General features: G+C 47.6%; 1 long non-coding RNA gene across 1 annotated transcript; it reads right to left on the bottom strand.

Moving 5' to 3' along the window:
* Positions 1-37,915: 37,915 nt before the first annotated feature.
* Positions 37,916-59,139, bottom strand: LOC144826923 (uncharacterized). The gene is made up of 4 exons (XR_013609971.1): positions 59,036-59,139; positions 52,509-52,625; positions 48,862-49,068; positions 37,916-38,123 (listed from the first exon to the last, which is right to left on the bottom strand). It is a non-coding gene; the product is annotated as an uncharacterized LOC144826923 (long non-coding RNA).
* Positions 59,140-72,089: the final 12,950 nt, after the last annotated feature.

The raw sequence follows: 72,089 nt of genomic DNA, 5'->3' as shown, positions 1-72,089 counted from the left end.
GCACTCTGTAAACTTGAGGGTCATTCAGCATGGTGGATGGCAGAAGTTTGTCATTCCAAAAAGTGTAATTTTGAAAAAGTGTTCTGTGACGGCAATAGGGTGGTGTGGCTCACTGGTTAGTGTGGTGTGGTGTGGCTCACTGGTTAGTGGTGTGGTGTGGCTCACTGGATAGAGGCGGCAGACCCGGGAGCAGAGGACGGCCTGGGACCAGGGTTCGATTCCCGACGCGGCAGGGTCTTGGACCAGGGTCAACGGACTCGATAATTCTCGCCTCGGTGCCTACTCTAAATAGGGATCACACTCGGCAACTCTGGGCATTAGCTTGCCTTATCTCCACAATGGCCCCCCACATACACCGGGGATGCCTGGCTTCACCTTGGAGATGCCCAGTAGGGACCATCTCACAGGGAAAGCCAGGACGGGTTCCCCAGCGGTCTACAGCGCAGAGATACTCCTTCGGGAATCGATTCTAGCGCTTTAGTAATCCGCAAATAAATTAAATTAAATTAAATAGGGTGGAGAAACAAGGGTTCAGATCACAAATGCAGACAAGTACCAGAACACATTTAGCATTTTGCATTAATATTTAAGAAGGTGCAGGTAAATCTGCTCACATTTTCACTCCATGTCTTCACAAATCCAAAAGTAGATAATCCCCACATAAATGGTAGCACCAATTAGGTTGGCCACGGTCCAGTTTGGGTCATCAGGGCAGCTTAAGTTAGTCATCATGGTGCTTTGAGGGTTTAAGCTTTTTAATGCCGGCTCGCTTTATCATTGTTCCTTCTTCTTCAGCTGGTTAAGGATTGACAACCTGTTGGAAATGGGATCCCCGGCTGGCCAGGGCTTTCGCCAAAGTCAGTCAGAGACCACCACTCCCAAGTCAGGGCAAGGGAGTTACACGCCAAGATAACCCCTGCTCACCCTCTAGGTAACGTGGCGCGAGCAGCAAGGCTAAACTTGGAGGCGATGTGAGTTTAGTATTTGCGCACGCACCCCAGCAACAACACCCAAGGCCCACCACAAAGGAAACTCCACACAAGGTTATATAAAAATAGCCTTTGTATTACACCAAAACACATTAGATAAAACACACACTTTACAATGTGCCAGAGGCACGGGCAGAATTTACAAGGGATATTGTACAGGACAGGGCCACCTGGACCACTGTCAGGGGTATGCACTTTTAGAAGTAACACTTTTTAGAAATAGCACTTAGAATGTAAAATTACTTTAGCACAAAATAGCACACAACCAGTAATCACTGGTAACCAGGATCTCACTAGCACCACCTGCACTCGGAGAAAAACAACCACCTAAGTATCACAATACCTGTAGGGGTGTTAGCACATAACACATGATGCAATGCATAACATTCATTCAGAGGTGTAAGGAAGGAAAACACATGATGCATCAACAATACATTTAGAGGTGTAAAAACAAGGCACATGACGCATAAAAACACATTCAGAGGTGCTGAACAATAACAATGGCGCCAAACTCACAAGTCACCACCTGTGATTGTCCCTAGGCCAACTGGCCTCTCTGGGGCTAGGACGCCCTGTGTCCAAAGTCAGGGGGCCTAAACGTGGCAGCTGCCCACGAAGTGCTGGGCAGCTAAAACAATGATGGGGCCAAAGGTGGGAGCCTCGCAGACTCTGAAGAAATAAATTGTCCCCCTGAGCCTCTCAGTCCATCATCCCCTTTTGTATTGCTTTGTTCGCCCTAAGTGTGGCAGGGTATGCTCAGACGTGAGTCCCTTGTTCACTTGGCCACTGGATTCAAGATAGCCTGGCTGATGAGGATTATGAATCCGAAACCGGTCCCAGGATGCTTGTTTCCGGTCCAGGGAAGACATGGCTTGGCAGTTCGGGCTGCACTGTTCCCACGAGGCACAGGGTCAGACTGATTTGCATATAGCCATGTCTGAACTGGGGTGGCTGAGTGAACTAAAGAATGGTGATGGATTAAACCCAGATCAGTTGACTGGGGGTGAGTGTTTGATTTGTTCAAACGCTCCGTCCATCATCCCCTTTTGTATCGCCCTCTCAGGGCTCTAGACACAACTGTGGCGCTTTTGAGCCTCTCTGGGCTCGTGAAATAAATAGCGCCTGGAGCCTTCTGTGGAGTCCCCCCCTCTGGGGACTCAAGAGACACAACTGCCCCCGGAGATGCTGGAGCGGCCCTCTGCCAACTGGGGCCGCTCAACAGGGAAAGGAAACTGCCCCCGGAGCCTCGTGGCTCCAACAAACAAATGCTGCCTTGGATCGGGAGCCTCGACAGGCTCTGGCAGCAACTGCGGCAGGGGTGGGGCCCCTCCCTCTGGGGGGGCTCAACTCGAAATTGCCCCACGAGCCACGGGGCTCGAAATCACAGCACTGCACCAAGGGGGGTGCGAGCACCGATAATGTGCCCCGACGCCTCCCCCTCTTCCCAGTGTAGCACGGGCCCTCCACTCACCGGGTCTGTGGCGGGGCTTCTCTCTTTCGTGCTCTGCCCGGGGCACACGTCCAGTCTCCTTGGTAGGCGCCTCGGCGGGACACACCGGGGCTCTCTCTCTTCCTCGGGAGCCCCGGAGGAGACGGTCGCTTCCTGCTTCTCGCTGCGGGGGCGGGACTTCCGCTCCTTCTTCCCGGGGCCGCGATACGATTGGCCGGCCAGACAGGTGCTTCCGGGTCGCCGTGGGCAGAGCGGCGGCCTGAGGGAAGCTCGTCTTCTATGGCAATCCGGGGGTAATCTTAATTATAAAGCGAGGTGGGCTCTCGCTATGGGCGGCAATGTCCCTGGCAGGGTGGGCACCTGCCAGAGGACTCGAAAATCGTCACGGAGCGGGGCAAAACGCCCGGTGGGCTCCTGCTTCCACAAGTAAAGCGCTCCTAGCGCTGAAAGGCAATTTAAAGCGCTCCCTGCGCTAAATGCAAAATAAAGCGCTCTGAAGCGCTAGAATGGGAAAGAAAAGCGCTCCCAGCGCTATCAATCAAATGCAGCGCCCCCAGGCGCTATAGGACAACAAAGTCCAGCAAAAGTCCTTGTAGGCAGGCAGGGGGGGGGGAAGGCTGGGCCCAGAGCCGGCTCACTGGGTCTCCAGGCAGGGAGACACTCCAAGTGGCGGTCCTCTGGACCAGCGACAGCAGCAGCAGCCCCCTCAGGATCCTGGAAGAGAACAACCTCTGTGGGGACACAGCCCCATTTTTATACATCATTTCCTTTGTCTGTAGGTGCAGGGTGGGGGCAGAACCAGTCGCAGCTGGTTTGTAAGCACCCTTGATGTGCTCATCAGCACACTCTATTCACTGGCAGGGCTAGGGTCATTAGACACACCACAGGGGGGCGGAGCCAGCATTGTCAGGGGAAAACCCAGCCTCATTCAGGACACAGGTACACTCCTCCCCAGCCATCAGCATGCTAATCTCCCACTCACCACCGGGCAGACCCATCCCGACTTCCTGGAGCCTGGCATGCCAGCCAGCTCCAGCCAATCACGCTCCAGCACCCTCACAGCACACGTACAGCCATGTCTAGGAATGGCACTTCCCCACTAGACACATACAAGCTGCACATACCGTTGCGCAGCATTCACTCCCACGAGTTCACACATACCAAACTCGAGCCTGCACTCCCCACACATCAGGAACTACCAGGGACACATACATTCCCCATACATTCCTATGGGAGGGCAGGCCTACCTGACTCCACGCACTCAGAGTGCGCACGCACTTTCCACTGGGACACAGTGAAAGTGCGCAGAACCCAAAAATCACCATCACCAATTCACCATTTAAAGCAAAAAGTCTAGGGGTGAACCTGCCCTAAGGGCCAAAGTCCAACACAACTCCCTTCCAGCCAAAACGCAGGGGAGACCAATCACCACCGTGATGGACTTCCCTGCTTGGGGCGATAGAACACGGACTCGGGCCCGCAACTGCAGGGACACCCTCCTGTTCTACGCCACGGTGAACCCATGGGATTCCTTCTAGAACCACTATCCGGACCAACTGGGCTACCCCACTGGTACTCCCGAGCTGTCCGCGGCCAGGACCAGGCCCTGGGCCAGCCAGGTGCCACTGGTCCTTGCCAATTCGCAGAGCGGGGGGTAGTAACCCCTGGCACATAGCGGCCATTTTCCACTCTTCCTGTCTGCAAGACAGGACTAGACTGCCACTGGTTCTCCAGCCTAGGGTCTACACCCTCAGGCGGACCAGGAGTCTCAGGGAAGGCTCTCCTCCCCCTACCTCTTCTTCTAGGGTTCCTCCTCCCTCTGCGAGGGGTACCCTTACAACGCCACTCCAACCCAGGGTTTAACCCCTCAGGTTGCACCGGGGTCTGAGGTGGGCTCTCCCACCCTCTGCACCCCCTTCCAGAGGTCTGCCCTCTCCCAACTGGAGAAGTTCCTCTGGAAGAAGAACCGGTCAGGACACTGGTTACAGTCATCCTACCCTTCAGGTCAGGCTGATCCTGAACCTGGCCTTCCAACCTCTGGTCTAAAACCTTCGGTGGAACAATTGCCTGGCACTCCAGGACTTCTGGGGATTCACACACCATCCCCCTGAGGCTAACAAATGACACATATGTTGTGTGACTGTCTGTCTGGCGCAGATCTCCCATCCCCTGTCCACCTGACAGTGCGTGACGATCCCCCAGACCAGAAGTGGCGCCACCCGGGTCCCCCCAAGAAGATCTAGCCCAACTGGCTAGTCCCTGGTCCACTGGTGCATCCACTGGGAAACTCATCCCCCAATCACTCCTCACGCTGGACTCCTGTACCCTCCCTACCGGAGCGGTACTGCCAGACTCTAGAACCACAGGAGCTCTGGTTACAGACACTCCAGGTCCTCTACTCACTGGGAGATCTTCCTCAAATGGACTAACAGGACAGCCTAGGTCCCCAACCTGGTGTTCCCTACAGAAACCATCCAAGTCCTGAGGCAGGGCTTTGGGCGTCTGGGGAACCTCGGTCTCCCCCTCACTCCTGCTCCACTGAGCCAGGCAGTGAGCCTCTACACCCTCCTCGCTATCCTGGGACCTAGCTGGGCTACACTGAGCCTCTTCCACCACGCTGGGCTGGAAGATACCTGAACCTACTTTTGGAGTCACTCACCAATGACTCTAGAGAACCTCTAGCACTTTCCCAGCGCTCTGATTCCTTAGCAAGCTCCCAAGGGCAAAAGTATCCAAACTTCGACAGGTGCTGGCGCAACTCTGGACAACAAACACTGAGCAACTGCTCTTTGAGAAACGTATTCACCACTCCGTCCCTCTCATCGTCCGGGTTAGCCGCCAGCCAATCCTCCATTGCATCAGAACAGTCATCCACAAAATACCCCCACTTCTGGTGAGGCGGTTTCCTATGGTTCCTGAACTTCAACCTGTTCTCCTCCTCTTGGGAAACAGGTACCAGACTGGGGGAACTGGGACTGGGATTGCTCGCACTGGGCTCTATATAGCTGCCACCACTGGACTCAACCCGCCTTGGGGAGTCCAGAAAATTAAAACTGCGCGCAGGGGATAGTCTACCCTCCAGAGCTACTTTGCCTCTGGTGGAGGCCTTCTCAGCCTCCTCTATCCTTTCCTGTGCTAAGACCCTCTCGGTCTCAAGCTGTTGCTTTCTAACGCCCAGCTGTGCCATAGCCTGGGCATGCTCTAGTCTGAGCTGTTCTAAAGCCAGCTGGTGCTCCCTTTCTCTCCTCCTATATTCCAGCTCCTTTGGGGACAGGGAAAGGGATGAGGCGCTGACTCCTACACTGGACCCAGCAAGGGACTCCCTATGTATGGGGTCCTCACTCTCTACTGGCATCCAGGTGCTGTCATCTTCTTCCTCCTCTTATGAATCTTCAGGGCTCCCCACAGACCCACCACCCTCCTGGTGTGAGGCCCGGGCCCTTTCCTCACTGCGCTCAAGATCCCTTTGTACCTTACACCATTGGACCAAGTAGTTCCTAAGTTCGTACTTAGTATCTGACCCATCCACCCCTATGTCTCTCTCTCTACAGAACCCTTCCAACTCCTGCGTATTGTACCAAACTAGATCACTGACATCAAAGACAAGCTCCATCTTGGCAGGACGTTCTAGAGAAAAGATCACACAGGGAACCTAGGGGTCTGAGCTAACACAGGAGTACACAATTCTCAAAGGTATCAGCAAGCTCTCTAACCCAGAGAACTCACCTTCACTTGCCTAGTGCCACACACCATTCATCCACACACAACCCTCCCCTCGGACTGGTAAGGCAGTTTCTACCACCCCTGATTTCTCAACCTGACCACACGTGACACAGGTACCGACTCTGGGCGCAGGGTGGGGGACAAATGTGCTTGACACAATTACACAATCATACCTTCAGGAGAAGAAAATAATGGAACTTCAAAAACAATCCCCTAAAATGTGGTCATCTAAAATGCAGAGTTTTGTGGTGCAGCCAGCTGCCACCGTGGTACAACGCAAACACAAATCCTCATCCTCACCGCTTGCCGCCAATGTTGGAAATGGGATCCCCGGCTGGCCAGGGCTTTCGCCAAAGTCAGTCAGAGACCACCACTCCCAAGTCAGGGCAAGGGAGTTACACGCCAAGATAACCCCTGCTCACCCTCTAGGTGACGTGGCGCGAGCGGCAAGGCTAAACTTGGAGGCGATGTGAGTTAGGTATTTGCACACGCACCCCAGCAACAACACCCAGGACCCACCACAAAGGAAACTCCACACAAGGTTATGTTAAGGAGGCCCGGCTGATTCCGCTGCTAAAGAAGCCAGGGGCGGATATAAAAATTCAAAAAAATTTCAGGCCTATCTCCCAATTACCTTTTTTAGCAAAGGTCTTGGAACAACACGTGCTGTTCCATCTTTCGAAGCACTTGGAGACCAATGATCTGCTAGAGCAAAATCAGGCTGGTTTCCGGCCATGTCACAGCACGGAGTTGGTTATGGCGTCTATTTTAGACGAACTGAGGTGCAGAGCTGACAAAAGGATCCCGGGGGCCCTGGTGCTACTCGATCTCTCCGCGGCTTTTGACACTGTTTGTCATAGTCAACTGTTGTCACGCGTGAGAGATCTGGGCATAGGGGGCCCCGCACTAGGCTGGCTCACCTCTTTCCTGCAAGATAGATCGCAGAAGGTGCAGCTGTCTGACCTAGTCTCAACATCATCAGCTATCACCTGTGGAGTGCCGCAAGGCTCTGCCCTCTCACCACTCCTTTTTAACATCTACCTGCGGCCACTAATTTCTGCTCTTAATCAGATGGAGTGTCAGATTTTTAACTATGCTGACGACACGCAGATCATCATCCAACTAGGGGACTCTCCAGGGGTACAAACCAGGTTGCATAACATCTTAAGGTACACAGTAAATTGGATGTCCGCCAACTCCTTGAAGATCAATCCGGACAAAACCGAGGTGCTGCCCATAGTCATCTCGGGCAGCCCTTGGAATGACGGTTTTGGCCCAAGGAGTTGGGCAGGTCGCCGGAACCAGCAACCGTGGTGAAAAGCCTGGGAATCCACATTGACAGTAATCTGTCCATGAACAAACAGGTGTCCGTAGTGGTTGGCACATGTGTTGGTCTTCTGAGACAGCTTCGTAAGATCTCTCAACTGCTGTCTTTTTCCACCTTAAGAAGCGCTGTGTCAGCTATGATTTTGGGACATCTTGAGGTACTGGGTTTTTCAGAACCGGTACTGATCCGGTAACCCAGCGGTGCCAGGGTTCACCCAAAGACCTCGAGTTCTCCTGATTCAGACCACAGAAACTCAGAGTCTTCTAGGTGAAGTCAAAGATCAGTTTATTGGCTGCAACCAAGGTAACAAGTGTCCTAGAAGTACAACACACGGAAGTATGTTCTCAGGAGACTGCTTCAAATCACGAAGTTAGGCTTCTCTTCTTATACAAAATAATAAGCTTCAGGCAAACATTCCTAGATTACTATTCACATATTTCGACCACAAATAAGTAACAGAGTTATGATGACAAGCTCACATTTCGTTTGTCTAACACATAATAAATTACTCGGCAAGGTCCGGTATTTCAATCAGATATCGGTGTTTCCCCAATAAAATGAGCACGTCCTCATCATAAAACAAGTAGGAAAAAAGGAGCGGGCCAGGTGTGGGAAAGATTCGGCAGGGTGTGTGTGTGTGATGAAAGTGTTTTATGGCCGGGTGCGCCTAGATGCTATCTTGACCGGCCACTGGGAGAGGAACTGACCAAACGGGTTGGCCTGGGGCGAGGGTTTCAACCTGCCCAGGTCACGAAAAAGTCAATCAAGGAGTGCTTGTCCTTATGATATTGGATTAAGCCTATGTGAAGGGCAACATACAAAATGGCTGCCGTATACAAAATCGAAGCCAAGGGTTCAGGGTACGAGTGACGATCTCGAGGTGAAAGCAACCTTCGAATGCGACGAAAATGCTTGTGCATAATGTACTCGCCATTCTCGGTCTTTTGATACTAAATTTGTCGTGATACGATGAAGTTTTATTCTCGTGTCTGAATGGTTACACGAGTTTGGATTTCCAGTACTACAAACCCTCCTTTTGCCCTTACATTGGCAACTTAACCTACTCTCATGCTAATCTGAGTCCAGGTCGATATTCCTAAAGTCATTGAGATGTTGCTGTAACATCATCCTAGTACTTAGCTCGTCTCTTGATACAGGTTTCCTTACACATGATGTGACACAAAGGCCACATATTGCAGGAGCACACTGCACACACAGACAGAACAGGAAAAGGATGGCTAAGACCATCCCAATGACCATCAGGATTTTCCATCCCCAGCTGGATATCAGTTCCCAGAACCACCCCATTAATGACCAATCTCCTTTATCCACATGAATAGATTCGGAAATCTTATGCAGTTTGGAGATGGCTTGGTACACTGTTGGAGCGTTATCTGGGATAAAAATGCAGCAGCTGGATTGGATCAATCTGCATACCCTACCTCGGTCTGCAAGTATGACATCTAAAGCAACCCTGTTCTGAAGGGTCATAAGACGATCCGACTGGAGCTCAGCAGTCAGGTTACTAAGGGCACCAGCAGTTTCAATCACGGTAGACTCAACTACCCTTGTCAGTTGCCTTATGTTCCTGCTATTTACCATGGGTCCCCAGAACGGCAGAAAACCTCTTGCAAAGTCCCCAAATTCTTGACCTGCAGTGTCTTCTTTACTCAAGACACCTCTAACTACCCTTGTCCTGTGGTAATCCGCCGCTGCTGTGTAGGTGGGAGGTAACAGGAACGAAACAAAACATGAGCCCGAGAAGTCAGGGGGCAACCATGTATAGGCTCTATCATGACAGATGAAATAAGTACCCTTAGCTGCTAAAAACACAGGGGAAGTCTGAGACCCAAAAACATATGTTTCTGTACAGACACTTTTCCCTAACTGAGCTCTGGGATTCCTGCCAATGCCTTGCAGACACAAGTTACCTTGATGGGGTACAATCCAGATCGGGGAAGATCTCTTCGCTTGCTGTTTCTCACTTAAAGTAGCTCCATATCCGGTCACGTTCCAACCTACATATGCAAGTATCTCGTCATTAGGGGTATTTTCATAAGAAGTTACTTCCTTAATCATGTCAACTATGCCTTTTACTAGGGCGCTAGTCTTGAGGTTGTCTTTTACAGAACGTAGGGGTTGGATTTCTCGTGCATATATGAACATCGTTCTGTATGCCCACACAGAGCCATTATGACTGAAAGGTAGAACTAGATAAGGGATACCTTTATCCGTAGTGTGAGGCATAAGTCCACATACCCAACAGTTAGTTGTGTTCATTACTAACTGGTGCTGGTGCAGGAGCTGAATGAAGGAGTTATTAATGAACTCTAATCTTCTATGGGATTCATGGCCAGGAAGGGAGTGGAAAGAATGAGGGGAAACAGTAGTAGGAGGAGGTGTAAGGGATGCAGGTGGTGCGAATGTTACATGAAAAGAGAATAAGACACACCCAACCAAAAATATCGTCACACTGAATATCATGAGAACGCACATGGTTAAAAAACTTTTCTTTGTCATCGCATTGCATAACATGTTTTTACAGTTCGCTCGTTTGGCTGGTTTCTCCACATCAGGAAACTCCATCCTCTCTAGAGTTCTGCCCGCTGTGGTAGGTTGATTCTGCTAAAGGATGCTTCTGTCAGTCCAGGGCAACTCCCTTAGACCAACCAGAACTACCGACCTAACCGTCGTTAGCTGCACCCAAAAGACTTTTTAGCCAACCGCGACCCTAGCAGCGGAACCCGGATGGCGGTTCGAAAAACAAAAATGAGCAAGTTTTCGTCTGATGGAAGAGCTGGCTTTTCAAAAATAGTACTTGGAGGAAAAATACTTTTTATTGGTCCATAGGTTTTTGCCTTAAAGTGGAAAAAAGAAATCATTTTATTAGTTCATATTTCTTGGTCTCAAATCGTATCTTTGTCTTCCCGGTACTGTGTTGTCCTGAAACAACAGTTCAGGCTCCGAAGTGTTCAATCGTTTTGACGGTGGCACACCTTCTTGAAGAATGTTCTCGTTTTCGCGCACAGAGTTAGTTCCTTTCACTTGTGCATCACTGAAAGGTATGAACCGAGGTACCGTGTCCGTTTCTGAGTCGCCGACACCTTCCTGGACCCACTGGTCATATGGCAGAGGCAAAGGGACTTTCTTACAATGGACCCCGTGGATCCAGGCCTTTTTCCCTTCCACTCGCACTGCCGATCTTGTAGAGAGAAGGACAAGGTGTGGCCCTGTCCACCTGGGCTGGTCGTTTTTGGTCCTCACCAGCACCCAGGATCCAGGGTCAATGCTGTGTCCCGGAGTCTCAGACACCGGAGGCAGGGTGTCGTTGACCTGTTGATGCAAAACACGCAATTTAGCCGTCATTTCATACAGATAGTCAAGTAGAACAGGGTGCTCAAGCTCGCTAAACTTTTTGGGCCTAGGCACTCCCCATATGTTGGCCGGGCGGCCGAAAATGATTTCGTAGGGGCTGAGTTTCACTCGCGAATGCACAGTCATTCTGGTTGATAGGAGTGCTAAGGGTAGAGCGTCAGGCCATTTAAGACCTGTGCTCTCTTGAATTTTGGCCAATTTTAACTTAAGAGTGCCGTTGTAGCATTCTACTAATCCAGCTGATTGGGGGTGATTTGCAGCATGGAACTTCTGTCTGATACCTAGTCCTTCACATACGTTCTTCATTACACGACCTATAAATTCACTCCCGTTGTCAGACCAGATCATTCCAGGCATTCCGAATCTAGGGAAGTACTCTTTCACAAGGGCTTTCGCTGTGGACAAGGCGGTATTGTCTTTTAGGGGGTATGCTTCTATCCATCTCGAGAAGGCACAAACAACAACGAGCACATATTTTAAATTGTTGCACCTTTCCATGTGGATGAAATCTAGCTGCAAAACCTCGAACGGATACGTAGGAGGTGCAAAATGACCAGCTGGAGTTGGGGTTCCCCTACCAGGATTGTGTTGCAGACACACCATGCAATTCTTGTCCACATTCTCTGCACACTTGGGAATCCCTGAATTCTGCCATACTGGAGCCAACAAATTGCAAATCCCTTTCACGCTGATATGAGCCATACCATGAGCCATTGTAACTACTGCAAGCACATACGCATCGGGTAACAACCATCTCTGATGTTCTGACAATTCAATCCAACAACCATTTGTATCCATCCTACCCGTACTTTCTCTCCATATGCTCAACTCTTTCTCTGTAGCCTCAGCTTGGATAGATTTCACACTCTCCATAGTGTCTTCACACATGCCTACATCACCAACCCATCTTGCAGGTCCTGCAACATACATTCGGCTCATCACATTCTTTGCGGTTTCTTTAGCGGTTTCATCAGCGAACGCATTTCCACGACCAACATCATCAGTCACCTTCTTGTGAGCACTACATTTCACAATCGCTACTTGTAAGGGCAGGGTCAGTGACTCAAGGAGTTCATTCACCAACTGACCATGCTGAATCTTAGCTCCATGCGAAGTCAGAAATCCACGTTCTTTCCACAATCGTCCAAAACTATGAGCCACACCAATCGCGTACTGGCTGTCGGTGTAGACAGTCACTCTCATTCCTTTTGACAACACACATGCTCTCGTGAGTGCAATTAGCTCCGCTGCCTGAGCTGAATTATGTGGGATGCGTGTAGCTTCAACAATCGTGTGCAAAGTCGTGACAGCATATGCTGCAGTCGTATCACCATTGGGGAGCTTGAAACATGAACCATCTACCCATAATGTACCATCACATTCAGCAAGAGGAGTGTCGTAAAGATCGACTCTTCCTTTTGTCTCTTCTTCTGTTCTAAGAAAGCAATCATGTTGTTCCGAAGTGTCTGATTCTTCTACGATTGGCAATAATGTGGCTAGGTTTAAAGTGCTGCACCTTTTGATGTGCACATGACTTGCCAAGAGCGTTAACTCGTAACTTGATAGTCGAGCACTGGTTAAGTGCTGTGTCTTGGTTCTATTTAACAACGTGTCTACTGCATGTGGGACCATCACGATTAGTGTGTTATTCATTACTAGGCCAGCAGACTGTCGAATAGAAACAGCTGCTGCCGCTGTGGCTCTTAAACAACTAGGCAATGCTCTAGCCACTGGATCCAAAGTCAAGGAAAAGTAAGCACATGGACGCTGTTTGTCCCCAAATAACTGAGTCAGGACTGACAATGCACAACCATCCTTCTCATGGACATACAATGTAAAAGGCTTACTGTAGTTGGGGGTACCCAACACAGGAGCCGAACATAAGGCTGTGCGTAATTCAGAAAAACTGTTCTGACACTCTTCCGACCAAGGAATAGGGTTAGGTGTACCTTTACACGTTAATGCCACCAAAGGTTTGGCTAATAACGAAAAATTTGGGATCCACTGTCTACAGTATGATTTAATGCCCAAGAAAGCACGCACTTCTCTTTGTGTTCTTGGCACATTCAATTTCGCTATTGCCTGAATTCTTTCATGGGTCAGTTTCCTTCCCTCCTTCGATAAGAGATGACCTAAGTAGGTCACCTCTTGTCGGCAGTATTGAAGCTTGGAAAGTGACACTTTGTGATGCAAAGCACACAGATGACGCAATAATGACAAAGTGGCATTCTTACATATTTTCTCAGTATATGCAGCAATGAGTAAATCGTCAACGTACTGTACAAGAGTGGCACCTTCAGGTAAAACAATCGTATCAAGCTGTGTTTTCAGAGCTTGACTATATATTGATGTACTTTCACAGTAGCCCTGAGGAGCGCGTTTGAAGCGGAAACTGCGACCTCCTAAACTGAAGGAAAAAATATCCCTGCTTTCCTCAGCAATCGGGATGCTGAAGAAAGCATTCTTCAGGTCAATCACCGAAAACCAGTTGGCAGAAGCTGGGATCATAGTCAGTAATGTAGTGATGTCGGGGACAACTGGAAATTGTGGCACGACTATTTTGTTGACCTCTCTAAGATCAATCACGAGTTTGTACACGGGTGGCTGAGTGGGGTCAGTTCTTTTTAAAACAGGCAGAACAGGACTATTGCAAACATTTCCTCTCGTTTCTTCAATCACATCTTTTGCAATTAGCTCGTAAACGATCGCTAGCAAGGCTTTTTCACCCTCACAGGAAATTCGGTATTGCGGAATTCGTGGCATTTTAACATTGGCTTTCAATGTTACAACATATGGTGGTATTTCTAAGAGTCCCACATCATTGGGACCAGCTGCCCAAAGTATGTCTGGAAGAAACGACAATTCTGTTGGAAGTTTATCTCTCGATAGGTACATTGGAGAAACCACTTTCTTACCCAGGGTAAGTTGTACTCCTGATGGAGAACAGTACAAAGTCGCATACAATCTTTTTAGCAAATCAAATCCTAGCAAATTTTCGCCACAACCTGTTGTCAGAATAAGGGGTGCTTCGAATTCGCAAGGACCAACAGAAAGAGACAGCGGGTCAGAAATCGGGTTCCTAACCGGGGCGCCAGAAAAACCTACAGAAACGTTTGTTTCGCCAGACAAAGGTGCGCCAGGGAGTTTGGAGTGCATAATAGAATTCTTTGTAGCACCCGTATCCAAGAGAAAAGGTTCTGACACACCTGATGTGATCACCTCAACGTATGGTCCACTCTGATCTACTGGAACTGAAACAACTCCCTCTCTTTGTCCATGGCTGTCCTAGCAATCATTACTGTTCCATTGCTCGCCTTCTGTATAGTAATCATCAGTATAGTACTGAGCTGTCCTACCAGATGCGTTATTCTGCTGATCGAACTTATTCATAGAATTCTGTGGTGGAAGAGACTGCGCGTTCTGGGGGATGTTTCCATGTCCTCTACCTCTAGGTGCTTGCTGAACGCCTCTACCTCTTACGTTCGAAACATCGATGACCTTCCTCCTTGCAATATGAACACTGGTTGGGACCTATATTAACACGTGGCTGATTATACTCGACTCTTTGTGAGTTCCCTTGATACTGTTGAGGCTGCTGATAGTTATTCTGATAGGTGTTCTGACCACCGTTATTCTGGCCATTACCACCACCACGTGGCGGATAGGCTTGCTGCAATAAAACCTTAGTTTTTAATTCTTTCGTTTTCTTTTCTAATCTATCTTTCTCGTCTTTCTCTCTATTCTCATAATATTGCGCAGTGGCTAATATCTGTGCTGAAGAGGAAACAGCCCAAGAACTCTCCGAATCTTTTAACTTTTTACACAATTCTGGAAGCAGATTGTGCACGAACTTATCGACAAATAATCGCTGACCACCTTCTGTGGTCATGTCTTGGCCACTGTGATCGACAAACGTTTCTTCGAACCTGGTGAAGACATCTGAGACCGTCTCGTCTTTCTTCTGCTTTCATGCAGATAACTTATCCCAATTCACACGTATTGCAGGCATTATCGTTTTCATGTAATCAACTATTTTACCAGGAAGTTCTGCTATTAAAGGCTCAGGTTTAGCACCACCAACTTGTCGGGCATCTACAGCAGCAATATTAGCCCATGAATCACCTAATTCCTGATCATGATCTGAATGACGAATCTTACTCCATAAAGGCTGTGGAACAACGTTCCCAAATAACATATCAAATATCTGCTAAATTCATTATACATGACCCAGCAGTCTGTGACAACTCTTTGTAATACCCTGCAGGATTCTTACGGGGATCTGGTAATGTCTGTTTAAGTGCTAAAACTTCAGCTCTCTTCCATGGGACATGTACCCATACACGCTGAAAGTGTGGCGGAATAGGGGGTTCAACAGATGTGTCACCCTCTCTCCATTGTGGGGGAACTTCTCTCATAGGGTATTGTCGCGCCTTTTTCCTACTAGATGTACTAGATTGTGACCCTGAATTGCTTCCCTTACTTCGATAAGATAACAGCATTTCAACTGCTTTCTCCACATCTGGACCTACAATCATGCCCTCCCCAAACTTAAACCGTACACGACACATCTCTTGCGGGATGTATTCTAAATCATTGTCTTTCAAATCCTCACAGAGGAAAACACACATTTGTTCGAAAACATATCTCTGCGTCGGTGCTTCCCATTGATGGAAGACTTCCATCACCGACTCTACATCATATTTTATGGTGTCCATAACCCATTTTCGTGCTAAACGATTCAATGAGTCTCTCTCCTGATAGTCAGGCAGTTGACTTCGCAACTGTCTTCGTCCCATATTAGGGGTCGTTTTAGGCGACCGAAAAAGGGGTGAAGGAATGTTAGTGACAATGCTGGCCATTTTATGCCAAACGGAAGGTGAAACTGAAGGAAAAACTGGTGAAGATAAGGCAGGAGTAGAGATACCAGCAGAGGAGGCATCTGGAGAAATAGAAGGAGCACTAGGCAAAATCGTAGAGGGAGCATTAGGAGAAGTAGACAGTACAGTGGGCAAAATCGCAGAAACAGGTGTGATCGGTGCGCCTTGAGGAGGCTGCACCAAAGGAGTAGGAGCCAGCTGAAGAGTAGCTGGTGGTTGCTGTAGAGGATCATTAGGCACATGTTGCACAACTAAAGGTTGCGGAGGTGCTGTGGCACTTATCGCATAGGGGGGTGGTGAACTTAATAAATGCGACATTAATGGGTCTTTTTCACGTTCTTTGGCTGTCTCTTGCTGAAGAGACGGCAAAACTGGATAGCATTTATCTGTTGCCATTTTACGTTGCCTGTGCAACTGCTCACTCATCTGTACCTCTCCTTTGTCTTTAAACCGCATAGCAGCTTGTATTACTGAAATATTCCCTTCTCTCTTATTTTTCTTTTCTAATTTAATTTCCTTCTGTTTGGCCTCTTTACGCCATGGGCGGAAAGAGTCAAACATCGCAGGCCGGGCTTTCTTTTTGAAAAGTTTGACCTCAAGATTATCTAAAATTTCGGTGTCAAAGCTACCGTATTGGGGCCATTTTAAAACACCATCGTTTCTTGTGTATTTGATCCACACTTCATTGTATGTGATGGGGCCTACCCCATGTTTCACATATAACTCGTAAGTTGGAGTTCCAACCGGAGGAACCGGACATGAGTCCTCCAATCGGGAGTCCCTATTATTACCACCAAGACAAAACTAATTTCCAAGTCTAAGACTAGGCATCTCTGCTCTCTAGTCTAGTTCCAAACGTCAAAGGATTATCGATTACGATATTTTCTCGTGAAAACACGAGTCCTTCGGTTTTGGTGCTTGCAAGTACCAACACAAAACTTTTTCCAAAGGATACCCAAAACTAAGAACCACTAAGGACTGGGAGACGCTCCACTTATACTTAACTGAAATGTCGATGACGTCACTAGAAGACTCGTCTTAGTGTTTCGCTCTACCAAACTTCAAGGGTCCAAATCAGGGCGATAGCCAGGGCAGCAGTCCTTCGTGGCTGTCGGGAAGCGGGGAACCTTCAGACCACGTTGACATGCAGGGGTCGTTGAAGTGGCGGCCTTCCTCTGGAATTTTCACACGAAGCTCCTCACGAACCTCTGGCTGGACCGGTACCGCTGGAATCGCCCCACGTTGGGCGCCAACTGAGGTACTGGGTTTTTCAGAACCGGTACTGATCCGGTAACCCAGCGGTGCCAGGGTACACCCAAAGACCTCGAGTTCTCCTGAGTTCTCCTGATTCTGACCACAGAAACTCAGAGTCTTCTAGGTGAAGTCAAAGATCAGTTTATTGGCTGCAACCAAGGTAACAAGTGTCCTAGAAGTACAACACACGGAAGTATGTTCTCAGGAGACTGCTTCAAATCACGAAGTTAGGCTTCTCTTCTTATACAAAATAATAAGCTTCAGGCAAACATTCCTAGATTTTCAGGATACTATTCACATATTTCGACCACAAATAAGTAACAGAGTTATGAAGACAAGCTCACATTTCGTTTGTCTAATACATAATAAATTACTCGGCAAGGTCCGGTATTTCAATCAGATATCGGTGTTTCCCCAATAAAATGAGCACGTCCTCATCATAAAACAAGTAGGAAAAAAGGAGCGGGGCCAGGTGTGGGCAAGATTCGGCAGGGTGTCTGTGTGTGATGAAAGGGTTTTATGGCCGGGTGCGCCTAGATGCTATCTTGACCGGCCACTGGGAGAGGAACTGACCAAACGGGTTGGCCTGGGGCGAGGGTTTCCACCTGCCCAGGTCACGAAGAAGTCAATCAAGGAGTGCTTGTCCTTATGATATTGGATTAAGCCTATCTGAAGGGCAACATACAAAATGGCTGCCGTATACAAAATGGAAGCCAAGGTTTGAGGGTACGAGTGACGATCTCGAGGTGAAAGCAACCTTCGAATGCGACGAAAATGCTTGTGCATAATGTACTCGCCATTCACGGTCTTTTGATACTAAATTTGTCGTGATACAATGAAGTTTTATTCTCGTGTCTGAATGGTTACACGAGTTTGGATTTCCAGTACTACAGTCTGGACTACGGCAATGTGTTGTATTTAGGGCTTCCCCAGCGACAACTTACGAGGCTGCAGACGGTAATGAATGATGCCGCGAGATTGATTTTTAAGAAGCCAAGGAAAACGCGTGCTTCCCCTCTCCTGCATCAGTTACATTGGCTCCCTGTTAGACAGAGGGCACTGTTCAAAGGACTGTGTATCTCACACAAGGCACTCTATGGTAATGCGCCTAGTTACATCAAGACCAGACTCACTGGCTATACCCCTGGTAGGGTGCTGCGGTCCTCTGAAGCCACTCTTTTGGCCAATCAACGTTTCCGCCTGTCCACTATGGGCGGGCGCGCTCTCTCCACTTTGTTCCCTGCAGCATGGAATAAACTACCAATTATTCTCCGTAAGGAGTCTAACCTATTGCTTTTCCGCCGAACATTAAAAACAATACTTTTTCGGGAAGCATGGGGAGTGCTATAAGTTAGACATCTGGTTTCGGTAGTACTGGTTTCCTTTATGTACAAGCGCTTAGAGACCTTGGGGTGATAATGCGCTATATAAATGGAAATAAATTAAAAATATATATATATATATAAAAATAGCCTTTGTATTACACCAAAACACATTAGATAAAACACACACTTTACGATGTGCCAGAGGCACCGGCAGAATTTACAAGGGATATTGTACAGGACAGGGCCACCTGGACCACTGTCAGGGGTATGCACTTTTAGAAGTAACACTTTTTAGAAATAGCACTTAGAATGTAAAATTACTTTAGCACAAAATAGCACACAACCAGTAATCACTGGTAACCAGGATCTCACTAGCACCACCTGCACTAGGAGAAAAACAACCACCTAAGTATCACAATACCTGTAGGGGTGTAAGCACATAACACATGATGCAATGCATAACATTCATTCAGAGGTGTAAGGAAGGAAAACACATGATGCATCAACAATACATTCAGAGGTGTAAAAACAAGGCACATGACGCATAAAAACACATTCAGAGGTGCAGAACAATAACAATGGCGCCAAACTCACAAGTCACCACCTGTGACTGTCCCTAGGCCAACTGGCCTCTCTGGGGCTAGGACGCCCTGTGTCCAAAGTCAGGGGGCCTAAACGTGGCAGCTGCCCACGAAGTGCTGGGCAGCTGAAACAATGATGGGGCCAAAGGCGGGAGCCTCGCAGGCTCTGAAGAAATAAATTGTCCCCCTGAGCCTCTCAGTCCATCATCCCCTTTTGTATAACTTTGTTCGCCCTAAGTGTGGCAGGGTATGCTCAGACGTGAGTCCCTTGTTCACTTGGCCACTGGATTCAAGATAGCCTGGCTGATGAGGATTATGAACCTGAAACCGTCCCAGGATGCTTGTTTCCGGTCCAGGGAAGACATGGCTTGGCAGTTCGGGCTGCACTGTTCCCACGAGGCACAGGGTCAGACTGATTTGCATATAGCCATGTCTGAACTGGGGTGGCTGAGTGAACTAAAGAATGGTGATGGATTAAACCCAGATCAGTTGACTGGGGGTGAGTGTTTGATTTGTTCAAACGCTCCGTCCATCATCCCCTTTTGTATCGCCCTCTCAGGGCTCTAGACACAACTGTGGCGCTTTTGAGCCTCTCTGGGCTCGTGAAATAAATAGAGCCTGGAGCCTTCTGTGGAGTCCCGCCCTCTGGGGACTCAAGAGACACAACTGCCCCCGGAGATGCTGGAGCGGCCCTCTGCCAACTGGGGCCGCTCAACAGGGAAAGGAAACTGCCCCCGGACCCTCGTGGCTCCAACAAACAAATGCTGCCTTGGATCGGGAGCCTCGACAGGCTCTGGCAGCAACTGCGGCGGGGGTGGGGCCCCTCCCTCTGGGGGGGCTCAACTCGAAATTGCCCCACGAGCCACGGGGCTCGAAATCACAGCACTGCACCAAGGGCGGTGCGGGCACCGGTAATGTAAATGTAAATGTGCTGGACTTGTAAAGCGCACAGCTGCCCGTAAGCGTCCCGGCGCTTGCTTAGGGAACCCGTCCTGGTATTCCCCTGTGAGAAACCCAGGCAGGGTGTCCACAAGGTGAAAGCCAGGCATCCCACCGCGAGGGGCCGTAGTGGAGATTAAGCAAGCTATTGCCCAGAGTCGCAGAGTGTGACCCCGTGAGTTGAGTAGGCACCAGAGCGAGAATTGTCGAGTCCGTGGAATTTTGAGCCCGAGACCCGCCGAGGCGGGGAATTGAACCCTGGTCCACGGTCGATCTCAGCTTCCGGGTCTGCCGCCTCTAATCACTGAGCCACGCTTCTCCACTAATGTGCCCCGACGCCTCCCCCTCTTCCCAGTGTAGCACGGGGCCCTCCACTCACCGGGTCTGTGGCGGGGCTTCTCTCTTTCGTGCTCCGCCCAGGGCACACGTCCAGTCTCCTTGGTAGGCGCCTCGGCGGGACACACCGAGGCTCTCTCTCTTCCTCGCTAGCCCCGGAGGAGACGGCCGCTTCCTGCTTCTCGCTGCAGGGGCGGGACTTCCGCTCCTTCTTCCCGGGGCCGCGCTACGATTGGCTGGCCAGAGAGGTGCTTCCGGTTCGCCGTGGGCAGAGCGGTGGCCCGAGGGAAGCTCGTCTTCTATGGCAATCTGGGGGTAATCTTAGTTATAAAGCGAGGTGGGCTCTCACTATGGGCGGCAATGTCCCTGGCAGGGTGGGCACCTGCCAGAGGACTCGAAAATCGTCACGGAGCGGGGCAAAACGCCGGGTGGGCTCCGGCTTCCACAAGTAAAGCGCTCCTAGCTCTGAAAGGCAATTTAAAGCGCTCCCTGCGCTAAATGCAAAATAAAGCGCTCTTAAGCGCTAGAATGGGAAAGAAAAGCGCTCCCAGCACTATCAATCAAATGCAGCGCCCCCAGGCGCTATAGGACAACAATGTCCAGCAAAAGTCCTTGTAGGCAGGCAGGGGGGGGCAAGGCTGGGCCCAGAGCCGGCTCACTGGGTCTCCAGGCAGGGAGACACTCCAAGTGGCGGTCCTCTGGCCCAGCGACAGCAGCAGCAGCCCCCTCAGGATCCTGGAAGAGAACAACCTCTGTGGGGACACAGCCCCATTTTTGTACATCATTTCCTTTGTCTGTAGGTGCAGGGTGGGGGCAGAACCAGTCGCAGCTTGTTTGTAAGCACCCTTGATGTGCTCATCGGAATACTCTATTCACTGGCAGGGCTAGGGTCGTTAGACACACCACAGGGGGGCGGAGCCAGCATTGTCAGGGGAAAACCCAGCCTCATTCAGGACACAGGTACACTCCTCCCCAGCCATCAGCATGATAATCTCCCACTCACCACCGGGCAGACCCATCCAGACTTCCTGGAGCCTGGCATGCCAGCCAGCTCCAGCCAATCACGCTCCAGCACCCTCACAGCACACGTACAGCCATGTCTAGGAATGGCACTTCCTCACTAGACACATACAAGCTGCACATACCGTTGCGCAGCATTCACTCCCACGAGTTCACACATACCAAACTCGAGCCTGCACTCCCCACGCATCAGGAACTACCAGGGACACATACATTCCCCATGCATTCCTATGGGAGGGCAGGCCTACCTGACTCCACGCACTCAGAGTGCGCCCGCACTTTCCACTGGGACACAGTGAAAGTGCGCAGAACCCAAAAATCACCATCACCAATTCACCATTTAAAGCAAAAAGTCTAGGGGTGAACCTGCCCTAAGGGCCAAAGTCCAACACACCCTCAATAAAGAACTCATGGGTGATCATGTCTTGTCCTAATTCTTTCAGCAGCAAGACGCATGATGAGCACCGTGTTGTGCAGTGAGGGGTGCTGTTGTAGGCACGCCGGAATCTATGTAGGGATACCTCCAGATCGAAGCCTTCATCAATCGCTAGTCTCATCACTTTATCAGTGAACACAGAAATCATTAAACATCCCCACTGGCCTTGGGCCAATGGGGAGTGAGTCTCAATAAATTCTTTAAAATATACGCCCTGAAAGTAGGGCCATAGTCTGTATTTCTTTGGAAATTCCAAATGTCACAAAAACCTATTCAGGGAGAGGGCTGACCTTGCAGAAGCTGTTGTGAGCTCTATTACTGGGCACTTGGAATATCAAACAACCATCACCATTGCCAAGCACCCATCCGGGAAGCTGCTGAAGTTGAGGCTGACTTCAATCCAGGGGAATTTGCGGCTTTCCTCTGTGGCACCTTGCTGCACTGCCCTACGCCAAAGTAAAAGGGTAGGAATGCACTATCTTTATGCAATACGGTGCATTCCAGTCCTTTCTCCCTGCTCTAGTCCGTTTTGGAAGTCTAGCGCCAACGTACCCACCCTTGCACCATGGTGCAAAGGTGCCTCCATTGCATGCAGGATTGTTTTTGTGCGGGAAGGGGCAAATTCTAAGAGGTGTTTTCCTCTGTTTATGTGGGCAAAACTTCTATGGGCACAATTCTGATTCCAGCCTATTTGCTTCACCTACATTAGAATTGTGCTTTTTCCGGGGGTTCTGGATACAATGGAAGGATTTACTGCATGAATCTCCTCCAACGACTGGTAGGTCTTAAACTGGTGGCAATATGGTAAATATATCTTGAAAATGTTCTTCATCAGTGTTCAGAAAAAATATAGCACCGAAACAACACTTACCCTGGCCACCAATGACATTCAAATCATCATGGACTGTACAGAAACAGCGGAACTAATCTTGCTTTATCCTACCACAGCCTTTGACTCTGTCTCCCGTAACACCCTCATCACAAGACTCCAGAAGATTGGTATACTAGGTTTCACTCTAAAATGGATCTGTACCTTCCTTAAGGGAAGAGCCCCAAGAGTCAGGCTGCCACCCTTCATATCAGAGATCAAGAGATTTTATATGAGGAGTCTCACAGTGATCATCCCTCAGCCCCACCCTTTTCAACATATGCATGACACTGCTTGCCAACATCGTCCGATCACAAAACATCACCGTCATCTCCTACGCTGATGACTCACAACTCATCCTCTCCCTGACGGAAAAGACAACCACCAGAACCAAGTTCACCAACTGCATGAGCATGCTAGCAAACTAGAAGCAAACCAACTACTTGAAACTCACCTTCGACAAGACAGAAGTACTCGTCTTTCGCAACAAGACTTCCCCAGGGGTGGCCATCGGAGCTAGGACCGATATCCACAGACCACAAAAGAAATCTAGGGGTCATCCTAGATGACTAGCTCAACATTATGGCTCAAGTCAATCCAGTGTGCACCTTATGCTTCCACATCCTACTACTACTACTAATGCTGCAAAAGATATTCAAATGGTTCACAATTTATTCAATGTATTTACAACCTCCAATAAAGGTCATGAAATACATCAATAAACATCTTAAATAGGAGAGCAGAAAAAGAGTTAACAATCAGAAAAAAATTAAATGTTCAATAACAATCCAAGCGGTAGTTGGAGCCACAATCAATGACACTTTAACTTGGTTGCATCTAAGCAGATTTTTGAGGATCAGTGTACGTGACTTATGCAACATGGACAGGCAAACGAAACATGTTTCACACCCTGAATACTGATGTCAGAACAATGTTGTCTCATATTTGCCCATAGTGCTTTTCAATAACATTTTCCCCCTTCTCTTTATCAAGAAAAAATATTACAAAGTAGCAGCTTCATCCCCCTTTCGTGCCCCGGCTGTGCCGTACTCATTGCAACCTCACCTGACCCTTGCTAAGGATCTTCATTGCAGACCAGCAAGCTCCATTACTAGTGAGCAGAGTTCCTCGAGCAATAAGGGACATGCAAAAGTAACTTGATTTGCATGACATTACATTTTACTGTGGTAAGGTGAACACCAACACTGAAATGTGTTAAATTCACCCCTGATGCGTGCCACTTGACAGGGCTGCCTCTCCCCACTTTTAACCATTCCTCAGCTAAGGGAGTGGACCCTTAGTCCTTAGTGCCAGCATCAGACCAGGAGGATCAGAACAAGATGGACCAAAGCTCAATGGATCAGGACCAGATGGGGCCAAACCAGGAAGATGTGTAGTAGGAAACCAGGGGGATCAGAACCAGATTGTGGAATATGAAGTGCACAGGTAGAGAAGGGCAGGAAAGAAGAGGAAACAGGAGAACAAGCTACAGTGGTGTCAGGGGACAGCAGGACAGGGAGTAAGAAGACCACTAGGTCTAAAGGTACCTTTGGCATCAGAAGACCAGAACAAGGGAGATCAGGTGGACTAGATAGATCAGGGCCAGTGGTAACAGGAATGGGGCTAAGAGTGCCAGGGGGACAGGGGACAGGATACTGTATGTAGTATTCTGCTGTAATGATACCAGGGTACTGAGCCAAGAGTACCAATTGGTATGAATGAGGAATCAGAAGAGGATCATGAGCGCGATGACCAGGTCAGTAGGCCCATGACCAAAAGGACCACAACCAGTGGATAATGTACCAGGTGGATCAAAAAGGCAGGGACCGGGGCAAGGAGGACCAAGAGGACCCAATCCAAGAGCATGACTAGGAGTGCCCATTCTAGGAGAACTAGGGCAATGAGAAGCCAAGGTGAGTAGGGCCAAGAAGGGAAGCAGGGATAGGGCAAGGACAAGGAAAATCAGAAGGGCTAGAAATAAGAGAAACTGGAAAGGTCAAGACTTTATAAACTAAGAAGGACCAGGATGGACAGGTGATCAGGTTGAGGGTGACCAGCACAGGAGGGCTAGAAGATGGATAACCAGGAGGGTCACCACTAAGAAGACCGAAGCTACGATAGCTATGGGTACCAGATTGAGGAGAGCTAGAAATAGTAGAGCCAGAAGAAGAAAGGTAAGGTAACAATAGGATAAGGTTCAGTGGGTACAAAGAAGACTATAGAGATAGAGGCCAGAATGAAAGATCTTAGAGATCCATGGAGGATTAACACAAGAGCTTGTGGAACCAGAGACAGAACTTGTAGATTCAAGAGGACATGCTATAAACCAGATGTCCTGGATGATTACAAGCAAGCTTGCCAACCATATGATAGTGAAGAACCAGAAAGACAAGGAGCACGAAGACACAGACCCGAAGGATCAGGGCCATATCAATAGGAACAGGGGGACTAGATTAGGAGAAGGAGGAAAAGGGCCAGCAGGATGAGGAAGAAATGATCAGCAAGAGCTGGCACTAAAAAGACTAGACAAACATGGACCAAAGGTACATCGTGGCCAAGGTCAGGGTGACCAGGACCAGAAAGAGAAAGACTAAGTTGAGTAGAAGGGTCAAAACCAAGAGGACTATGGCCTGGGATAGGTGGGCCAGAAGGGGCCGGGTTTAGGAAACCCAGAAGAATAAAAGGACAAAGACTAGGATGAGGAAGATCAGAGAGACAAAACGTGGAAGGCCGGGCTACTGGACGGACGTGTACAGGAGCCCCAGGACCAAAAGGACCAGAAATAATCAGGGGAACAGAAGCGGAGTGAGGACCAAAATCACAAACAAGAGAAAGACAGGGCTGACAAGGAAGAGGTGGGGTAGGCCTGGGTGATTCTAAGCTATGTATCAGAGCAAATGCTTTTAATTACAAAGGCCATGTCTCCTAAGCTATTCCCATTAGATACCTCACTGTTTATGCCCACCTAAAGCACGGATGATAAGTATGGACATGAAAATCACGGCTCACAGCTTGCAAAGGGCTGTTTAGTAAAAATCCAGAACTCTCACACATGAACTATGCTGAGGCCACCAGAGGGGCCTTAAGAGACAACACGGAAAAGAACTCAGGGAGATGAAAAAGTGCTATGAAGGATGCTGGCACAGTGGACCTGAGGGAGATCAGGGTCAGAGGGACTGAAACTTGAGAGAGGGGTTAATCTAGTTTGGTGAAAATGGTAATGATCTGGGAAGGATGGCAAAATGGGATAGCATAACTCATAACACTCAAGTTAGCTAAAAAGGCCAAGAGCTAACTGAAAAAGCCAAGGGGCTATTTGAATAAACAAAGAGGAGTTCAAGATTTGAAGAAGGCTCTGACGACTGAAAGTGGGGCACTGAGAAGCAGCATTTAGATGGTTCATATGTCTGGGTGTGTATTCACTGAGAACAAAGCCCAGCAATTGTTTGCTGAGCACCAGATGAGTAGCCTGCAAAGCTATGAGGGAAAGTTCAAGCGTGGTGAAGGCTTATATGGAACAGATGTGTTTAGATTGTCAGTAAAAGGGATTCTGAGTTTCAAGAGGGGCAGATCCATTGGAATTATACTTTTTTTTTTAACGACTGTGGCGTTTTCCACATCATTATAGATTTGCCTCATTTGCCACATAATCCATCATGGGATGCATCATCTGCAAATTATAACACCAACAAAAATTGTTTATAGGTCAAATGGATCAAAAGTCACTAAAAGACGTTGACGTACTGCCATGCAGTGGGAGGCCCTTCACAAAATTTGAATACTCACATTTCTGTTGCTTTCTGCTGTATTTGGGGGGGTGGGGGGGCAGGCTGTTAGTGATGAGGTTAAACATTTGCCCCAATAGTGTTAAAAAGTGATGCATTATCCCACATACTTTGCCTTCTCTTGACACGCAATTTAGTCAATCCTGCCGCATAATTTAATTCTTCCCTGGCCCATATGTGCAGTGGCTATAATTAATTTCATGGAATGGTCTGTGAGGCCTGGGTTATGCTGCTCGGACCAGGCTACTAGAGGGTCTATGACAGGTCACTACATTTGCCCAACTCACCAGTACTTATTTTAAAGACTACAGCAGGATGAATTGTCACAGATCTGGGTTTAATCCATCGTTATACTGCTCACCACACCACCCCTGTTCAGACATGGCCATATGCAAATCAGTCTTGACCCTGTGCCTCATGGGAACAGTCCAGCCCTAACTGCCAAGCCATGTCTTCCCTTGACCGGAATCAAGCATCCTAGGACTGGTTTCTGGCTATCAGCCATCATCAGCCAGGATAGCTTGATTCCAGTGGCATAGTAAGCACAGGACGCACGTCTGAGCATACCCGTCCCACTCGGGGTGACAAATGCAAAAACAACAATTGATGTACGGAATGTTTCACAATGGCAAAACATTCACCCCCAGTCACAGATCTGAGTTTAATCCATCGTTATTTTGCTATGTCTTTCCTGGACCGGAATCAAGCATCCTAGGACCGGTTTCTGGCTATCAGCCATTATCAGCCAGCATAACTTGATTCCAGTGGCATGGAGAACACGGGACTCATGTCTGTGCATACCTGTCCCACTCGGGGTGACAAATGCAAAAACAACAATTGATGGATGGAATGTTGCACAATGGCAAAACATTCACCCCCTGTCACAGATCCGGGTTTAACCCATCGTTATTTTGCTCACCACACCACCCCTGCTCAGAAATTGCCATATGCAAATCAGTCTTGAACCAGTGCCTCATGGGAACAGCCCAGCCCGAACTGCCAAGCCATGTCTTCCCTGGACCGGAATCAAGCATCCTAGGACCGCTTTCTGGCTATCAGCCGTCATCAGCCAGGATAGCTTGATTCCAGTGGCAGGGAGAGCACGGGACTCACGTCTGAGCATATCCTTCCCCCTCGGGGTGACAAATGCAAAAACAACAATTGATGGACGGAATTTTGCACCATGGCAAAACGTTCACCCCAGTCACAGATCCGCGTTTAATCCATTGTTATTTTGCTCACCACACCACCGCAGTTAAGACATGGCCATATGCAAATCAGACTTGACCCTGTGCCTCATGGGAACAGTGCAGCCTGAACGGCCAAGCCATGTCTTCCCTGGACTGGAATCAATCATCCTAGGACCGGTGTGTTGTTACCAGCCGTCATCAGCCAGAATAGCTTGATTCCAGTGGCATGGAGAGCACGGGACTCACGTCTGAGCAAACCCGTCCCACTCAGGGTGACAAATGCAAAGACAACAATTGATGGACGGAATGTTGCACAAGGGCAAAACATTCACCCCAGTCACAGATCTAGATTTAATCCATTGTTATTTTGCTCACCACACCACCCCTGTTCAGACATACCCATATGCAAATCAGTCTTGACCCTGTGCCTCATGGGAACAGTCCAGCCCGAACTGCCAAGTCATGTCTTCCCTGGACCGGAATCAAGCATCCTAGGACCGGTTTCTGGCATTACAGCCGTCATCAGCCAGTTGATGGACGGAATGTTGCACAATGGCAAAACATTCACTGCTGGCGCGGCAGGCTGCCCCCCAACTAGAGACTGCAAAATAACTGCTCTTGAACTAATGTCACGGAATTACAAGATCAGCATGTTCTTTATTTCCCTGATATCTTCATACAATTGCAAGCCCTCCAAGGTGCTTTTCGGTTCTCAGTGTATCTTTTTTTTAATAACATGTATTTTTATAAAGAATAACACCATGTTCCATGTGACAGTCACATGAGACTCCTTTACTTTAGGTTTCCAGTGAGTTTTGCACAAATTAGTAACACACACATAGCTTCTTCAATGACAGCATGGATTAAAGCATGCCTGGCCATGTTTCCCATAGATGCCACACGGCCTGTGTCATGTGATCACAATCATGCGCACAAAGAAGGCTGCTGCGAGCTTTTTTTGCCATGGCACTGCACGCGCCAACAGTTATGATAAGGTATAGGTATTTATATGGCACTCACACTCCCCCCGTTGTAGCACTTTGCGAATGGGTAGCACGATACCCTGTGGGAGCCCAGCACTAGTAATTTAGTCATGCATGAGGGTTATAGAGTACCATGCTGTTTTCATGCCTTGCCATGCATTTTACATTTTTTATCTCATGCAAACTTATTGTGCATTTCCTTGTATAGGGAGGTTGAAAATGTGTGTTTGGAGTTATGGGTGGCACTTCACTCCATCAGGAACTCTATGACGTTTTGAAGAGCTGAAAAGGATGGCCCACGTGGGCAATGAGGGTGGAGACTCGGAGCTGCATAAGTGGTGTAAATACAAAACCAAATTAACACTTGGACCTGTATGGCACAGGCAGAATCAAGTCCTGGGAAAGCTTTGCATGTGACAGAAGGGTGATGCAATCACAACCAGCACCCCTTTGTTCCTGTCAGTGTTTCCACATCCTAGTGGGGGTTTAGTGTCTCTGGACCCTATAGGCGTCCTTGTGTCTGCCTGGGCCCTATATCTATCTTTGTCTATCTGAAAAATGAACATGTCCCTCAGTCTCATCTTGTGTTCCCTGTATCAACCCATGTTTCTCTCTTTGTATTTTTTGTCTCACAGCAGAGCTTAATTTGAGCTGGTAGGTGCTAGTGGGACCCTCTGGTACTCATGTTTTCGGTCGAGCATTCGAAACCTCTTGTATACATGATGGAGCAAGGTTCCACACGTAAAGCGACTTGCTTGTATTCAACCCTCTGGAAATTAATATTAATGTACTAACTAACATGTTTTGTCATATTAATATTGCATTACATGACATTTTAGGTATCATGGGGAAGCTCGACAATGCGCTTTTACTAACTATAATCCGCTTGCATTAAAATGGCTGCTGCTACGTGGGATTAACTATTGCGCATGCATCTGTCACATTCATGTGACATGACGTGTTCTCTCGCTTGGTGAGAAACCTTTTGCTTCGGCGCACTAGAACTAAGATGGCTGTTCTGTGTCCTAACGTGCAAGAAGCTTGCATCGCTGATTTGCTAAGCTGTTCGTTTTGCCTAACCTTTAATGTAATAGTTTAAAAAAAATAATGGGAATAGAGTAGAGAGAAGTGGTATATAGTGCATTCATTTTATTCTGTGTCTCTAAAACTGTTTCTCCTCTATTTTTGCATGTATCGTATTTGGACCTGAAATGTACCTCTGAACTCCATCTTTGGAGAGACTGCGCCTGTGCGAAAGAAATCCCAAGCCATTGAAGCTGTGGCATTGAAACTGCCAAATCTGACATGGATTGAGAAACGATGAGATGAGTAACCTCCTCACCCTGCAAGAGGAAGCTGAATTGTATAATTTGTTAAAAGATGTTATGTTATTGTTCCATTCACTGCCGGGTGGAATAAAAATACCTGAGAAGATAAAGTTATGGGAGGGAACATTTAAAAACATGATTGACAAGTTACCTCATATTAATATGGTGTGATGACGACTCCTCGTCTTTTAGTCCAATAAAATTGTGGGATTCACACATTTGCAACATTGGGGGTCGGTACACTGACCTGGAAAATAGTATAACAAGGGTAGGTTTAGCTAGTTAGATTGTCCGACTTGTCCGAATAGCTGACCTGTCACTGAGGCACTCAATAGGTGATCGAGAGCAGAGGTGCTGGCGGAGCACTCTGTCAGAAGATTCGATAACCCAATCTGGGTTCTGGAAAGGAGTTCGATGACCCAATCGGGTTTCGGCTGTTAGCTGCAGAGAGGGTTTACAAGGCTGGCGTTTTGAACTTTAGCTGTGGTACAGGTCTTAGCTTGTGCGTGGTCCTGTCCCGATCCAATTTGGTCGGTAACCTGTCCTGATTCTGGGCTACACCTGTTCTTTTTTCGCTGGCATCTGCACTTTGGGGTTCCTATCCTTTATCTCAGCCCGTGGCCAGGGTTGGTCTTCACACCTTTCTAGGTAACTATAAAGTGTGGGTTTGTCATTGTATTGTTTCCTTTTTCTACCCATCCTATGTTTTAAAATGCTTAGTGAAATTTCTTTCCAATTCATTGCATATTTGTTTCAAATTTCATCTTTCTAAGTGAAGGAACAATTATTGATTTATTATGGTTTCAGACATTTAAGCATTCACCTTAGATAAAGAACTTAAACTTTTCCCGAGTTTGTGGTTATTTATGAAACGTTTTGTTATTCTACTACCTATTTTCTTGCTAACTCCCTTGATCCTCTAGGACTTTAGGTATCGGTGACTTGGATTGGTAAGTTTAATGGTAAAGGCCCTGAATGGCACAATTATAACTGATTGAGTGTAAGCTTACCTGTTTAAGTATAAACATAATTTATGGGCCCAGGTGAGCATGTTGAGCAGGTTAGCTTGCGCTCTATCATACACTTTACTATATACGTATATGTCAGTGATGTAACACAGGCCCCTGCATACCCTACAGTGCAGGGATGGGGCCAGAGCTGCAGGGGGCCTCCTCTGCACAGTAGTCAGGCCTGGGAGCTCTGGATTCAATCCAGAGGGGGGCCCTCCATGTACCTTGCAGGGAGGCCCTCTCAACTTTTGTAACGCCAGTGTTATATATACTTATATGTATTTCAAACAATGGCCCGAAAGCAACGAAAGCGCACTCGACAGCCGATGATAATTAAAAGTGGAAGCCAGCATCTGCATTCCGGTGTCTTTCTTCATCTCGCCTGATGTGTTTCGAGGCTTGGTGCCTCTTATTCATATTTTTTTTTTACCCGGTCTAGTAGAGCACAGGGGTAGGGATACAGAAGGTCCCCCACGCCTTAACTGACACTATACTATAATGTTGGCCTTTACCAGCACACAATGTCGTTTTCCGCATGACTCAAACCGTGTTGGCTTATAGATCTACCAGTACCACTTTTTAGGGTGCTGTATGGGTGGTCATATATATATCTCACTGAGGTCCTGGCCATTACCAAAAAGTGTAGGTAGATCCATTTCTGGTTATGAGGAATTGCCATCAATAGATAAAAGGCAAGAAACATGTTGACCTATTACACCAGCACATATTCCTGCATACCTTAGAGTGGGAGTGTGCGTCCATTACGCTTTAAAATTCACAGTCATACACAGTATCATCACCTACACTCTTATTATACACTAGGGCCCTCACACGCTCCAAGGGCTGAAGGAATAAAAGATCTCTGCTTAGTAGGCCCCGTTACGGGCGCCTGATCGGGTATTGCGGCGCCGACACGAGTAGGAGCAGAATCAATGATGAAGCAAGACACCTGCCTGTTGGGTGTGTGAGGGTCTCTTTTCCAAAAAGGAGGAATCCCTTCTCCTGCCCTTGTAAATATCCACACGCTAGGGTTCACTTGTGAGATCACTTACCTCGGCCTGCATCACTTAATAGGAGCTGCATACCCTTGTTGTTTATACTAGCCTCTTATTCATTAGCAGCTTGAGTGTGAGTTTTCACAGAAGAGCTTTAATTACTGACTAATTGCATGTGATTTCAATTTATCTTGACCCCCATTGGGTCACGCTGAGGGCGTATAATTTACACATGCTGGGACTTGTAGTCCTTAAAGCCATAGTTATACTGTGGTTAGTTCTGTATGCTCACATCCATTAAGCAGATTAAAATATCCCAGTGGGCCTCCGAGTACGGCGCTGGTCATGTAGCTCCCATCTGCTGTGCTGAACATCGTGCATAGGCATAGTTCCCCTTGGCAGCCTCTCCAATATTTCTGGGGATGGTGCCGCTTTCCACGGCAGGGAAGCCTTAACTTACTAAGTGAGCTGTCGATGAGTGGTTTGAACCTGAGAAGAAGAGGCGTGTCAGCCTCGAAATTCGTGAGCTTGTTTGAACAAAAATTGGGCAATTACAGATGCGAGCAGCAGCGAGGCAAGGAATCCTTCATGGTGCCGTGCGCTTGGAGCCAGAAGCGAGAGCCCCACGTGGCTCGCCCCTGCCTCACCGGATAGGTGCAAAAACAATAAGAGTAGTGTTATTTCACCTGCAGTCTGAGGAGCACCTGACCCGGGGCCCAGCAGGTCCCCTGGACCCCGCCGGTGCTCAGGGGCCAGAGGCGCAGGGCAAGCCTAACCAGGGCCCGCAGGACCCCGTCCGGCACCATGCCACACGGCAGGCCCAAGCACGGAGCCCGGGGTGGGAAGTCTGGCCTCCCCAGGATCTTCAGGGGCCCAGCTGGAGCTCCTGAACCCAGCCAAGTAGGAGTAGGTTCCCCGGGCACGACGGTACCCCATCTCAGGCCTTTGGCAGAGCAGCAGGCCGGGGTAGGGGATCCAGTGCTGAAGCACCTGACCAGGACCAGACGGGCCACTGGACACAGCCAGGGCTCCCGGGCCCAGAGGAGCAGGGGAAGCCTCCCTGGGCCTGCGGGACCCCGTCCCGGGCACCATGACATTTGGCAGGCCCAAAGACTGAGTCCGGGGTGGGGAGGCTGCCCTCCCCAGTGCTCTCAGGGGCCCCGACTAGAGCTCCTGAACCCAGCCAAGCAGGTAGACGTCCCTGGGCATGATGAAACCCTGTCTTGGGCCTTTGGTATAGCGGTAGGCTGGGGAAAGGGTCCAGGGCTGGAGTGCTCAATCACGGGCCCAGTGGGGCCCCGGGAGCCAGAGGCACAGGGGATGCCTTTCCATCCTGGGTACCCTGCCACACGGCAGGCCCAAGGACAGAGCCCGGGGTGGGGAGGCCGCCCTCTCAGAACCCTCAAGGGCCACAGCTGGAGCTCCTGAACCCAGCCAAGCAGGGGAAGGCTCCCCGAGCATGACAGAACCCCATCTCAGGCCTTTGGTAGTGCGGCAGGCTGGGGGATGGGGCCAAGGTCTGGACCACCCGACCAGGGGCCTGGCAGGGCTCCTGGACCCAGCCGGGGATCCCAGGCCCAGAGACACAGGAGAAGCCTCCCCGGGCCCGTGGGACCCCGTCCCGGACACCCTGCCATGTGGCAGGCCCGAGAACAGAGCCCAGGGCCCCTGCCAGAGTTCCTGAGCCCAGACAAGCAGGGGGAGGCTCCCCAGACATGACAGAACCATGTCCTTGGTTTTTGGCAGGGCGGCATGCTGGGGGACAGGCCCAGGGCTGAAGTAGCCAAACCTGGGGCCCGGGGGGATCAGGACCCAGCTGGCGCTCCCAGGCTCAGAGGCGCCCTGCCATGCAGCAGGCCTAAGACAGAGCCTAGATGAAGAGGCCGCCTCGCCAAGATCCTCAGGGGCACCAGCCAGAGCTCCTGAACCCAGTCAAGCAGGGGGAAGCTCACCGGGCACAACGGAACCCCCTTCCGGGCCACTGGCGGAGCAGCAGACTGTGAGACAGAGCCCAGGGCAGAAAACCTCTCTCCGGGGTCTGGCAAGGCCCCTGGGCCCCATCGGGGCTCTGGTGCAAAGAGGCGCAGGGTTGGGCCTCCCTGGGCCCACAGGACCTGTCCCAGGCACCCTGCCACGCAGAAGGTCTGAGGACGGAGCCTGCAGTGGGGAGGCAGCCCTCCCCAGGACCCTCAGGGGCCTCGCCGGAGCTCCTGAACCCAGCCAAGCAGGGGTGGCTCCCCGGGCACTATGGAACCCTGTCCCATGACCAGCGGCACAGGGTTGGGCCTGCCCGGGTCCGCAGGACCCTGTCCCAGGTGTCTTTTCAAGAAGCAGGCCCAAGGACAGAGCCTAAGATGGGAGGGTGCCCTCCCCAGGTCCCTCAGGGGGCTCCTTCAGAGCTCTTCTATGCAGCCATTGGGGCTGCCGGGCATAGGTGAGGCCTCCTGGGCCCGTGGGCCCCCTCCTGGGCACCATGCCAAATGTTGAGCCGGGGGATGGAGCCCCGGCCTGGGGGTGGGGATGTCCTGTCCCTTGTTATCTGGATACAAAAGGGGATGATGGACGGAGCGTTTGAGCAAATCAAACACTCACCCCAGTCAACTGATCTGGGATTAATCCATTACCATTCTTTAGTTCACTCAGCCACCCCAGTTCAGACATGGCCATATGCAAATCAGTCTGACCCTGTGCCTCATGGGAACAGTCCAGCCCGAACTGCCAAGCCATGTCTTCCCTGGACCGGAACCAAGCATCCTGGGACCGGTTTCGGATTCATAATCCTCATCAGCCAGGCTATCTTGAATCCAGTGGCCAAGTGAGAAAGGGACTCACGTCTGAGCATACCCTGCCACACTTAGGGCGAACAAAGCGATACAAAAGGGGATGATGGACGGAGCGTTTGAGCAAATCAAACACTCACCCCAGTCAACTGAATGTTTAGCGTCATTACCGAGACTCGAACCCAGTTCCCCAGGTCCGAGGTCAAGCGCCCTAGCTGTTAGGCCAACTCCTCTCCCCATAACTGAGTGAACTTTCTAAATCCTCATATTGCTCTATATTAGTTTATTACTGTTACTTCAGTGTATGTGTGAAAAATTCACTGTGTTGGCATTTTCTGCTGGGAATGTGACCCATGAATAGAATATCTCTGTTGTGAACAATTCATTAGCCTCAACCAAAAAAGTAACTTCCCCTCATATTTGTGGGAGCTCATGTTATGTTAACATTTGTGTTAATGCATGTCTTCAAATAAGTGGCAGAACAACTTGTTATGGATATGCCATTGAAGTATTTGGAATATCTGGAATTCAGAGTGGGTACCGTTGTGGGAAGATTCATTTAAAGGTTCAATGCGGAACAACCAACAGCTAGTAACAGGGGTTCCCTAATAAACTTAGGAGGATTTTTTCCCTAACACCACAAATGTCTCCAATTAATTGGTGAGTGGGTGTTTGGGCACACAAAAGAAAAAACTACTCGGGAGACCCATTAAATATGTACTCAAGCTAGTATGTTGGTGGCGCCATTTTGTTTGATACTTACTTTCTCAGTAAAACTGTTCATTTTCAGATAACATGAAAGTCAAAACTGCACAAGAATGAGTCCACACACTCCATCAGTACATGTTGCCCTAGTCCTTCCTAGATCAGAGTGCAACTTTTGTACCCCTAAACATGACAAGGTAGCAATTGTATTGTGCAACCTCAGTACATGACAACCCTGTATCCCCAAGGAAACCATGAAAACAAATCTAAAACTGTTTCATTTGATAGCTCAGGCCTAACCAAAGAAAGACACAAGAAATACTGGAATTGACATTTCAATATTTATTGAACCAATAAGATTCACATGTAAAATATGTGTGCTGCAATTATCAATAGAAGGGAACAGAACACTAATCAGCATCACAAGAATGGTAACAAAATGAACAGTTCAACCATTGTAGTGTTATATAAATAATATGCGTGCTTATAAGTTTAGCGCTCCCTCTCCTAGTGTGCCTAGGGTGAGTGAATTTGCCAGAATCCCTGGTGATCTGAAACCTCAGTTATCTGTGGGTATGTTTGATCTGGAAGTCCTTCTTAGCTGGGAACCATCCTTCTCGGGAGGTAAACAGGATTCATCTGGGCAGGAATTCCAGCTTGGGGAGACCTCAACAGTGTCAGCAAAATGATCCTTTTCCTTAATATAGGAGTGATGTCCCCAGAGTTAAGAAAGCATCATGGGGTGTTCGCAGTTTTGTCCACACTATTTATCAATTTTTAAAGAAAATGCAGATGCAGCTTAAAAACCAGAAAAACTGCCTCTGCTTTAGCAAACTGTATAAATCATGGCCGCTTTCACTTGCTCTATAAACTTTAAGAGGCATTTAATATCTACATGAGCCTTTGATTGAGGAATGTGCTAGTGCCAAGACACCTTCAGACAATTGGGCGCTTTACACGTTTTTTATCAAATCACATTTAACCCCTTGCGTGCTCGTGATGGCCGGGAGCCATCACGCGTCATGGTGGGCGTGTGCGGAGGACTGACCCCGGCCATCCGAATCCTGCCCACTTATTTAAATCCCCGCACAGCTCGAAAATTTGCGCCACACGCAAGGGGTTAAATCAAATGGCATTTGTATAATAAACGTACCCATGATACCATGCCAAAGACCCAGACAGGCCGCAATGATTGATTCTATCTTTACAGAGCTGTCACTGAGCGGGCAATAAAAAAACAGCACCACTTAGCCCTCATACAGAATGTTAAAGACTGATAATATGCCTATGAAGAAATGTAAATGTAAGCTAAATTATTTCATAGAATATTATCCCATACAGGCATGCAAGCAAATGTGTGTCAAATTTCAACTTTCAAGAAAGAAGTCAAGTTTAAATGTGAGTATGTAAAATGGTGGCATTCCAGCCAGGCCCTAATGTGACCACACAACAAATCCAGACTCATGGCCTGTCTCGCCCAATCATTGAATAGGTGCCCTCCTCCATTTACAACTCAGGTTTTGTTCATGGGGCAGTCGTTCACTTGATAAAATGATTTGTAAAAGTCATGGATTTGAAACATGGACCCATAACAGCAAGCACAAATCTGTCAACACTACCTTCCAGGCTTCTTGTAGCAAAAAATGAAGGAGAGTGCCGGCAGTGAAAGAATATTTAAAATAAGTAATCTCTTGGCAGGGACTCCCGACCATTGTTTTGTACATGAACATAGGCCTGAGTTACCAGAGAGAACTACCACACACAGGTGGGAAAGAGGCAGGCACATAAACACAGGTGAGAAAGAGGCAGGCACATAGCTACAGGGGGGGAGGGGGTGTTTGTGTTGTGACACCTCTCAAAATGCATTTTTAATTTGGTAGTTGGGCCCAGTGGCCAGATTTGCTTTGTTCATACTGGTTGTTCCTGTCATCATTTCACAGAGGTTCTTATTTGTTAATTTTTTTAATAGGGATATTAAATCTGTATCCTGACAAGTTTACAAAAAACATAGTAAGTCTGCACCCATTGAAAGACTCCTTGAATGGGTGCAAAGATACTACTGTTTGGAATTTCCAAACATTGGCAGTAGTAGTCTTGGAAAGCTGCAGCAGTTTCAAGACTCCAGGCATGTTAATGATAATCAAACACCCAAAGGTGATGGGATGAATGCTTGGAAATAGTTTCACTAGTGGCAATTGCTGTAGGTAGCAGTCCAACCCATTGTTTTTTGCCCACTTTGCCGCTCCAGGCAGAGGCTGACCTAATGCAAATGACTACTGACCCTGTTCCTCGTGGGAACGGTCAATCCCACACCTCGGTCATCTGACCCGCACCACCCTGCAGGCCACTGCAGTTTTAGTTGGGAAATTTGAGATTCATGTGTCGTGAATTTCACAGACTAACCTGCGTCCTACATATTAGACCATTTCCTTCACCATCTAGTGAGTGGTAGAACCACCCCATGTGTGGCTGCCCCTAGTTTGGTATTTGTTAAGAAATTTCACAATAGAAACCATCAGAGCAGCAAAGTGACTGCAAAGCTTGCTGGCACCAACAAACACCAAAGTAAACAAAGAGGTAACCAGAGAGGAGAGACATCTGTATTCAAGAGTTAAACAGAAAGGTAAGTGCTCTGTACATCTTTATTTACAAAGGAAAGACTGAGAGAAAGTCTGTAATCACTTCATCCAGTGATAGGAGGCAGTGTGTATTCATCTTTTTTCATTTCAATTCAGAGGCAGCTTTCTTCACCCAAGAGGCAAGACCTGCCTTCCATGTGTCCTGAGATAATGTCTTCTCCATGTGGAGTCAGTCAGGAGTGTGCAGCCTGGAACCCCTGATCCACACCTGCAGGAAACAACAGAAACACAAAATTCACCTTCTAGTAGGAGATACCTCATTGATCTTTTGTGAACAAAACGGTTTACTTAAAAACCAAAGGTATGCTATGTGCCGGATACATCAATGAGACTTTCGACAAACACACCTCACTTTGATATTCCTCACGCCCCCTTGCTAGCTAAGGACGTAGTTTTCAATTGTACATCAGGTGCAGTGGCACCGGGACACTGAGGCCTGAGGACCTCTCTGAATCCTGATTATTTATGTATTTCAATGTTAAAACAGCTGTTCCATCAACTTCCCATTCCTCAGATGATCCAATGCCTTCACAACTGGATCACAAATCTATCAAACACTTGGATAAGATATTCACACATAGGAGAGGTCAAGCCTGAAGTGGATTCCTATGTTAAGTAATGGGTTATTTGATTATCTTGGACAGTGAACCAAACGCCTTTCAGCTGACACGAGGCAATCTTTTGGCGGTATATGGATCTGTCTGTGCTGAACTGTGCAAAGTTGGCCGGCATCACCGCGCTTCACCATATCAGCAGCATTTCTGTAAATTAGAGGTGGGTGAATTGCAAATTTCAATCTTTTGTGACAAAGATTGTTGTAAGGGCACAAGTTTCTACACGAAAAAGATGGGAATGGGGAGTTATTTTCTGCCATACAAGTCTGCAACAAAATGTTGATATGGCAGGTTTGAAAAGAAATTGGATTGGGTGAAGTTGGAGAGTTTAGTCGGGTTAAGGATTTCTCTTGTGATCCCCTAGTGTTGCTACGACTCCTTTCTTGAAGGCAAGTAAAGCTCAAAAAAGGTTAATAATCCTTCTGCATGGCCACACATGCTAAACACCTAACTAAATGCAGTAACTAACCCATCCCTTCTAACCTAAACAGTACCAGTGGCGGCTAGCTTCAATGATAAATGGTGGGGTATGAAGGTGCTCGACTCGCCGTTAATGCAGAGTTGGAACTCGACCGGTGCAGCACTTCCACTTTCCACAAGCAGGAAAAAGAAGGTCTTCCTTCCAGTTTGTGGAACACAAATCCAACCAATCCTGGAGCTGCCCGCATGCTGTGAAAGCAGTTCCAGGATTGGTGGGAGCAGGCTCACCCAGTGCTCTTTTTGAGGCCGAGGGCCTGCTCCAGCAATCCCCAGACTGTTTCACAACCTTTGGATTGCTCGGTCTACACTGCACATGTAGGGCTGGCCATTGCAAGACAGCTGGCCACACTGACATGCGCACTGTAGGCAAGTGCTGTCATCTTGCATTTGCAGGATTCAGCCCCACCCTCACGCTGTACACAGCGCAAGCTTGGGATTGAATCCGCATTAGATTTATTTATGTTTGCGGCAACGCTCCTCCTCTCCTGAGGACAAGCAGCCCTTGCAAATTACCCTTCCTTTATGGCTGCACAGAGCAGATCCCCTCTCACCTTTAAATTTCCATGTCTTAACAAGTTTATCTAAAAAAATCCTATTTCTCACTCTTTTTCCTTCAATCTCCAATGGTTCCTAATCTTCTCAGGCCACCTCCAGTTTCTTCTCCAATCAGTCCATTGCACCTCTTCTCTTACCCTCCAATCTCTTCCCTTATCCTCGGCTATCTCTTTTCCATCACCAGGGAAACCCTCCGCAGAGGTGTTCTTTCTGACACCCAAAGCCCTTGCCATCTTCCTCCAAACTTCCATCGTCCTCTTGAATTAATCTGTGTTCCCCCACCAGAAGCGGTTCCCTCGGAATACCGGAAATAACCTCGGCCATTGTATTGTGCAGAGAAGGAGTAGGTTACTTGTTTGCTCACAGACAATGAGAAGTTGGTATACAGGCACCTAGGAGACAAAATCCATGGTGTGGAGTAATGGGTCGGAGCTGCAGCCAACCCCATGCCACATGCGACAAAATGTCACACCCAGCATTGGGTTAGATGCCTGTTAGGGGGGGCTCAGCTGCCTCCATGTGGGGGACACAGGGCCTGACCCTGTAGACAACACCCTGTGTGCATTGCTGAAGGCTGTGCGCAACATGGAGTTTGATGCCTGTCGGGAGTTTGCGCAGGTCCTGGCCACAGACTATACGTGGGGGATAGGCTTTACGAATGATGATAAAATGTTACTTTATATTAAGAAATCCCTAGAAATTCACTGAAAAACAATGGTTAAAGTAACATTAAAGTTAGGCATGATAAAAAAAGATCTGTTTTTGTTTAACCCCTTCGTTGCGGCGGCTATTCCGCCGCAGCGCTAAGGGGGAGGCGGGGCTGCGCGGCGGTCCCGTGCTCGTGACGAACCGCTCCATCACGGCCTTAAGGTGAGCTGTGCTTGTGACGGAACGGTTCCGTCACGGACCCGCCTGCCCATTAGAACGTCAGCGCAGGCGTGGAATTCGCGCCGCGCAGGCGCGGCGAGCGGGCCGTGACGGAACAGTTCCGTCACCAGCACAGCCCACCCGCGGCTCGTGACGGAACGTTTCTGTCACGAGCATGGGAGGGGTTAAAGGAAACCTCAGAAATTCTCAAAAAACAGAAGGTTAAAGGAATGTTATAGTTAGGTGAATATGTCAGTGACAACATTAATGGCTTCAACTAAAAAAACACAGAACTTCACCGGTTATAGTTATAAAAAATAACTATAACTTGCACCCCCGCCTTGCACCGCTTGTAACCTCACATATTAGCTCACTCATAACATGTTCTATCACATAATTTATGACATCACTGATGACTTCTCAAATCACATCACTGATGGCATCACTTATTACATCAACCAATGAGTGTGCATATTGGCAGATAACTACCATATTGCTTTCTACCTATTTAGGTTATGCCTGCTCAGCGTGAAATCTCTTGTATATAATATATCTCAAAATGGAATCTTATCAGTTCCCATTGCTGAATTACTGTTTTCATTCGCTTTTGTGTGGAACTTTTTTTTGTTAGCTCCCCCTGGCTGCACGCGTTTATGATACTTCTACAAAAGCAGTTCACACTGTTTTAGCCCAATTCACTGTTATGATAAGACCTCTTCCCACGGAAAAGGCAGAGATCTTCTAACAGTATGTTGGCAGGGCCGGACTGGGAACCGAAATCGGCCCTGGCAAAGTGCTCAGCCAGCCCCCCCTCTACCCTGGGGGTGCGACCGCACTCTTTGCCAGGGCCGGTTTTCGGCCGATTTTGTTACAGGGCCGTTTTTGCAGCTAGGCTGCAAAAACGTCCCTGTAACAAAAACGGCCCCCTGGGGCCCAAAACCGGCCCTCACCCATGCGGCCGACCGGGGGATTGCCCGGTGCCTACAACGGCCAGTCCGGGCCTGTATGTTGGAATCCTTTCTTTTTATTACTTAGTTGTGTAAAGCAGATAATTTAGCCTTAGGTCTTTTTTTGCGTTTGCTATTCATGCCTCAGTACATTTTTTTGCACTTTTTAGGCATTATCGGATTGATTTTTTTCAACTTAATCGATTTGGTCATCATGATCAAATTCTTAATGTTGTAATAAACATTGCATGTTAAAAATCAAGTTAATATACAAGAGCTATGCTATATTTTACTACTAAACAGGCAGCCACAAGTGCAGTTACTACGCACCTAAAAGGGATTTGATTTGAATGGTGCAGCAGGTGCAGTGGCTATGGGCCAAAAGCTAAAGGGACACCACTAAACCCACATCATTGCTACATTTTACGGCTAAACAAGACAGTCACATGTGCATGTATCTAGCAGGCGACAGGGTCATGAGTTGAATGTTGCTGCAGGTGCAATAACACCAGGTCCAAAAGCTCTAGGCACCCCAGTAAAACCAGAATATTGCAATATTTCACTACTAAATTGACAGTCACAAGTGCAGTTATCTTGCAAACAAAAGGGTCATGATTTTAATGGTGCAGCGGGTGCAGTGGCACCAGGTTAAAACTTTGTCAGAACTCCTCTAAACACATAATGTTGCTATAATTTACTACTAAACAGCTAGACACAATTACAGTTATTTTGCAGTTAAAAGGGGCTTGATTTGAATGGCGCAGCAGGTGCAGCAGCACTGGGGCCAGAAGATTTAGGGGCCCCACTAAAGATAGAACATTGCAGCATTTTACTACTAAGCAGGCATAAGTGCAGTTATCTAGCAGGCCCTAGGGCCATGATTTGAATGGTGCTGCAGGTGCAGTGGCACCAGGCCAAAAAGGTGTCAGAACTCCTCGGAACCCCTAATATTGTACTATGGTACTACCAAACAGCCAGTCACAATTGTTATCTTACAGTTAAAGGGGGCTTGATTTAAATGGTGCAACAGGTGCCGTGGCACCGGGGCCAACCGTTGTCATTACACCACTAAACACCAAATATTGCTGTAGTTTACTACTAAACAGGCAGTCACCAATGCAGTTATCTTGCAGGGTCTAGAGTCATGATTTGAATGGTGCAGCAGGTGCAGTGGCCAAGTGGCCCAAAAGTTGTCAGAACTCTTCTAAACACATCATATTGCTCTTACATCAATGAATTCTAATATTTCCCTCTTTCATTTAATTTTTCCAAATGCCGCTATAACTTACCGGCATTATACCACTAGTAACAGCACAGTATATTGTCTTTCTGTAGATAAACGAGCCATAACACTTTAAAAGACTTTCTGCAACTTATATTGTACTACTACTCAGCAAGCTACAGAGTACAACAAAAAGCAGTTTATTATTAATCACATAGGTGACATCTAATGCATTTACCAATGCTTGTTTTGTACAGCCTCTGTCCAGCTAATGGGTATACATTTTTATAAAACGCATGTGCTTCTAATGCAGCATGAGTGTGTGGACCACTACACCATACTTCCTTCTGTACGCTTATTCGATGTGACATCCACCATATCCTCCATGCTGGCATGGCGTAGCTCATTAATGATAATAATACTTTATTTGATTTGTAAAAATCATAAAAGGGTGGATCTTACCACCATGAGATAAGCGTAGCTCATTACACCGAGGTGCACTCCTCGAAGAGGTACCTATCCCAACTCGCAGTTTTAGTGCAGTCTCGTTAAAGTTTGGCCCCGCACCTTCTTTACTTTTCTTATAGGGGCCACCTTCCAGGGTTCTTATACATACTTCTGGGGCAGGCCCACTGGCCTCAGTTTGTTTACACATGGACAGAAGCCTTAGCTGTTGCAGGCCAGCTGCCCTACTAAGAATGCAACTTTTAACCGCTTCCGCACTACCGCGTTTTCACGCTGTGTGTTCGAATTTCAAAAATGCGCGGTTCATGACAAAGCCAGCTCGTCATCCGCGTAGCGCAGGTAACGCCCATGACGAGCTGGCTTTGTCATTAGCGCGGAAGGGGTTAATAAGGGCCATTAGGTTTGAAAAGTGGGTGACTCTGTTAACATCAGTGCAGGCATTGTGTTTGTATGAGAGGTAATTAGCAGTAAAAAGCAGGTGATAGCAACCAGATGCAGATGAATTCACAGGCAAATATCCTTTACAAAAACTTATCTCATATATAACTTAGTAATTATAATGAATTAAACTGAAACAATATCAAAATGTAAAGCGATAGGCCAGGATGCTGTTCACAAAGGGAAATCTACACATGGAAATTTACGGTTGTATGGCGTTTCTACGAATACTATTGCAACGCGTGCCATAGCAATGCGGCTATAACTACGTGAGTACACTTACAACGACCTACCATTCCAACGCATTATTTTACCACACAAATGCCTTTATTACGCATGCCTTTCTAATGCAAAGGCATATGTTTCAACGGCATACCCTCAGTAAAAGTGTGTAAGGTAAGTAACACTACCCTACCCTAAACCCTAAATTACTATCTCTGTATGACCCCCTGACCTCCAACCCTTGCTCTTTCCTGAACACCTACCCCTGCACAACCCCCCCAGCCCCCAGCCCGTGCCCTAACCTAAACACTAAAACACTAGCCCTGCACAACTTCCAGTCCTCTCCTTACCTTAAACCCTATAATATTACACCTGCTTGACCCTCCCCAACCTCCAGTTCTCACCTTATGCTTGAACACTATCCTGCACGACCCAGAGTCCTTTCCCTACCCTAAAAGACTACCCCTGCATGACCACCCAACCCCCAGTCCTCTCCCTACCGTAAACCCTAAGAGACTACCCCTGCACGACCCGCCAACATCCAGTGTTCTCACTACCCTAAAACACTAACTCTGCACGACCCCCTGACCCCAGTCCCCTCCCTACCCTAAAACACTACCCCTGCATGACCCCCCAACCCCCAGTCCTCTCCCTACCCTAAACCCTAAGAGACTACCCCTGCACGACCCGCCGACATCCAGTGTTCTCACTACCCTAAAACACTAACTCTGCACGACCCCCTGACCCCAGTCCTCTCTCTACCCTAAAACACTACCCCTGAATGACCCCCAACCCCCAGTCCTCTCCCTACCCTAAACCCTAAAAGACTACACCTGCATGACCCGCCGACATCCAGTGTTCTCACTACCCTAAAACAATAACTCCGCATGACCCACTGACCCCAGTCCTCTCCCTACCCTAACACACAACCTCTGCACGACCCCCCGACCCCCAATCCTTTCCCTACCTGAAATGACTTCCCCTACACGGCCCGACCCCCTTTTATCCTAAAATAGTAACCCCCACACCTTGCCCAATCCCCCTTACCTCTCTCTCCTTGTTGTTCCTTCCTCTACTCGTGATCGTCTGAGGGGCAGTGCACGTCATTGAGAGGAAGCGGAAGAGCTTTTGTTTCCTCACAATGACGTGTATCATCTATATTTTTTACATCCCTGCGGGCATTCTGCCAGCGCGAGGTGCCGCTGCTGGGATTCTGCTGTGAGAGGTGCAGCTGCTGGGATTCTGCTGTGAGAGGTGCAGCTGCTGGGATTCTGCCAGTGAGAGGTGCAGCTGCTGGGATTCTGCCAGTGAGAGGTGCAGCTGCTAGGATTCTGCCAGTGAGAGGTGCAGCTGCTAGGATTCTGCTGCAAGCGGTGCAGCTGCTGGGATTCTGCCAGTGAGAGGTGCAGTTGCCTGGATTCTGCTGTGAGAGGTGCAGCTGCTAGGATTCTGCTGCAAGCGGTGCAGCTGCTGGGATTCTGCCAGTGAGAGGTGCAGTTGCCTGGATTCTGCTGTGAGAGGTGCAGCTGCTGGGATTCTGCCAGTGAGAGGTGCAGCTGCTGGGATTCTGCCAGTGAGAGGTGCAGTTGCCTGGATTCTGCTGTGAGAGGTGCAGCTGCTGGGATTCTGCCAGTGAGAGGTGCAGCTGCTGGGTTTCTGCTGTGAGAGGTGCAGCTGCTGGGATTCTGCCAGTGAGAGGTGCAGCTGCTAGGATTCTGCCAGTGAGAGGTGCAGCTGCTGGGATTCTGCTGTGAGAGGTGCAGCTGCTGGGATTCTGCCAGTGAGAGGTGCAGCTGATGGGATTCTGCTGTGAGAGGTGTAGCTGCTGGGATTCTGCAAGTGAGAGGTGCAGCTGCTAGGATTCTGCCAGTGAGAGGGGCAGCTGCTAGGATTCTGCCAGTGAGAGGGGCAGCTGCTAGGATTCTGCCAGTGAGAGGTGCAGCTGCTGGGATGATTCTGCCAGTGAGAGGTGAAGCTGCTGGGATTCTGCTGTGAGAGGTGCAGCTGCTGGGATTCTGCTGTGAGAGGTGCAGCTGCAAGGATTCTGCCAGTGAGAGGTGCAGCTGCTAGGATTCTGCCAGGGAGAGGTGCAGCTGCTGGGATGATTCTGCCAGTGAGAGGTGAAGCTGCTGGGATTCTGCTGTGAGAGGTGCAGCTGCTGGGATTCTGCTGTGAGAGGTGCAGCTGCTAGGATTCTGCCAGTGAGAGGTGAAGCTGCTGGGATTCTGCTGTGAGAGGTGCAGCTGCTGGGATTCTGCTGTGAGAGGTGCAGTTGCTATGATTCTGCCAGTGAGAGGTGCAGCTGCTAGGATTCTGCCAGTGAGAGGTGCAGCTGCTGGGATTCTGCCAGTGAGAGGTGCAGCTGCTGGGATTCTGCTGTGAGAGGTGCAGCTGCTGGGATTCTGCTGTGAGAGGTGCAGTTGCTAGGATTCTGCCAGTGAGAGGTGTAGCTGCTAGGATTCTGCCAGTTGGGGGTGCAGCGGCTGGGATTCTGCTGTGAGAGGTGCAGCTGCTGGGATTCTGCTGTGAGAGGTGTAGCTGCTGGGATTCTGCTGGAAGCAGTGCAGCTGCTAGGATTCGGCCAGTGAGAGGTGCAGCTGCTGGGATTCTCCTGTGAGAGGTGCAGCTGCTGGGATTCTGCTGAGAGGTGCAGCCACTGGGATTCTGCTGTGAGAGGCCGCTAGGATTATGCCAGTGAGAGGTGCAGCTGCTGGGATTCTGCCAGTGAGAGGTGTAGCTGTTGGGATTCTGCCAGTGAGAGGTGCAGCTGCTAGGATTCTGCCAGTGAGAGGTGCAGCTGCTGGGATTCTGCCAGTGAGGGGTGTAGCAGCTGGGATTCTGCCAGTGAGAGGTGCAGCTGCTAGGATTATGCCAGTGAGAGGTGCAGCTGCTGGGATTCTGCCAGTGAGAGGTGCAGCTGCTGGGATTATGGTGTGAGAGGTGCAGCTGCTGGGATTATGGTGTGAGAGGTGCAGCTGCTGGATTCTGCCACTGGGAGGTGCAGCTGCTGAAATTCTGCCGGTGAGAGGTGCAGCGACTGGGATTCTGCTGTGGGAGGTGCAGCCGCTGGGATTCTGCTGTGAGGGGTGCAGCTGCTGGGATTCTGCTTTGAGAGGTGCAGCTGCTGGGATTCTGCTGTGAGGGGTGCAGCTGCTGGGATTCTGCTGTGAGGGGTGCAGCTGCTGGGATTCTGCTGTGAAAGGTGCAGCTGCTAGGATTCTGCTGCCAGTGAGCAGGACTGAGCAAAGAAGTACCAACAATACACCAATACCTGACAAACCTCAACAAACTAGGGCACCAAACGTCATACCTATATAAACTACTAAGGGCAAAAACATCCAAATTAAACAGTAAGGCCATAGAATACTGGGAAACACTACACGCCGGGCGCTTTAGCGAGAGAGAAAAAGCTCACCTTTGGTCCTCGGCAAGCAAGAACCTAGCCACCACCATACTGGCACAAACAAAATTTTGGCTCCTACACAGAGCTTACTGGACCCCGACATGCCTAGCAGCGGTCTGGCTCATGGATAATGACCTATGTTGGAACTGTCTGAAACAGAAAGGAGACCTAGAGCACATGAATGTCCACTGCCTCAAAGTCAAAACATTCTGGGGAAAAAGTAAAAGACTTTGTCTATAATGTAACAGGGTACACTCCAAAACTTGATCTCCTCAGTATAACAAATGCCTTCATGGCCCCAGAAATACACTCGGCCAACGACAGGAGCCTCATTAACCTACTCCTCATGGCGGCAACCAAGACAATCCTCTCCAACTGGAAGGACACGGGAAGGGCCACTTTCAGAGTCTGGTTCAACTGGGTCCCCTTCCTAAGGGGCGCGGATAACATAACAAAAAATCAAACACCACAAGTTGGGCGGGGCAATGAGATGTGGCTCTCCCTGGACAATTACCTTGACTCACATAAACCTCCATGAGCGCATCACACCGCCGGACGTCCTCATGGTCCCCTCCCCCCACCCTACACCCCCTGGTGCCACCCGTCATCTAACTCTGTAGTCATGCAACCCACAACACACCACACTCGTGTCCGTTTTCCCCATTTCTTTTTCTCGTCTTTCGTCCTACTTACCTCCATACACTATCTCTTCCGCCCGACGGGGGCAACGCATATGAACCTGTATGTAACGCCAAGGTTTCAAGCTGTTTTGTGTATAACAATCACTCCAGTGCCATAGCAAGGCAGTTTGTATCATTATCCATGTGTGGTGTAACAACAGTGAACCAGTATTGCCTTCGTTTCGGCTTACTCTGTACTGTTTTGTAAACATTTCTTCTAATAAAATCTTTTGAAATAAAAAAAAAAGAAAATGACCAGGAGCACTTCCTAAATTCCAAGCCATTTCCTGGCAGTGAGGCTTGTCACTGAGCTGGATACACACTGCAACATCTGCACAATTTATAGTCTGACTTCACATGTTTCTTTTGATATCATTTTAAAGCTGTGAAAAGTAAACCAACTGAGCCAGGTGAGGACATATTTTGCTGGGCATTGCAATGGATGAGTTTGACATCAGAGCTCCTGTGTGACTCAAAACCCTAAGTAAATGACGCGGTGCCAGTTTTAGAACTGTTTGTGGTGGCCAGGGGTTTTAAGGGCTCAATCAGTGCCTGGCTGCCAGGACAGCTCTTCCCACACTGGAAACTGAGCACTCCGACTGACTCAATGCCCCAGAACCCAGCAACCTCGCTCACTCTGAGCTGAGGGGGGCAGCTGGGTCAGTAAGGTGGGCCGGGAGAGTAAATCACAAATACGACAAGCAGGGTGCAAGGGAGGGATTAACACCTTGGCTGCTAAGGCTTTTCCCCTCCTGTGCTGGAAATTTGTTTTTCCCATTATACATGACGAGTTCACCTTGTCATTAGCATGGAAAGATAACAGGGGCAGGTAGTAAGTGAGATAAAAAACACAATATTTTGTAAAATAACCAAGATTTTATAAGACTTTCAAAGCTGAGAGGGAGAGTCTGTGTGTTACCTCACCATACAAGACAGAAAGCACCCCAACCCAACCACATGCCAGAAAATATATTTATTAGGGGGTGTAGCACCCCAAACACCCCCTAAAGCTACGCCACTGTCTGAGCTGAGGTCGTACTGCCCCGGACATACCTTAGAGACGCACTCCCAGCAGCAGGGCAGTGACACCCACTGCGACGTAGAGCACTGCGTAGCTGGACCTCACTCTAGCCACACCGTTGGCCGCGGCTCCGTTGCACAGGTCGCTGGTGCAGCAGCTGAGAGTGCCACTAATCTCGTTGCCAGTGATTAGGCCGCCCTGGCATTTATCAACACAGCCCTTGAGGATCAAGTTATTCGCTGGAAGGCAAAACACAGAGAGCTAGTCAGCTGCGCATGCTTGGAGTGACCACAATGACCAGTGGAAGGGGCGGAGGGGACACGTGGCTCCAGAAGGCCGTCGCCATCCCTGCACATGCTGGAAGCGACCACGTAGACCAGAGGAAGGCTGCGCATGAGCCAAGTGGCTCCTGAAGGCCTTCTCCATCCACACACATGATGCCCCCAAAAGGGGGGGCAGGGGAGGGTGTGGCGGGGCAGCGAGCTCACAGGAGAAGTCTCAATAATGCATGCTCAGTGGTAGGATTTTGGATGAGATAGGGTGCATGCACATGACGCTGGAAGCACAAGAAGAGCTGCCAGAACTACGCCTATAAAGTGGAGCAGATAGAAGGGTGCACACTGAACTGAGAGCATAAAAGTAACTGCCAGAATTACACATATAAAGTGGAGCAGATAGAAGGGTGCACATGAGGCTGAGAGCATAAAAGTAACTGCCAGAATTACACATATAAAGTGGAGCAGATAGAAGGGTGCACATGAGGCTGAGAGCATAAAAGTAACTGCCAGAATTACACATATAAAGTGGAGCAGATAGAAGGGTGCACATGAGGCTAGGAGCATAAAAAGAGCTGCCAGAATCACGCATATAAAGTGGAGCAGATAGAAGGCTGCACACAGAACTGAGAGCATACAAATAGCTGCCAGAATTACACATATGAAGTGGAGCAGATAGAGGGGTGCACATGAGGCTAGGAGCATAAAAAGAGCTGCCAGAATTACGCATATAAAGTGGTGCAGATAGAAGGGTGCACAAGGAACTGAGAGCATAAAAAGAGCTGCCAGAATTACACATATAAAGTGAAGTAGATAGTAGGGTGCACATGAGGCTAGGAGCATAAAAAGAGCTGCCAGAATTACACATATAAAGTGAAGCAGATAGTAGGGCGCACAGGGAACTGAGAGCATACAAATAGCAGCCAGAATTACACATATAAAATCGAGCAGATAGTAGGGTGCACATGTCGCTGAGAGCATAAAAAAAGAGCTGCAAGAATTACAAATACTAAGTGGAACAGATAATAGGGTGCACATGAGGCTAGGAGCATAAAAAGAGCTGCCAGAATTACACATATAAAGTGGTGCAGATAGAAGGGTGCACATGAGGCAAGTAGCATAAAAAGAGCTGCCAGAATTACGCATATAAAGTGAAGCAGATAGTAGGGTGCACACGGAACTGAGAGCATACAAATAGCTGCCAGAATTACACATATAAAATCGAGCAGATAGTAGGGTGCACATGGCGCTGGGAGCATAAAAAGAGCTGTGAGAATTACACATACTAAGTGGAACAGATAGTAGGGTGCACATGAGGCTAGGAGCATACAAATAGCTGCCAGAATTACACATATAAAGTGGTGCAGATAGAAGGGTGCACAAGGAACTGAGAGCATACAAATAGCTGCCAGAATTACACATATAAAATCGAGCAGATAGTAGGGTGCACATGGCGCTGGGAGCATAAAAAGAGCTGCCAGAATTACTCATATAAAGTGGAGCAGATAGTAGGGTGCACATTGCACTGAGAGCATAAAAAGTGCTGCCAGAATTACGCATATAAAGTGGAGCAGATAGAAGGGTTCACACGGAACTGAGAGCATACAAATAGCTGCCAGAATTACACTTATAAAGTGGAGCAGATAGTAGGGTGCACATGGCACTGAGAGCATAAAAAGAGCTGCCAGAATTACGCATATAAAGTAGAGCAGATAGAAGGGTTCACACGAAACTGAGAGCATACAAATAGCTGCCAGAATTACACATATAAAGTCGAGCAGATAGTAGGGTGCACATGGCGATGAGAGCATAAAAAGAGCTGCGAGAATTACACATACTAAGTGGAACAGATAGTAGGGTGCATATGAGGATAGGAGCATAAAAAGAGCTGCCAGAATTACGCATATGAAGTGGAGCAGATAGAAGGGTGCACAAGGAACTGAGAGCATACAAATAGATGCCAGAATTACACATATAAAATCGAACAGATAGTAGGGTGCACACTGCACATGAGGCTAGGAGCATAAAAAGAGCTGCCAGAATTACGCATATAACGAGGAGTAGATAGAAGGGTGCACACTGAACTGTCAGCATAAAAGTAGCTGCCAGAATTACACATATAAAGTGGAGCAGATAGCAGGGTGCACATGGCATTGAGAGCATAAAAAGAGCTGCCAGAATTACGCATATAAAGTGGAGCAGATATAAGGGTGCACATGAGGCTAGGAGCATAAAAAGAGCTGCCAGAATTACGCATATAAAGTGGAGTAGATAGAAGGGTGCACAATGAACTGTCAGCATAAAAGTAGCTGCCAGAATTACACATATAAAGTGGAGCAGATAGCAGGGTGCACATGCCATTGAGAGCATAAAAAAGCTGCCAGAATTACGCATATAAAGTGGAGCAGATAGAAGGGTGCATATGAGGCTAGGAGCATAAGAAGAGCTGCTAGAATTACGCATATAAAGTGGAGCAGATAGAAGGGTGCATATGAGGCTAGGAGCATAAGAAGAGCTGCTAGAATTACGCATATAAAGTGGAGCAGATAGAAGGATGCACACGGAACTGAGAGCATAAAAATAGCTGCCAGAATTAAACATATAAAATCGAGCAGATAGTAGGGTGCACATGGCGCTGAGAGCATTAAAAGAGCTGCGATAATTACACATACTAAGTGGAACAGATAGTAGGGTGAACACGGCACTGAGAGCATAAAAAGAGCTGCCAGAATTACACATACTAAGTGGAGCAGATAGAAGGGTACACATGTCACTGAGACCATAAAAAGAGCTGCCAGAATTACCCATACAAAGTGGTGCAGATAGAAGGGTGCGCATGAGGCTAGGAGCACAAAAAGAGCTGCCAGAATTACGCATATAAAGTGGACCAGATAGAAGGGTGCGCATGAGGCTAGGAGCAGAAAATGAGCTGCCAGAATTACTCATATAAAGTGGAGCAGATAGATGGGTGCCACGAGGGGGCAAATAGAAGGGCGCACAAGGGGCAGGAAGTTCTAAAGCGCAGTCACTTATTTGACGGAATTTTGTGAAGGGTTTATTGGACAGGGTGCACATGAAACAAGGAGCTCATGAAGAGACACCCCAACCAGGGTTATGAATGGGAGGATTTTGGATACCACCTGACGAGGGCACATGATAAAGAGGGTGACTATAGACAGGCCAGGCACCTCACCTAACACCTCTACAGGGCAAGGCTTTGCAACTTGAGTTAGGGCGGGAGGGTGATGTGGGAGCTGGCCAGTGACAGTCAGGTGGCCACGGCATCCTATCCACAGGTGACCACGGAGGGAGGGGGCAGGCACCTGGTACACAAGCTCACAGGGTCATGCTGTAAACAACAACACATTATGTACCCAGAACTGTACGTTTGTCAATGTCCTTACTTATTAGGGATGACCCGTCAAATTTGAAACAGTAGGGTTGTCCAACTGAGCAGGTACTCGGAGAGTTGCAGTCCGCTACGGTAGTAGAAACACAGCTGTGACACTTCAGCGAATGAGCTGCAAAGATCAGAAAATAGTGAATAATACGGAGAACTCCCCATGAGACAGTGTGTTTTGTGAAAAAGGCTGCTTTACTCCGAAGCAAGCTGAGCTCAGAAACTCTGCCAGCTTTTAGTTTAACCCCTCGCATGCTCATGACGAGCTCACCTCGTCATGCGCCACGGTGCTCGTGTGCTCAGCTCGTCATGAGCCACGGTGCTCGTGTGGTCAGCTCGTCATGAGCCACGGTGCTCGTGTGCTCAGCTCGTCATGAGCCACGGTGCTCGTGTGCTCAGCTCGTCATGAGCCACGGTGCTCGTGAGCTCAGCTCGTCATGAGCCACGGTGCTCGTGTGCTCAGCTCGTCATGAGCCACGGTGCTCGTGTGCTCAGCTCGTCATGGCCATTGGAACGCTCACACGCGGGGATAATTCTCCTGCTGTGCTGAGCGTTCTAAGGAACGGGTGTGGCCGTGACGAGCTCAGCTCATCATGAGCACAGGGGCGCTGTGCACGCCGCCCCAACCCCCAGCACAGCGGGGGAGTAACCCCCGCAGCCAAAGGGTTAAACATGTGCTGTGAAAAACTCTGTTGTGCACTGACAGTTACCACTGCCCCATCTCACTTCTTCTAAGCATTACCCACCCCATACCACTCCCCCACCTGCAGACATGAAGCATTACATGGCATATCTATCTCATAGCCTTGTGCCCCCACTGCCTTCTCCTGAATCCTTTCTGATGGATGGGTCAGTCTGCTCTAGGCTGAGGGGGGCGTGTCTGTCAGTCTTTCTTCACAGACCCAGGCTGCCTCTTCTATCAGTCTTTAATCATGCTCTCTGCCCCCTGGTTTTATTGTTCCCTCAGCCTGAACCAGAACTCTCTCCTTACACCTCATGAAACACTTTCCCCTGAGGTATCTTCTCTGCTAGAGGTGGGCGTAACTCGTGTTACTTCGTGTAGCATAATGACGTAGAATTACCTAAAGATTCCACATGATTCTGATCAATCATGTGGATGAGCAATTCTGAATTTAGCTCTATTTTCTTAGCACAACAATGCCCCCTGGCTTCCAACATGTGAGGATGGATGTTACACTATGAAAATAAAGCTAAATGCAACATGCAAAGGGAAACATCCTTTACCACGCGGATTTTACTCCGCAAGGCTTTAACAACGCGTCCATTACAACGCAAGTCGTAACCACGACTTGCGCAGGAGGGTGCTGGAGGATTAAGAATAGTATATTTACTATTCCAACACCTTCCCTAGTGTCCGCGGGGACTGGTGTTAGAATAGTAAATTACACTATTCTCAATCCGCTCCCCCAACGCAAGTCGTGGTAACGACTTGCGTTGTAAGGGACGCGTTGTTAAAGCACGCGTTGTGACGGTACGCGTCGTACAATCATACATCCACATGCAAACTGCTGCGCGAGCAACCACTAGGGCTCGCTGAATGCGCTCTCACCGTGGGATTTTTAGCCTCCAAATTAATTACACAAGCTGGTGTAATTGTGTTATTATCTGCATTTTATGTTAAAAAGTAATGTAGAATTACTAAAATTACTCTAATGACCTCTGCATAATTAAAAGCTCAGGGGTTGTTGCCGGTAGAGACGTTAGGAGTAAAGGATATGGGTTGATGCACACTGGGACAGCCTGAAGCTCAGGGGTCGTTGCCAGTAGAGACGTTAGGAGTAAAGGATATGGGTTAATGCACATTGGGACAGCCTGGAGCTCAGGGATTGTTGCTGGTAGAGGAGGTAGGAGTAAAGGATATGGGTTGATGCACATTGGGACAGCCTGGAGCTCAGGGGTCGTTGCTGGTAGAGGAGGTAGGAGTAAAGGATATGGGTTGAGACACAGTGGGACAGCCTGGAGCTCAGGGGTTTTTGCCGGTAGAGGAGGTAGGAGTAAATGATATGGGTTGATGCACATTGGGACAGCCTGGAGCTCAGGGGTTGTTGCCGGTAGAGGAGGTAGGAGTAAAGGATATGAGTTGATGCACACTGGGACAGCCTAGAGCTCAGGGGTTGTTGCCAGTAGAGAAGGTAGGAGTAAAGGATATGGGTTGATGCACATTGGGACAGCCTGGAGCTCAGGGGTCGTTGCTGGTAGAGGAGGTAGGAGTAAAGGATATGGTTTGATGCACATTGGGACAGCCTGGAGCTCAGGGGTCGTTGCTGGTAGAGGAGGTAGGAGTAAAGGATATGGGTTGATGCACATTGGGACAGCCTGGAGCTCAGGGGTCGTTGCTGGTAGAAGAGGTAGGAGTAAAGGATATGGGTTGATGCACACTGGGACAGCGTGGAGCTCAGGGGTTGTTCCTGGTAGAGGAGGTGGGAGTAAAGGATATGGGTAGATGCACACTGGGACAGCCTGGAGCTCAGGGGTCGTTGCTGGTAGAGGAGGTAGGAGTAAAGGATATTGGTTGATTCACATTGGGACAGCCTGGGGCTCAGGGGTTGTTGCCGGTAGAGTAGGTAGGAGTAAAGGATATGGGTTGATGCACATTGGGACAGCCTGGAGCTCAGGGGTCGTTGCTGGTAGAGGAGGTAGGAGTAAAGGATATGGGTTGAGACACAGTGGGACAGCCTGGAGCTCAGGGGTTTTTGCCGGTAGAGGAGGTAGGAGTAAATGATATGGATTGATGCACATTGGGACAGCCTGGAGCTCAGGGGTTGTTGCCGGTAGAGGAGGTAGGAGTAAAGGATATGAGTTGATGCACACTGGGACAGCGTGGAGCTCAGGGGTTGTTGCCAGTAGAGGAGGTAGGAGTAAAGGATATGGGTTGATGCACATTGGGACAGCCTGGAGCTCAGGGGTCGTTGCTGGTAGAGGAGGTAGGACTAAAGGATATGGGTAGATGCACACTGGGACAGCTTGGAGCTCAGGGGTCGTTGCCGGTAGAGGCATTAGGAGTAAAGGATATGGGTTGATGCGCATTGGGACAGCCTGGGGCTCAGGAGTTATTGCTGGTAGAGGAGGTAGGAGTAAAGGATATGGGTTGATGCACATTGGGACAGCCTGGAGCCCAGGGGTCGTTGCTGTTGGAAACATTAGGAGTAATGGATATGGGTTGATTCACATTGGGACAGCATGAGGCTCAGGGGTTGTTGCCGGTAGAGGAGGTAGGAGTAAAGTATATGGGTTGATGCACACTGGGACAGCCTAGAGCTCAGGGGTTGTTGCCAGTAGAGAAGGTAGGAGTAAAGGATATGGGTTGATGCACATTGGGACAGCCTGGAGCTCAGGGGTCGTTGCTGGTAGAGGAGGTAGGAGTAAAGGATATGGTTTGATGCACATTGGGACAGCCTGGAGCTTAGGGGTCGTTGCTGGTAGAGGAGGTAGGAGTAAAGGATATGGGTTGATGCACATTGGGACAGCCTGGAGCTCAGGGGTCGTTGCTGGTAGAAGAGGTAGGAGTAAAGGATATGGGTTGATGCACACTGGGACAGCGTGGAGCTCAGGGGTTGTTCCTGGTAGAGGAGGTGGGAGTAAAGGATATGGGTAGATGCACACTGGGACAGCCTGGAGCTCAGGGGTCGTTGCTGGTAGAGGAGGTCGGAGTAAAGGATATGGGTAGATGCACATTGGGACAGCCTGGAGCTCAGGGGTCGTTGCCGGTAGAGGCATTAGGAGTAAAGGATATGGGTTGATGCGCATTGGGACAGCCTGGGGCTCAGGAGTTATTGCTGGTAGAGGAGGTAGGAGTAAAGGATATGGGTTGATGCACATTGGGACAGTCTGGAGCCCAGTGGTCGTTGCTGTTGGGAACATTAGGAGTAATGGATATGGGTTGATTCACATTGGGACAGCATGAGGCTCAGGGGTTGTTGCCCGTAGAGGAGGTAGGAGTAAAGGATATGGATTGATGCACACTGGGACAGCCTGGAGCTCAGGGGTTGTTGCCAGTAGAGGAGGTAGGAGTAAAGGATATGTGTTGATGCACATTGGGACAGCCTGGAGCTCAGGGGTCGTTGCTGGTAGAGGAGGTAGGAGTAAAGGATATGGGTTGATGCACATTGGGACAGCCTGGAGCTCAGGGGTCGTTGCTGGTATAAGAGGTAGGAGTAAAGGATATGGGTTGATGCACACTGGGACAGCGTGGAGCTCAGGAGTTGTTCCTGTTAGAGGAGGTACGAGTAAAGGATATGGGTTGATGCACACTGGGACAGCCTGGACCTCAGGGGTCGTTGCTGGTAGAGGAGGTAGGAGTAAAGGATATGGGTAGATGCACATTGGGACAGCCTGGAGCTCTGGGGTCGTTGCTGGTAGAGATGTTAGGAGTAAAGGATATGGTTTGATGCACATTGGGACAGCCTGGAGCTCAGGGGTTGTTGCTGGTAGCGGAGGTAGGAGTAAAGGATATGGGTTAATGCACAGTGGGACAGCCTGGGGCTCAGGGGTCGTTGCTGGTAGAGGAGGTAGGAGTAAAGGATATGGGTTGATGTACATTGGGACAGCCTGGAGCTGAGGGATCGTTGCTGGTAGAGATGTTAGGAGTAAAGGATATGGGTTGATGTACATTGGGACAGCCTGGGGCTCTCAGGGTTTGTTGCTAGTAGAGGAGGTAGGAGTAAAGGATATGGGTAGATGCACACTGGGACAGCCTGGAGGTCAGGGTTCGTTGCCGGTAGAGGAGGTAGGAGTAAAGGATATGGGTTGATGCACATTGGGACAGCATGAGGCTCAGGGGTTGTTGCCGGTAGAGGAGGTAGGAGTAAAGGATATGGGTTGATGCACATTGGAACAGCCTGGGGCTCAGGGGTCGTTGCCGGTAGAGGAGGTAGGAGTAAAGTATATGGGTTGATGCACATTAGGACAGCCTGGAGCTCAGGGGTCGTTGCCGGTAGAGGAGGTAGGAGTAAAGTGTATGGGTTGATGCACATTGGGACAGCCTGGAGCTCAGGGGTCGTTGCTGGTAGAAACGTTAGGAGTAAAGGATATGGGTTGATGCACATTAGGACAGCCTGGAGCTCAGGGGTCGTTGCCGGTAGAGGAGGTGGGAGTAAAGGATATGGGTAGATGCACACTGGGACAGCCTGGAGCTCAGGGGTCGTTGCTGGTAGAGACGTTAGGAGTAAAGGATATGGGTTGATGCACATTGGAACAGCCTGGAGCTCAGGGGTCGTTGATGGTAGAAGAGGTAGGAGTAAAGGATATGGGTTGATGCACAGTGGGACAGCCTGGGGCTCAGGGGTCGTTGCTGGTAGAGATGTTAGGAGTAAAGGATATGCGTTGATGTACATTGGGACAGCCTGGGGCTCTTAGGGTTTGTTGCTAGTAGAGGAGGTAGGAGTAAAGGATATGGGTAGATGCACACTGGGACAGCCAGGAGGTCAGGGTTCGTTGCCGGTAGAGGAGGTAGGAGTAAAGGATATGGGTTGATGCACATTGGGACAGCATGAGGCTCAGGGGTTGTTGCCGGTAGAGGAGGTAGGAGTAAAGGATATGGGTTGATGCACATTGGGACAGCCTGGAGCTCAGGGGTCGTTGCCGGTAGAGGAGGTAGCAGTAAAGTATATGGGTTGATGCACATTAGGACAGCCTGGAGCTCAGGGGTCGTTGCCGGTAGAGGAGGTAGGAGTAAAGTGTATGGGTTGATGCACACTGGGACAGCCTGGAGCTCAGGGGTCGTTGCTGGTAGAGACGTTAGGAGTAAAGGATATGGGTTGATGCACATTGGGACAGCCTGGGGCTCAGGGGTTGTTGCCGGTAGAGGAGGTAGGAGTAAAGGATATGGGTTGATGCACATTGGAACAGCCTGGAGCTCAGGGGTCGTTGCTGGTAGAAGAGGTAGGAGTAAAGGATATGGGTTGATGCACATTGGAACAGCCTGGAGCTCAGGGGTCGTTGCTGGTAGAGGAGGTAGGAGTAAAGGATATGGGTTGATGCACATTGGGACAGCATGGAGCTCATGGGTCGTTGCTGGTAGAAGAGGTAGGAGTAAAGGATATGGGTTGATGCACACTGGGACAGCCTGGAGCTCAGGGGTTGTTGCCGGTAGAGGAGGTAGGAGTAAAGGATATGGGTTGATGCACATTGGGAAAGCCTGGAGCTCAGGGGTTGTTGCCAGTATAGACACTCACACCCCCCCCCCCCCATCAGAGAAACAGACCAGGACTAAGGTGAGCCCTGAAAGAAGGAAAGAGATCTGGTTTACTCCTGTCTCCCCCAGGGGTTTCCTGCTCGCATCGACGCCCACAGGCACCCACGGCCCTGGCCTATATACACAAATAAATACATTCATGGCTGCAAATGACGCGAGGCTACACTTTCGAGGAACATATCATTTTAAATGAAGCTCAGTCCTCGAGCTGGGGAGCGGGGTACCAATGCACAGCTGCCCGGTGCTGGCACCCCTGGGGGGGGGGGGGGGGTCCACGTGCAACCTCACTCCCCCCCCCCCACACCTGCAAACCTTACCGAGTCCGACGAGGAGCGCCGCGGCCAGGAGGGGGCCCAGGACACCCCGCATGTCTTCAGAGGCCGGGCGGGCACGGGCAGACTCTGTGCGTGAGGGGTGTGCGAGGTGTGTGCGTGAAGGATGTCTGTGCGTGAGATCTGAGATTGATACTTTGTGCGTGGTGTCTGTGCGTGAGGGTTGTGCGTGATGTGTGTGCGTGAGGGATGTCTGTGCGTGCGATCTGAGATTTATACTTTGGGCGTGATGCCTGTGCGTGAGTGGTATGCGTGAGGTGTGTGCGTGAGGGATGTCTTTGCGTGAGATCTGAGATTGATACTTTGTGCGTGAGGTCTGTGCGTGATGCTTGGATGTGATGATGTCTGTCTGAGCTCCTTGGCTGTGGTCCGTGTGTCTCTCTGCCGTGCCCCTGTCTGTCTGTCTGTCCATCCACAGGACGGTCTCTCCTGTGATGGCTTTTTATACCCTCTCAGTCTGGGGGCAGTGCCACACCCGCACTGGCCTGACAGGATTCCCGCACCGACGTCAGACTGAGGACCAGGGCGCGAGGACCCTGGGGATGGCGGGGGGGGGGGGGGGACGGACAGACACCACCTCATCCGGTAAGTACCGCCCCGGGGCCTTTACCCGTGCTTTGGAATATAAAAAGCGCGTGAAATGATTCAAGAGAAGTGAAACGGAGGTCAAAATGGGAGAAAAAGACAGCATTGGGTTCCGGATTGATTACTTGGCTTGGTAAGTTATGAAGCCTTTTTTTTTTCCAAGAGTGAGTTTTGGCGGAGACTTTTCAAGGAATGAGCAAAGTGGCCCCTGGCCCAGGGCCCCAGCCTTTCAGGGCCCCAGATAAAGCCAGCCTTTCACTGCAGAATCTTCCCTTAACGCCCTTGAACATTTCCTAATAGCGATTTTTAAGGAATCGCTATTAAAGACTCGCAAAACGGGATTCATGTAGAAATTGCAATATTTTTTGCGATTGTACTGCTTCCTTATTTTTTGCGATTCTACTGCTTCCTTATTTGCGATTCGCTAATTGCGCATCGCAAATAAGGAATGGACTTCCCATTCATTCCTATGGGCCTAAAGGCCCTTAGGAATGAATGGGGAGTCATTCCTTATTGCGAATAGCAATTAGCGAATCGCAAATAAGGAAGCGATTTCAAGGGTGCCGGGGTGTCCAAAGGACACCCTGTAGCACTCCTGAAATGGATAATGTACACTGGTGTTGCGCACATACATGTCCCAAGGACATGTGTGTGTAACACACAACTTAGAAAAATGCACTGAAGGGCATTTTTCTAAGTTTTCCCTATTTACCACATAGTTAGACTTGGCGGTAAATAGCGGCCCCAGATTGCGAATTCGCAATTTTAAAATAGTTCATGAATTGCATTTAAGGAATCTCAAATTGAGATTCCTTAAATGCAATTATTCGCAATTTAGCGATTTCTAGATTTGCGATGTTTGCATTTGGGATGATGAATCCGAAATGCAAAAATAGCGCTCGCAACGGGCCAGATTCTTAGAATCTGGCCGTTTGCGAGCCGATTTCGGCTTCATGAATCTGGCTGTAAGTCTCATGGGGTTGTTTTTGTGTAGAAAGAGGCAATTCTGCATGCAATGCAGGCTCTCTTGCATCATGGTACAACGGTGTCAGAGTTGGCGCTAGACAGGCAAAAGGGCGCCAGCGGAGGGGAAGGGACAGGGATTCTCCGTACTGCCTTAAATACAGCACATTCCTGCCCTGTCACTGTAACGCAGGACAGCGCAGCAAAGGTGACAGCTGCACGACCTGACCTCCCTACAAACAGGCCCCTGAGCCCTTTGCACAGTAAGCACTGGCTACTGGGAAAGCCTCCTGAAGCCGTCTCATCCCATGCGAAAGACAGAGGCGGCTGGTGATCTTTGGAAGTGGTGGGGTGTAATATTTAGCCTGAATTTGAGTGAGTGAAGCGAGCAAAACTGACAACTTCTTCTTGGGTTTGACACCCTCCCCCGAGCCAAATTTGAAAGATGGATCAAATATAAAATTTTACAGCAACATTTTCACATACATTTGGTCAAAAAACATATGCTATAAAAAACATTCTTTAAATATTCACGCCCTTTCATGGTGTGCTTAGACAACAAAGCCTGGCACTCCCTGGAGTTGACAGTATTTTTGCAAAGAAATATGCCATGGACACACCCAAATGTGAAAAATGATTTCTTTTGTGCCTGAGCCAGCACGTAGTCATGTGTGCCTACCATCTGGCACGGATTCCTCCTTATGCCAACAATTACCTACAATAGGTTAGTGCCTGAACTTTGCTACATAAGAGGTCCACATACCGGGATAACACTTATGTTACCTTGTATAAGGGACGGCAGATATTTTGGTATGGTTGCCTCAGTCCCGTATATAAAATTGCTCTTCCAAATGCGGGATGAACTGTCTCTGGTGTGCCAGTGGCAGCATTTTGCCAAGGGTCGCCATTCACCGAGTCTGTCCTCAAGCATTTCAGTGACAGCAGCTACCTCTACGGCAACATCAGTGTTCTGCCACTGGTCTCATAGATTCTACAAATGACATGCAGAGTTCCAGCACTGGCCTTTTAATTAGGGGTGCACGGAATTTGCGTAGTCGCGCTATGTAAAGCTCCGCGAAATTTTAAAAAATCTCCGCAAGCACGCAAAAGTTCTGCAAACACGCAGAATTGCTTGTTCCGCCCATTCGCGATGCTTTTTTCCTGTTTGCTTGCTTGAGGAGAACTATTTCATGAACATGCATTTTGAAAGCGTGAACAAGCAAAAAATTCTGCAAAGCCACAGATCGTGGAATTTTTGGCAACTCTGCGTTCTCCGCGGAACTCAAAATTACCCAAATTCTGCGAGCGGAACAGAATTTAACGCCCAGGACTAATTTTAATGTGGGTCGTCCATATGCCAAGAATTAATGTTAGAATACCACTGCCGAGTTTCGCTTCTACTATGAAAGGGCCAATAGTTTGTCAGCTGTGAACTTATGGTAAAATATAGCCCGTGTATGCCAGTGCTATTATTTTCCAATGGCTGTCTCTGTAAGCCAAGAATTACCTACAGTATGCCAGGAACAATAGTAGACTTACAAGCACAACATCACAGTCTCAACCTCTTAAGATCACCTATATTCACTCACTCTCTCACTCTCTCACACACTGGCTCACTCACATACTCACAATAACTCTCACACTTCATCTCAGTTGCCGTTTCTCACATATATAGTCAATCACTCACACTCATCACTCACTCACTCTTACTCATTCTTTCACTAATTCTCACTCATTCATTCTCATTTGCACTCACTATCGGTCATTCTCATTCACACCTGCTTTTAGTAGCTCTTACACTCACCTCAGCCTACTTTCCGCCATTTGGGATACTCCGGGCTCTCCAGAATGGACAAAGGGCGTGCTGTCAATTCCACCACGGGAGGCTGGTATCACAAGATGGGAGCATCTAATCCACGAAGGTCACTTGATCACAGGGGAAATGTGCAAACAAATGACAGACTATACGGTCTCAAGATTCAAGTTTCTCCAACTACAGAGCTGGTACCGTGCTCCAGTGGAGAAGTGTGGCTCACTGGTTAGAGGAGGTAGACCCTGAAGCAGAGGTCAGACCCGGGACCAGGGTTCAATTCCCGACGCGGCAGGGTCTTGAGCCCAAATATCCACGGACTCGATAGTTCTCGTTTCGGTGCCTACTCGAATCACGGGTTCACACTCTGCAGCTCTGGGCATTAGCCTGCTTAATCTCCACTACGCCCCCCCCCGCGGCGGGATGCCTGGCTTTCACCTTGGGGATGACCACTACGGGTATCTCACAGGGAAAAAAGCCAGGACGGGTTCCCAAGGCAAGCGCCGAGATGCCTACGGGTAATCGAGCGCTATATAAGAACGCATAATAATAATAATAATAATAATAATAATAGGAGATCAAAATGAACTTGAAGATAGACTTATGCAAGGGACCGTGGCGAAGAAAGAAATAGCCACGTGGTATAGGCCGATGATCGAGCAGGAGGACGGAGTATTCACCTTGCCAGTGGAGTTGTGGGGAGGATGCTTGCCAGAGATTTCGCTGGAGTAACAATGGCAAGTATCCTTGGGCCATATGTATCAAGCAAATTCACATTCCCAAAGGCCGAAATTTGCAGAATGCGAATTTGCTAAATGGTATGTATAAAGCAAAATCTGGTGCAAAACAAGGAATCGCAAAATTTGCAATTCCTTATTTTACAATTGAATTTAAGGAATCGCAAATTTTACGATTCCTTAAATGCAATGTATGAAGCAAAAAATTTTTGCAAAATGTCCGTAAGGAATCGCAAATTACCATTCCTTGAAAAATGCACATTTTTGCATTTTGGAAAGTGCCATGTGACGCACATACATGCCCTTAGGGCATGTATGCTCGCCACATGTGCACCCATGCATATTTCAGGGCTGCAACAGGGTGTCCTTTGGACACCCCTGCACCCTTGAAATTATTCTCAATTTGCGATTAGCAATTTGCGAATCGCAAATTGAGAATAACTTCCCATTCATTCCTATGGGCCTCCTGGCCCGTAGAAATGAATGGGAAAGTATTCCTTAATTGCGATTCGCAATTTGCTAATCGCAATTAAGGAATTTTAAGAAATCGCAAAAAAAATGCGATTTTGTACATACATACCTATATGCAATTCTCAAATAGCGATTTTTCAGGCTGATGATACATATGGCCCCTTGTCTATGATGTACAACATAGTAAAACCGGCATATCTGAGGAGAAGCCTTGTCTGGCATGAGGAAGATCCAAATCAAGGTCAGCGTTTTGCTGATTATCTGTGGATGTTTGGACCCACAACTAAAAATTGGCAAAAACTACGCAAAGCTGGTATTCTCTGCCTTACTACTGGCACGCAGAGTGGTCTGCAAGCAATCAGTGGCCTTTAATTGCTGTGTGTTTCCGCTGCTCCCTTATCTCACTCTGTCTGATCTCACTGCACCCTCCTTTCACCCCTCCCCCACTTACAGTCACCGGGCTCCAGCCTTTTAACATTTTTTTTACATAAACTCTTTGTATCATCATAAATATATATATATATATATATATGTATATTTCAAGGGGGAAAAAATGTGGCAATTGTTCCCTCCTCTTTTAGCCACCAATTAATAATTTCTTCCTTTAGAAATTGTGATGGATTTTACATCGAAACAATATACGTGTAATTTACGGACCTTGGACGTTTCGCTTCTGTGAGGCAATTGACATTTCATTTTATTTGAAATTGTTTTTATAGAATGCAGTTCAACGCACTGTGACGTCATGGACATTTCATTTTATTTTAAATTGTTTTTATAGAGTGCAGTTCAACGCACTGTGACGTCATTGACATTTAATTTTATTTTAAATTGTTTTTATAGAGTGCAGTTCAACACACTGTGACGTCATTGACATTACGTTTTATTTTAAATTGTTTTTATAGAGTGCAGCTCAACACACTGTGACGTCATTGACATTACATTTTATTTTAAATTGTTTTTATAGAGTGCAGTTCAACACACTGTGACGTCATTGACATTACATTTTATTTTAAATTGTTTTTACAGAGCGCAGCTCAACGCACTGTGACGTCATTGACATTTCATTTTATTTTAAATTGTTTTTATAGAGTGCAGCTCAACACACTGTGACGTCATTGACATTTAATTTTATTTTAAATTGTTTTTACAGAGCGCAGCTCAACACAGGGTGACGTCATTGACATTTCATTTTATTTTAAATTGTTTTGATAGAGTGCAGCTCAACACACTGTGACGTCATTGACATTTCATTTTATTTTTAATTATTTTTATAGAGTGCAGCTCAACACACTGTGACGTCATTGACATTTCATTTTATTTTAAATTGTTTTACAGAGCCCAGCTCAACACACTGTGACGTCATTGACATTTCATTTTATTTTAACTTGTTTTTACAGAGCGCAGCTCAACACACTGTGACGTCATTGACATTTCATTTTATTTTAAATTGTATTTATAGAGTGCAGCTCAACGCACTGTGACTTCATTGACATTTAATTTTATTTTAAATTGTTTTTACAGAGCGCAGCTCAACACACTGTGACGTCATTGACATTTCATTTTATTTTAAATGGTTTTGATAGAGTGCAGCTCAACACACTGTGACGTCATTGACATTTCATTTTATTTTTAATTATTTTTATAGAGTGCAGCTCAACACACTGTGACGTCATTGACATTTAATTTTATTTTAAATAGTTTTTACAGAGCGCAGCTCAACACACTGTGACGTCATTGACATTACATTTTTTTTTTAAATTGTTTTTATAGAGTGCAGCTCAACGCACTGTGACGTCATTGACATTTCATTTTATTTTAAATTGTTTTTATAGAGTGCAGCTCAACACACTGTGACGTCATTGACATTTAATTTTATTTTAAATTGTTTTTACAGAGCGCAGCTCAACACACTGTGACGTCATTGACATTACATTTTATTTTAAATTGTTTTTATAGAGTGCAGCTCAACGCACTGTGACGTCATTGACATTTCATTTTATTTTAAATTGTTTTTATAGAGTGCAGCTCAACACACTGTGACGTCATTGACATTTAATTTTATTTTAAATTGTTTTTACAGAGCGCAGCTCAACACACTGTGACGTCATTGACATTTCATTTTATTTTAAATTGTTTTGATAGAGTGCAGCTCAACACACTGTGACGTCATTGACATTTCATTTTATTTTTAATTATTTTTATAGAGTGCAGCTCAACACAGTGACGTCATTGACATTTCCTTTTATTTTAAATTGTTTTTACAGAGCGCAGCTCAACACACTGTGACGTCATTGACATTTCATTTTATTTTAAATTGTATTTATAGAGTGCAGCTCAACGCACTGTGACTTCATTGACATTTAATTTTATTTTAAATTGTTTTTACAGAGCGCAGCTCAACACACTGTGACGTCATTGTTATTTCATTTTATTTTAAATGGTTTTGATAGAGTGCAGCTCAACACACTGTGACGTCATTGACATTTCATTTTATTTTAAATTGTTTTTATAGAGTGCAGCTCAACACACTTTGACGTCATTGACATTTCATTTTATTTTAAATTGTTTTGATGGAGTGCAGCTCCACACACTGTGACGTCATTGACATTTCATTTTATTTTTAATTATTTTTATAGAGTGCAGCTCAACACACTGTGACGTCATTGACATTTCATTTTATTTTAAATTGTTTTTATAGAGCGCAGCTCAACACACTGTGACGTCATTGAGATTTCATCTTATTTAAAATTGTTTTGAGAGAGTGCAGCTCAACACACTGTGATGTCATTGCAGGGTGCCGAAGCTTCCAGTTTCCACTGGTCCGGTGAAGGCCAGGACGACGGATGTCGATTGGCGGTGACTGGACATCGGAGACATTTGTCATAAGAGCGCCTTCGTAGTCGAATGCAAGCACTGAGCTTTGTGGCTTCAACACGACGGGGCAGATTTACAAGCCCCTTGCGCCACTTTTGCGTCACGTTTTACATGGGAAAAATAAACGCAAAAGTGGCGCAAGAGTCTTGTAAATCTGCCCCGACGATTGCAGGAACACGGCATGCTTTGTTTTATTATTTGGCCTCTCTTCGATAGATCTATCTACGTGGGAAACTCTTGCAGATGCACAGAAACATTGGACAGGGTCCTGCGGCCGCTGTCTAACCTTGACCGTTGTCGCGAGGTGTTAACTAGCATCGAGCAGAGGCCCTTTTGTTAGGTTTTTGCTGTACAAATCTTTGAAGTTGCAGAGCAAAGCCCTATCCAACCTAGTATCTGGGTGGTGTCCCTGTGCTCCTGGATCAGGAGCGCTGGAATTATGCGGCATGGCTACGTAAATTATGCTGCACATTCTGTGATATTTAAAGAAGAACACAGCCTCTCGCTCTACTCTCCTACCCGCCAACTCTGCTCCGCCAGCCTCGCCCTCGCAACCGTCCCACGGATCCGCAGAGCCACCGCCGGAGGACGATCACCTCAAGACCTGGCTATTCGAGCAGTAGCGCCCCCCCTCTCTCCCTCAGGGCCTTGAGACCCTCGCGGGTGTGTAGCGCGCTCTATAAATATATTGATTGATTGATTGATTCCTGTGGGAAAAATACTTGATAATGATAAAGGGACGTAAAATACGCGTATTTAAAACAGGAGTTAGATGAGATGTCAAAGAGAAAGAACTTCCAATACACCAATATAAGCTTTCAACGAGTTGTATTGAAAAACATTTCAAATTGTATTGAATACTTTCATACATACAGCAAAAATATTTACAGTTGTGTGAAGTGCCCCAAGTGAAAATATGAACCAAAGCATTTGAATAACATAAGTGAAAAAAATACATGTGCAATGTTTCAATAGTTTGTTTGTTTACAAAAGCAACCATTGTCTTTTATATAATTACATAACATCTATACAGTCATAGAAAGCTGTTTCTCAGAAGGTTCGCTTTTTTCAATAGTCAACAGCGTTTCGACCCTAATATGGTTGTAGGGTGGGACCTCTGGGAAGAAGAGAAATATGTGTTTTAGATTCTCCTCAAGTGTACACTCATTGGGCCTGATTCACAGAACTAACTTAAGACAAAATCCTAAATTTACTACCATTTTGGTATTCACAGAAGGCACTTACTCATTTCGGTATTCACAGAAGTTAGGAGTCCTAACTTTAGGACTCCTAAATGCCTCCTGTGAATACCGAAATTCTTAAACTAAGGATTTTTCTCAATTTAGGAGTCCTAAAGTTAGTTGGTTTATCTGAGATTAGAAGGGGCGTCTGTGCTGGTCGTTTCACGGTTGATACCTTCATTCTTTGGCATATTTCACATTCTAAAACATAGTTCCTTGTTTGTCTTCTCATGTGTGGCTACCAGTATCTCTGTTTTAATAACGATACTGTGGCTGAAACACCAGCGTGTGCAGAAGCGAGCCCTTCGTGTGCCGCTATAATGAGTCCTAACCTATATTCCATGTTTGGAATTGCCCTATCCCCCACTCCAGGGATTCAAGCAAATGTAACGTTATTCGCATCAGTTATGTATGAGTACTTTACTGGAAAGCCTTTCGGGAGTGTTTCTATCGCATCTTTTACTGTAGCGCTGACAGCTTGTAATATTTCGCTGTCTATTTTTGTTTTTGACCGGGTGATAGCGGCTACGGAAGCCGTTTGCACAGCTGCCTTCGCGGCCATCAGCCAATGAATTCCCTGCAACGTGAACGCCATCACATTGATGACTCAGTGTATGTATCACGTGAGTCTTTTGTAGTTCCTTTTGTAAAAGAACTACTTGTTCCCAAAGCGTTTTATGCTTGATTGTGCCACCTTTTGCATCTTTAAAACCGTTCTGAACCCACATCTGCAAGTATTCATTGTAAGACTGAACGCAATAATATGAATCGCACACTATGAGTGTGGGGAATTTTCGATCGGTATTTTCAAGCGCCATCTTAAATGCTAGTAGTTCTGCTCGCTGAGCTGTACAATCTCCTAGAGATTGCGTTTTAGTGACCAGTGGTCTAAATTTTCCTCCGTGCCAGCGACCTTTAACAATCGCGCATGCAGCACTGTAAGCTTGTTTACTCCCAACTGCGGGCTGTGCTGATCCGTCCGTATATATTATACAGCCGTAGTTTTCTAGAGGCCGGATTTCGGTCGGCAGAGGACATTCAAATTCATATTGGAGAAATTCTTGTGTTTTTAAATTAGGATCAAATTTGTATACCACGTCGGTTGCAGCAAGAGAATTAACCCACTGTATCGATCTCGGATGTAGAGCCTTAGCATTTGGAATGCTTGCCTTTGTTACCGCCTCTAGGGCTGGTATTGGTGTAACGATGATTATTCGTTTACCTTGTGCTAGGGCTCTTTTTTTTGCTACAGCAGTCTGTACCGCGGTTAGAATTTTTTCCGTTGGGCTAAATTTCATTTCAGCTTTTGTGTACAAATGTGATTTGTATGCTATTGGCATGTTTCTCCCTCATTCAAGGTTAGGTATGTGAATCCGCATCTTCCTGGGATGATTCGAATCACAAGGTTGCGTGTGTTATCGCGTGTTTGCAGTTTTGTTTTAGCTAACATGTCTGTTTGTAATGATCTCAAAATTTCTGTGTGTTTTTGAGTCCAATTGATTGTTTTAAAATCTGGTCTTATTAGGTCATAGAGAGGTTTAACACTCTCTGCATAATTTAGAATGTAAGTTCTTCCGAAATTCAGGAAACCTAGAATTGATTGTAAGTTTTTCAGCGTTCTTGGTGCTTGGAGTACAGCACATTTCTCCAAGAAATTGTCAGCTAGGCTTTTGCCTTCACTTGATAATTCATATCCTAAAAACAGGACAGTTAGATGGGCAATTCTTGACTTTTTGAAGTTGAATTTGTAACCCTCTGCTGCGAACCCAAGTATTATGGTGTTCACTCTTTTCAAGTGAGTATCCAAGTCATCATCTGTTAGATAGATGTCATCGACATAAGATAATGCCTCATCATCATACATTTGTAGTAACTCTGTTACTCTCGCTGAGAATAATCCTGGGCTGTTCTTGAACCCCAGTGGCAAACGACAGAAATATTTCTGCGAGCCATTTATTGAGAACGCGGTCAAATATCTGCTTTCAGGTGCTATATTTTGACAAAAGAATCCATTAGAGATGTCTAATGTTGTTTTGTATTTTTTGCGCACTATGCTATTCATTAGTGAAGCACTGTGTGAGTTTTGTACTGCAAAAGTTTTGCAACATGAGTTTAGGTGTCTGTAGTCCAAAACTAGACGATATGAATCGTCTGGCTTGGAGACAGGAAACAAAGGATTGTTCATTTGTGAGGTGCAAGTTTCAATCACCCCCTGGTATTCAAGTTAATCTAAGATCACCCTAACCTGTTTTTTAGCTTCTTGCTTAATTGGGTACTGCCTCTGTGCAGTTGGTTGAGATTTTAACTGGATTTTGTGAGGAGGTGAGTCCTCATCCCATCCTACATGGTTTTTATATAATGCAGGAGCCTGGGCTACTGCCCACTTTCTTGCAAGTGTACATTTTTTATGTATTGGAATGTGATTTGCGAAGGCAGGCATAATTATTTCTTCGCCATGAAGGCACTCCCTGACAATCTCCGGTGGCCAGTCTTTTTCAGATAAAAGGATGTCATAGCCTTTGGAAAGGTTATCCCAAAATAGACCCCTTACTTTCCTAGTCTTATCTCCCTCTATACGTAATGTTATTTCGTATATTTTATGAGGTTTGCTAACTCTGGTATCTGCAGTTTCCACCTGAATGTACTCATTCGTGACCACTGTCTCCAGATGATTCATCAGGATCTTGCGAGCTATGCTCACTTCTGCTGCGCTGTCTAGCATTGTCTGAGCCCACTCTGCGTTTTTCAGCTGTGTCCTCAGTATCCTCGGCATGTTTGATTACTTTAATACTGGCTACCTTCTTTTTTGGAAATTGTAATTTTTTACTTTGATGAGCAGGTTCCTTGTCTTTGGACTTGACGTGCTCTTCCCTTTGTTCTGACCGTCCTCTTCTTTCCTATTTCTGCCAGGAAGTCTGAAAAGATCGAGAGGGACGTGTATCAATATCTTGATATCTATCAGGTTTCTTCAAATTATCCCTATTTCTAAGGTTGTATTTTTTCTCAGAGAGCTCCCTCTGGGGAGACTTGTGTCCTTGGTCCGGAGATCTTTCTCTCTGCCGAGGAGACCTTCCTCTGGACTGGAATCTTTTTTCTTTGGGAGTGGATTTTTTATTTCCATCCCAGCTCTTTTTTGGAGTGTTTAGATTATTTTTAATAAATACCTTTTCAGGATTTTCAGTTAGTTGGGGTTTCACTGGTTTCCCACCCAAACTATCTCTTCCTAGTTCTTCATAGGATTTCTCTATGATTCTGGCAAGTTCAAATGGCTGTTCTGCTATATCTGTTTCTTTCAGCTTCTGGAGGAAAGTTATATCCTCTGTTGCCAATTGAACTAACTCTCTATATGCCTGTGTTAATTCATTTATTTTAACTAAGAGTTCTTTGCTCGACATTTTATTAATGTCAGGATGTGGTGTGTAGCTGGCTAGAACCGGCCACGTTGCTTCTGGTCTACCTAGTGGACCGAGCCTGGTGATGTGATCATTATGTTTTAGGGCGCCTTTAAACCAGAGCAGATGTTCTTGGTATTTTAATGGTATTTCCACCTCCTCGAAAGGAGTGTACTCATCCGGAGGTTCCTCTATTTTATAATAGTGGAATTCTTTTGTGACAGCGTTTGCTGCTGGAAAGTTTATCCATGAATAGAATACCTCTGTCTGCCCATATTCATGTGCCTCAATTACGAATATGACTGTACCACCTCTCGATGTCAGTCCATTTTCTATAAGTTTTAAAGTTATAGTTTTTCTTATGTTGACCGGGATGAGTATTGCACCTGGGTCAGTCTGTAGGAGACTTGTGTCCCCCGCTAGGAGTTGAGCTGCTAGTCTAGCTGCCTCCCTTTCATCATCACTTTCTGACATTTTTTACTGACAGAAAAGTTTTGTTTCAGATCGGGTTTCCACGGAAACAAAGATTAGGTGCCCAATATTTTGGAACACTGTATCCTTCAACGTTGAATAAACCAAAAACCATACATAGGAGTCTCCTCCTACTAAGTTTGGCGGATTTTAACCTTTGACCCACTCCAGACGTCTTTGGAGTATTTACGGGAGAAAGGGTCTGTGTGAAAAAGCACGACTGAGTTACTCTAATGCCTTGCGTTAGATTTATCACCTTACCAAACCGTTGGGCGCCATGTAGTGTAGTTCCTATATTCCCAATAGGCTCTGCGCATTGGAATAATATCTTCAATAGTATAGACGTAGGACAGAGGTTAACTAGGTCTTCTACTGACTATATTAGACTTAAGTTTTGTGTGCCAGCTAGCTCAGAGTTCACTAGAAACTTTCTCGAATAGGCGAGGAGGATTTTAACCTCCCTGGATAGACAAGAAGGGATTTAGTTTCTGA

The sequence above is a fragment of the Lissotriton helveticus genome, chromosome 4_1 (assembly GCF_964261635.1).
Source record: "Lissotriton helveticus chromosome 4_1, aLisHel1.1, whole genome shotgun sequence".
NCBI lineage: Eukaryota > Metazoa > Chordata > Amphibia > Caudata > Salamandridae > Lissotriton > Lissotriton helveticus.
The sequence above is the reverse complement of the archived record's forward strand: the minus strand, read 5'-3'. Positions and strand labels throughout refer to the sequence as shown.